The sequence below is a fragment of the Lynx canadensis genome, chromosome B2, assembly GCF_007474595.2.
Source record: "Lynx canadensis isolate LIC74 chromosome B2, mLynCan4.pri.v2, whole genome shotgun sequence".
NCBI classification, from domain to species: domain Eukaryota; kingdom Metazoa; phylum Chordata; class Mammalia; order Carnivora; family Felidae; genus Lynx; species Lynx canadensis.
This window is the reverse complement of record NC_044307.1, coordinates 95,434,044-95,506,132: the sequence shown is the minus strand read 5'-3', so window position 1 is coordinate 95,506,132 and position 72,089 is coordinate 95,434,044. Positions and strand designations below refer to the sequence as shown.

The following is a 72,089-nucleotide window of genomic DNA, read 5'->3' as shown; positions in this document are numbered from 1 at the left end:
GTACCCCAATGTTCATAGCAATACTATTTTTTTAAAAGGCCTGTTAATTTGACCCTTGTCTAGTGTCTGGGACATTCGATTTTAGAAGGGCTCCCACCATTAGCTGATAAGAGTGTCTCACTCTGTCTGAACTATTTGTATAAACAACATGGTTTATGGCAAACACGTATTTTCCTTCTGGGAGTCTGGATTTTGGCATCTGCCAAGCAGAGGGTGTTCCCAGTAAAAACCCTGGATGCTGGGTCTCTGATGAGACTCCCTGGTTTGCAGCATTCACATGTGTTGTCATAACTCATGGTTGGGAGAATTAAGCCATGCTATGCGGCTCCACTGGGAGAGGACACTGAGAATCTTGCACCTGGTCTCCTTGGATTTCCCCCCATGTACTTTTCCCCTTTGCTGATTGCGTTTGTTATCCTTTCACTGTAGTAAATCATAGTCATGAGTACAACTATGAATCCTGTGAGTCATGATAGCCATTCTTCCAGTTCAGATGCTGTAATTTGTCCTTACTTTTCTAATCAAAGCAATTCTGGCCCACATCCATCACTCACCAAGGCTGATATATACTGTCATCATTTTCAAGGTTCCTTGCTCTTCCTAGAATTATGGAAGAGCCCTGCAAGAAGCTCTCAGTATGTGGCTGCTATTTCACTATTGCTTCCTTTCCTGGGGCCCAGGCAGTCTTCGGTGGTGTCCCTTTCAGTGGTGCTTCCTGCTGCCCACAAGCTCAGGTATGGACATTCCACTCCACCCCCTCACATCCTGGGCATCACAGTTCAGACAACTCCAGGATAATATAGTTTCTAGATATTCCATCCCAGTCCCTTCCTTTCTCTGTTTTTCAGACAATTAGTTGAAATCCTTACTCCTCAGAGTTTGGGCCCCAGTTTCTAATAATTTAATTCTTCCCAGGGGCTATGGATCCCAGAGCACCAGGGCAAAGATCTAATATCTAATATATGGGGGTGAGGATGTGTGTGTGTGTGTGTGTGTGTGTGTGTTAAGAAAGCAGAGAGAGAATAAATGGGGATAAACGAAAAACCATTTCTCTATTCACGATACATTTGACACCAAATGTACGGGATGTTTACCCACACCAACCAATTTTTCAACTCTCTGGACCCTAATTGGGTGTCCTAAAATTTGATTTAATTCTGACACTGACTGCCAAAAGTTAGCATCAGACCCTATATATCAAGGGCTCAGTCCTGTAAGAGTACCACGATTTTAGATGCTACTCGCAAGTCCTGGGCCTCCAGGCTTCTGACTGACTTGGCTACAAATCAGAGGTTCATTCACACAATCTCCTCCTTAGATTAGATAATTTGCTATGTAATGCTTCACGGGAATTAGGGAAACATTTTACTTAGTATGACTGGTTTAGTATCAAGGATATATGGATAAACAACCAAATAAAGAGGTACCTAGAACAAGGTCCAGAAGAGTCCAGAGCACAGAAGCTTCTATCCCTGTGAAGTTGGGTGTGTCAGCCTCTCAACACATGATGTGTTTGTTCACTGACCTGGAAGGTCTCTGAACCCCATTACTTAAAGTCTTTTATTTTTTTTATTTATTTTTTGTTTTTGAGAGAGAGTGCAAATGGAGGATGTGCAGAGAGAGGGAGACTGAGGATCCCAAGCAGCCTCTGTTCGAGTCTGACCCGGGACCACAACCATGAGATCACTACCTGAGCAGACGTTTAACCGAATGAGTCACCCAGGCGCACACCCACTGCACCCTGCCCCCCTCACCCCCCGCCGCCATCACTTAAAGTTTTAATGAAGGCTTCATTACGTAAACACGATTGATGAAATCTTTGGCTATTGGTGATGAAGTTGCTCTCTGGCTCCTCTCCCGTCCTCAGGGGGTGCATCTGAAGGTTCTAACCCTCTAATGGTATGGCTGGCACCTCTGAGAACCAGCCCTCATCCTCAAGGGGTCAGCTCTTAGCATAAACAGGTATGGCTGAAAGGGGCTTATTATGAAAACAAAGATGCTCCTCTCATCCCTATCACTCAGGAAATTCTAAATATTTTAGGAGTTCTGTGCCAGGAACTGAGGACAAGGACCAAATACATATTTCTTATTATATCACAGTATCAGAGAAGAGTGAGTGGGAATTAGTCCTTTATTATTTGACTCTTCTACAACAGTATGAATAAAGCATAAAAATTATATATCAATAGGTTACCCTGCTACAAAAATAGTAAACTTGACTTTTTTTAAGGAACATTGTGACCAAAGTCATTTACTTATTAGTATCAGTCAGCAATTTTTCTTCAATATCATCTCTCTGCTACTAGCCAACAATTCACTATTTCTCAACCTTTCTCTAACATATAATCTCCACAGGATATCTCCAGTCTGTTTTTTGTTTATAACATCCACAGACAACTTCCAACAACAATTTATGTCTGAGAAAAGAGATTTCTAACTGAAACAACTATTGGGATAGTGGCATTAAGATTAATTCTGGAAGACTAACAATCACAGATAACAACCACAAAGGCATATTTGATTTAGATATATTTATCTTTGGCATCCTAATTCCTGTTGAGAGCCTGGGCAAAAAGGATTCGCATTTCTCCGCATCAATTCTAAGAGGCCAAGAAGAGGTGTCTCTGATACCTCACACACAATTCAAATCCTGTGGAACCATGCCCACTAGCCCCTTGGAGGGCCACTTGATAGTACTGTGTTTTAATTCCCAGTCTGGGTCCAAGGTGGATCCACTTTGTGCCAAGGTTTTCTCTGTAGAGAACACTGCTAAAGCATCTGGAGTACTATTATTTTTTTTTAATTTTTTAAAATGTTTTATTTATTTTTGAGAGAGAGAGAGAGAGAAAGAGGGAGCATGAGTGGGGGAGGGGAAGAGAGAGAAGGGGACACAGAATGCTAAGTAAGCTCCAGGTTCTGAGCTGTCAGCACAGATCCTGATGTGGGGCTCGAACTCGCCAGCTGTGAGATCATGACATGAGCCGAAGTCAGACACTTAACCGACTGAGACACCCAGGTGCCCCTAGAGTACTATTAAATATAAGACATGATTCTCCAATAAAAGCAACCAGGGTTTCTTAAAATAATAGCTGATTTTAGGCAATGAAAATTCAAGATCAATGGGAAGAATCTTTCAGTGCCAGAAAGGAAGAAAGTGCTCAAAAAAAAAAAAATACAAATTTAAAAGACAGGGCATGTTAAAGGGACTCAAGAATGAATCTGAAAGAGCTCCTAGTGGACAAAGCTGCAATAATTTCAGCAAAGAAATCAATAACATGACATTGGATTATAACCCAAAGTGTAACATAAATATCCATGGGTCCATACTGATAAAAATAAGTGATTGAGGAAATAAATGTAGGAGAACAGACAAATCTTCCTTAAAATGTTCCTTACAAAGGAAGATAATGTATACAGATACTCCAGCCTCAAGTAAATAAAGCTTAATCTTCTTTCCCCCACACCTCCAATTCCCATCTCTATGTGCTTCCAAAGGACAAGACCATGGCAAGGTGGGGGAAGTAACTTTACAGAGGAACAAACTAGCAAATATGACCCTGGCCAGGTGGTCAAGGTTAATATCACTCATGATAAGCCAAATTCATCATGTGTACTCTCTGATATGATGTGATGAGAATGACACTTTCCCTCTTAATATTTGTCCCCCAAACCCTTAACCCCACTCTAGTCATGAGGAAACATCAGACAAACCACAAACTGAGGTGCAATCTATAAAATGCCTGACCAGTACTCTTCAAAACTATCAAGGCCAAGATAAACAAAGAAAGACAGAAACTGTCCCAGACCAAAGGAGATCAGGGAGACATGACAACCAGATGCAACAGGACACCTTGGACGGGACCCTGGACCAGACAAGGGATAGTAGTGGGAAAGCTTGTTAAATCTGAATAAGGTCTGCAGTTTTGTTAAGAGTATTCCAATGTTAATTTCTTAGTTTGACAAATATATCATAGATTATGTAAGATGTTAACATCAGGGGAAGCAAATGAAGAGTATATAGGAACTCCCTGTTCTATATTTGCAATTTTCTATAAATCAAGAAATGCTCCAAAATAAAAATATATCTGATATGTTATAATATTTAATACACTTATTATATAAATAAAGTGTTGTTATATATAATATATTATAAAAAGCACCCTCTCCATCTTGGTGTTTCTACTTTATTCATTCTGAATTTGCTTTACCTGGAAGCTGAAACCTGATTCCTGAAAATCAACCGGAATGAGTGGATATAGAAAACAGCTCTTTCCTCATGAACTAAAGTGAGTATATGGAAACACTTTCAACCCCATGGGTAGATCCTATGATGCCCCAGGACAGCATCTGCCAAAGATGAGCAACCAAGAGTTATAGGTCTGTGTCGAGAAGACTTCATCTCCGCCTTTTGTAATTAACAGTTTGCTTCAGTGCCATAATTCAGCATAAGGGAAACCACAAAGGAACCAGCAGTCTTTGCCATTAAGAATTGTCAGTGAATGTGTTATTTTCATTTATTAACACTTTCCAATTTTGATCTTTGGTAATTACTTTTATACTCCAACATCATATTCAGTTTTCACTTCACTTCTTTCTAAAATGCTCATGTAACACATAGTGTATTTGATTAATTTTACCTGCAAAATCAAATTTTAAAAACTATAATTTAAAATATATTTGGGTGATTTCTTCAAATAATATCTATTTGAAAAAATAAAATTGCCTCTTTTACATGGAATTTAAAGATTTAAACATGTTACTAATTTCATGCTATATATTTGCGACACAAATATATACCTTTGTATACCTACAATCATCCTTATAATAACCCTTCCATGTAGACAGGACAAATACTGTTAGGGTGAAAAGCCAGGCAAGTTGGCTTATGCTACACTGGGCTCTCAGCAGCAGACAAGTGGGAGATAGGAAAAAGCTATAGTGGGAAGGACTGGAGTTAGGACAAGTAGCATTTAAAAAAACTTTTTAATGTTTATTTATTTTTGAGAGAGAGAGAGCACAAGTGAAGCAGGGGCAGAGAGAGGGAGACAGGATCCAAAGCAGACTCTGTGCTAACAGCAGTGAGCCCCATGTGGGGCTTAAACTCGAGAACTGCGAGATTATGGTCTGAGCCAAAGTCAGACGCTCAACCGACTGAGCCACCCAGGTGTCCCTGAACTGGCCATGTAACACGCAAACCCCCTCAAGTGAAAATCATGGCACACATTACAGAGAAGGGATATCCTGCATCTGGCCTGGGCCGGAAGACATCTCATCTGGAGATGGGGAATAGCAGGAAGAACATCCTAGAGCCTACAGAGAAGCCCAGTTGATGGATGACTAAGGTCCCCAGAGAGAGAAAGTATCATGGCCCTAGCTATGGCCAGCCTCTGACTCTGGGTAGAATGCAGAACACCTCACTGGGCACCTCTTACCCTGTCCTAAATTGTCTCAGAAACTCTACAGAATTCAGTCTTCTTCTGAAGACCTCAGGATGTCAGCTTAGAAGCCTGGAGAAAAGGCTTGTAACAGTCACTGCCATTTTTCAAACAGAGAAGTAGGTTAAGTGATAGAACCAAGGTAGACTCTGCAGCCAGACTACCTGAATTCAAATTCAGATTCCACCACTTCCTGCAGTGTTAGCTAGTGCTGGCTATCCCATGGTAACAGGTAGACCCCTGAAAGTATAACAGTTCAGACAAAGTATAGGTTTGTTTTTCATCTATGTTATTCTCCAAGGAGGCTGTTCCTGATTGATGGGAGTGATTCAGGAACTTAGACCCCTTCCACCCATGGCTCTGCTACCCCCCAGTGCCTCATCATCATCTTCATCTAGCCAGCGACAGGTGCATGGCGGGGGGCGGGGGGGGGCACACCAGCTTCTAAAAATGGCACACATCTCTCCTATTCCATCAGCTGGTACTTGGTCCAGGGGCCGCTCTTAGTGCCAAAGAGGCTGGGAAATGTCAGGTTGGCTTTGTGTCCAGGAGGAAGAAACAGGTTTTGGGTGAACATTGTCTGCTATACTAGCTATAGGACCTCGGGTGGTGGGGGGGGGGCGGTTAGTAGCATCTCTGCCTCATTTTTTCTCATCTGTAAAGTGGGGATTATAATATTACTTGCCTCAAAGAGCTTCTAGGACAATTCATGTGTCAACATGAAAGCTTTTGAACAGTGTGCCATGTCCTCAGTAAGGGCTCTACAGATGCCGGCTATTGTCGTTGTCATCAGCATCTTCTTTGTTGCTATTGTCATCATTATCATGATTACTTGAAAACAAAGTGGCTGGGATTTAAATCTGCATCCTTTGACTCATAATCTAGGGAGAATTCTTCTTCTAGACTGCTGCTGCGGTCCCAAACATCTACACAAAATGATTCAATTCTCAGTTTTCCTCCTGAAATATAAATATTGTTTCTCTAAAAAACGCAGATGAGACAATTTGGTCACAATAATTGGAAGCAACTGTTGGGGCTAATGCAAGCATGCAATAGCCTTATTTGATTTCAAAAGGAATATTTCAGGGTTTCTTCTTATTTTGAGATTTTTTTATTTCAGTGAAAGACAGCATAGAAATACCATGCCGGGGAGAAAATCCAACTAAAGGCTCATTGTTCCCTTGGTCTGTACTTTGAGGGGATAATATACATATTTAATTTTTTTTTCAGAGAGTCGCTTAGTATCTCTCCCTACACATTCATTTATTCGGGACATATTAGAGTAGCCATGGAGTGCTTACTCAATCATTCCTTGCCCTTCTAGCCTTTTGGCTAAAGCAGATTATATCATTCCATTTTTAGTTAATTCTATTTCATTTGCTTGAGTATTGAGAAGAGTATCAGGAAATGAAATTTTCCTTCAGTGAATAAGCTGGACACTTTTCAATCAGGTAAATAAAAATAGTAGGACAAATATCATCCCTCATAAACAATAAGTTTTTCATTCAATTTTCATTTTCATCCTTGAGCTATTTGACCATCTAATGCTGTTGTCTGTCTGCATATAAACTGGGGCTTTATTGTAAATGTACTGTGATTATGATTCATTCTCAGACTGCCTGTGCATCTTGCCAACGGCCTGGACTCGTTTATTATTTTATCTCACTCACTGGATGGGAAAACCTGCAGGCACAGTTGATCCAGCCCAGCAAGACTGTCTTTGCTGGGATGATGTGATACTGGGTTTGAAGCATCGATTTATTCTCACCAAAACAGGAAGCATTAAACACGTCGATCTTGAAGTATAATCTGGTCATTTTGTTCACTTTCCAAGTCATGAAAGTAGAAAGAAAGTCTGTTCATGCATTCTCTCCCAAAGAGACCACCTCTGTACTCAGGAAATTCCAGAGCATTCCAGAAGGTGCTGAAAGAAAGAATGCTGTGAAGTGCAGGTCTGGAAAGCGTCCTGGACACCTCTCTGGGTACGCCTCACCTTCCTTGGTCTCTGGGAGGTGCACAAGGGAACTTGAGATAGAGTAATATGACAGGGACTGGGAGCTGTCTGCCAACATCTGCTCCTTATTCTTCAAAAGTAATAGAATTGTAGCTGTGCACACGGCTGCCCAGCAAGATTACACTTCCCAGATGTTCTTGCAGTGAAGTGTGGCTATGTAACGGAGATTTCACCCAAGGAATGTGAGCAGATGTGATATGCTCCACCTCCAAGTCATCAAAGGGACCTCTGCCACCCTGTCTCTCCCTTTCCTGTGGGGCAGACCCTGGATGTGGCAGTGGCTCAGCTTTGACAATGTAGGCAATAATAACGCCCGAGGGTCTTGCTACCCCAAGGAGGTCAGGGAACAGTAGCACTGCATCATCAGGGAACTGTTAGAAATGCAGAATCTCAGGTCCCACGCCAGACCTTCTAAAATATAATCTGCATTTTAACAAAATCCTTGGGGACTTCCTATGCACACTGAAGCTGAAGGCATATCAGCCAGGAGATGGCAGAGCCATGACTTGGAACCAACCTGGGTCCTCAGATGAACAAAGCTAGCATACTGACCTGCCACACTCACTTTGAAATGACTAGATGAGAGAAAGAAACTTAAAAAAAAAAAACTAGTGGGGTGCCTGAGTGGCTCAGTCGGTTAAGTGTCCGACTTCGTCTCAGGTCATGATCTCACAGTTCGTGAGTTCGAGCTCCGCATTGGACTCTGTGCTGACAGCTCGGAAACTGGAACCTGCTTCGGATTCTGTGTCTCCCTCTCTCTCTCTGCCCCTCCCCACTTGCACTCTGTCTCTCTGTCTCTCTCTTACACACAAATAAACATTAAAAAACTATTATTATTATTATTGATATTGTTTCATTAAATTCATGCTATTTTGGAGTGTCTTTATTATGAGACTTAGATTATCCGAATACAAATAGTGTGACACTGTCCACAGAGCCTTATTTGTCAGACCTTAAACTCAGCTTTGCATGAAAGTTCCTATCCTCAAAGGGATCCATCTTAAAACCCTGCTATAGGTCTGTACTCTTATCAGCTCAAAGATCTACCAGGTGAGAGTTCAGGACCCAAAGACGGCTTGCACTAGTAACTAGTGATCCTTGTCCTAGAAGATTCGGCCACTCGAAAATCACCAGCAAAGTCAGGAACTGGAAAAGACAGTTCCTAATGAAAAGTCACTCAGGAGTCAAGACTGGAAGTCAAGAGAGGAGCTACAGTGGATGAGATGAGAGCTACAGTAAAGAAAGGTCTGGGACCCTAATGGCTGTCTGGAGCACATACCTCTCAACTGCATTCCCCACACCGCCAGCCCGAACCCCTGTCCTCGCAGTGTCCACTGGCTTGTTCAGAACGCGGTGGTCTTTGCCCTGTCCATCTAAGCTCCAAAGCTGTTTCAAGATCAACATCTTATCTACAAAGGAAATAATAGAATCACATTCGTAAATGATATTTTCCACGTGAACTCAATCTGATCTACTTCTCAAATGGCTCGGCACATATGACCCCAGTGTCAATCTGACTACTTAAGGCGTCTCCAGGCTGCCCACCCTTGCTCGCCTCCTCTTCACAGGCCTGCTTCACACACCCTGCACAAAATGTTTTGCCATTCCTTTGGGATATTCTCTTCCCCCTTTTCTTTGGCTTGACATGTGCTTTTTCCTACAGCTTGAGTGCTCTGTTTGCCAGAATAACAGCCTTTCTCTACCTGGGGAGTCACTCTTCAAGACCAAATTCAATGCTTCTTTCTCCCAGAAGCCTTACCCCAGGTCCATCTCGTCATAGGATGCAGTATTTTAATTATTTTCTTCTCTTACTTTCAAATTATCTAGAACTATGTAGAGGGATAAACCTTATATTTAAATTTACCTTTGAGAAACAAAACAAATGAGCAAAGGATAAAAAAGGAGGCAAACCAAGAAACAGACTCTTAGATAACAAAATAATGGTTACCAGAGGGGAGGTTGGCAAGGGGAGGGACAGGGGAAATAGGTGATGGGGATTAAGGAGGACACTTGTTATGATGAGCACTGGATGGTGCGTGGAATTTTTGAGTCACTAGATTGTACACCTGAAACTAATATAATACTGTATGTTAACTATACTGGAATTAAATTAAAATAAAATAAATACAAATAATAATAAAAATAAATAAATAGATAGATAAATTTACCTTTGAACTCTCCATGGCAGAGCCCAGCCACATGGAAGGTAAGTGGCTGTTTGCTAAATAAATCAATTTTCTCTTCCACCCCACTCTCCTCGGGCCCATTTATACTTACTATTATATTTAACTAAGCTTCCTTTGTAAAACATATGTATACCGATTCCTGGCTGTTTGCCAGCTTCCATCCTCAGGACCCGTGAACGCTTTTAAAGAACCTAGAAGCGCTCAAAGGGCCTAAATAATTTGCAAACAGAAGGTACCAAAATAATGTTGATTGATCATTTGAATGAAAGGTGTTCCTTAAGGAGTTTTTAAATAGGAGTCTGCCAATTCGCTCAAGGAAAAATTTGAATTTTCTGCTAGATTTAAAATATAGATCCATTTCCATTATATGCACTTGTCAAAATTTTACTTTTCCTGTTGAGAATTTATTTTTTCTATTCTTTGAAATGTTTAATAGAATCTTCCTAACACTCGGATTTACCTTCAGTATTCTCCTATTTTACCCTCAGTGCCCAGATCTGGGTTCTTAATACCATTCCCACCAAAATGAACCAGAGCAGAAATGGCTGATTTCCAGGTCTGAGACAGGAAGCATATAAGATATCCTGTCATACCAAAGAGCAAGAGAACTCTCAAAGACTTTTGGAGACAAGTCAATAAGAATCAGGAAGCAACTTGAAGTGGCTTTCACTAGCCAAAGAGGGACAATTTGGACACCTATAAAATACGCATTTATGAGAAATATAAATTTCAATGGTTTGAAATAAATCAATTAAGCAGTTTAAAAACCCACTGATTTGTAATGATATACCCACCCTTAAAAAAAAGAAAATAGAGATGCTTGGGTGGCTCAGTTGGTTAAGCATCTGACTCTTGGTTTCGGCTCAGGACATGATCTCAAGGTTAGTGAGTTCAAGCCCTACATGGGACTCCATGCTGAACAGTGCAGAGTCTGTTTGGGATTCTCTCTCTCTCTCTTTCTCAATCTCTCTCTCTCTCCCTCTCTCTCTGCCCCTCCCCTGCCCATGCTCTCCCTTTCTCAAAAATAAATAAATAAACTTAAAAATTTTTATTAAAAAAAAGAAAACAAAATTAAGAACCTCATTGATTACCTCATTAATCATAGGATCTATGGAACCAATTCACTATTCTAAAAGATGGTCTGAAAGGGAAAAAGCCAAGCATTTATCCTACTGGTTTTTGTATGAAGTATACTCCAGAGAATGTAAAGCTGGGCTTATGCACCTTCCCATATTTGCACAGCCTCACCTGTACCTCACCTTGCCCTTCTTCAGTGGACATCCCCACACTACCATTGTTGCCTGCTCTAACACAGCAACTGTCTCAGCCTCCCCTGAGGTAAGAGCTGGGCTCAGAGCATGTGGCTGCCATATCTTTTGCTGTGGGGCACCGAGTGTCCGGGTCAACCTGAGAGCATGAGCATAAAGATGCTGCCTCCTCCATCTGCTTCTGGGCCCAGATATAGAGTTAAACACTAAGGCATGGGACCTGGCTTCCCCAAACACTGCCCTGGGCAGTTTGATAACTCAACTTCCAAGGTTAGGGGCATTGACAGCTCTTGAAGTGAACTCTGAGTTTTGACCAATGAGAGACACGATATGGGAAATCATCAGCAAATAGATTTGCCTCCTCTCCTCCCTATGGACTGTTCCAAGAGGTAATGCTTCACACCTCTGGAAGATGTCCTGTGACCAGACAACCAGTTGTATATCCCTGTGAGGCTAGACTAGCTCAGTAACATGCCTCTTTGCATTTGCTTTTCCTCCTTCCTTGCCTCGCTTCCCTTTTTCTTTCACTCATGCTGTCCTTGAATTGCATCTGCCAATAAAACTTTAGCATGCAAACTTTGCCTCAAACTTTGGTTTCTAGGGAACTTAGTTAATTCATAGGGTGACCAAATGGATGAAGGAGAAAAAAATAAAATTGGCATTCTGTAAGTTAATACATGACAAAGACATGATAGAACTAGAATATCACCATTTTGCAATCTCTTATAAAATAATGAGATATTTTATACCTATCAGTGGCTGATGATACTATGTTTTTTAACAATCCACAGACTTACAATGATATCCTCGCTCTCTGAAAAAAAAATTAAAGGGGTGCCTGGGCGGCTCAGTCAGTTGGGCATCCAACTTCAGCTCAGGTCATGATCTCACGGTTTGTGAGCTCAAGTCTCACATCAGGCTCTGTGCTAATGGCTTGGAGCCTGGAGCGGGCTTCGGATTCTGTGTCTCCCTCTCTCTCTCTGCCTCTTTCCTGCTCACACTCTCTCTCTGTCTCAAAAATAAATAAACGTTAAAACGATTAAAAAATTAAAAACCCTAATGGAAGCAGGCAGAGAAGTCTGCAGTCTGCTTTTTGTGGTGGGAGAAAGGGTCTTTCTTCTCCCAAAGACTTGTACGATCTGAAAGGTCTTATCACCTGTGCTCTTCATACTTGAGTGTCACCCCTCCTTTAACCTGACACCATAAACCTGACATATTTCAGCTAAAACATCCTATCCTTTCTACAAATACAACCTAAACTTTTTTTTAACTTTATTAATTTTGAGGGAGAGAGAGAGAGAGAGCACAATCAAGGAGGGGCCAAGAAGGAAAGACAGAATCCCAAGCAGGCTCTGTGCCATCACCATCAGCACAGAGCCCTACATGGGGCTCAAACCCATGAGCTGTGAGATCATGACCTGAACCAAGATCACGAGTTGGATGCTTAACCAACTGAGCCAACCAGGCATCCCCAACCTGCACTTTTTCAACACCACACCTTTCATTATATCCATCCTTTGACCATTGTTGAAAATTCCACACAAACTGCCATCTTGAAATGGATACAGAAGGGCTGGGAAGGGAGAAGCATTGCACAGATCAAAGATATGTCCACAAGGTGATGGCAAAATTCAAAATAAACTTTCTTCCATCAAGTTTTCCTTGAATATTTTCCAAACAGAAGTTTTTATTCCTCCCATGAGTTTCTAAAGCACTTGTTTTGTAATTTTTGCAAGCCAATTAGCACTTCCATCCTTTTCAAACTTAAATACATTGACAATGGACTAGGATGTAGGCAAAACCATACGGTAAACATGAGACCTTTCCTCAGTTGTCAATTTTACTTAGGTATTTGAGAGATTAAACAAAAATTGAAAAAGTGTTTTGATGTTAAATGTGGCTATATATACATAAAAGTGATTACTTTGCATAATATTTTCAGATAAAATACTTAGCAGACAGCTTTAAATTTGATCCTAAGCTGCCCTAAGTTATACGTCTTGTATGAGGTGAAGAGGATGTAGATGGGCAGGTTTAACATGCCTCTGGTTTAGTAAGGTCTTGGTGAATCTGAAGGCATCACACACACCTCCACTGCTATTACTATGTAGAGCTTGAAGTTTTTTTTTAAATGGGTGGTTACTTTTATAAGGAGACAAGAAGCCTACTGGAAGGAAAAGATTTTTCAAGGTCTTATTTTTTTTCAAGGCTCCAGGTTTGTAAAAATGTACTGGTATCCTGGGATGTTCCTAAGAAAGTCTAGGTGGCAGGGGAGAGCTACAAGTATCCTGGTGGACAGCTCTATAAAACAAGAGTGGCTTCTGCACTAAGTGTCAGAGGTCCTCGTTGAGATATCAGCTTGGTCTTTAAGTCCCAACTAGTAAGACACCTTGGGAAAAAAATAGTGGGTACACTAAAAGACATCACAAATTCTTCTGCCAGTGTCAACTCCAGACTACAGTCCTTCGTAAAATAAAAAGGGGAACACTGAAGGTCTGAGTGGGTCCTTTGTTACTCTCCTGCTGCAAGTTCTTTCTCTACTCTTGCTGTAGGAGAGTCGCCTATGTCTATTTAAAGTCTGATACATGGTCAAACTAAGGCATTGCCTTGAAAAGGAAGAAGTAGAGGACTATGACAATAGTAGCAGAGACTTTTTTTTTTTTTTTTTTTTTTTATTTGTGGGACAGAGAGAGACAGAGCATGAACGGGGGAGGGGCAGAGAGAGAGGGAGACACAGAATCGGAAACAGGCTCCAGGCTCCGAGCCATTAGCCCAGAGCCTGATGCGGGGCTCGAACTCACGGACCGCGAGATCGTGACCTGGCTGAAGTCGGACGCTTAACCGACTGCACCACCCAGGCGCCCCAGTAGCAGAGACTTTTAAAAATTATGTTAACTGCACTTTCCAACCCAGTTCTTCCCCTTTGTCCTAAACACAACCAGCACCCCTGGTTATAATCTCTGTATTTAGCTGCAGAAGTTCAATAATGATGATGATGATGATGATGATGAAAATAGATAGCGTAGATATGTGTGTATGTACACACAAACATTGTGTTCTTATATGTTTCTCATTTAATATTAAGGAAAATTACAATCCTTGGGGGCAAAACACCTCCTCCAGTATTTTTCTCCTAATGCTCCAGAGCATGTAAAGTAGGCTTCTACACACTGTGGGTGGATACTCAGGGAAATTTATGAACTAATTTGATGAAGTTACTGCAGGGAATGTCATCATTTGCTTTCCTCTTCCAGGAAATAAGAACTTGATTTTTATGAATACCAATAAAAAGATGCTCCTCTGGGTTTCAAAACATTATTTTCTTCACTAACACATTCATATTCTCAAAACATAATTCTCTAAATTCAATGAGAAGTAACCAAAGGTAAAAGGTAAAAGGTTTATTGCATGAAACAATTTTTTTTATGCAGGAATTCAATTTTGCTGTAAAAGCTATAAAAGACCTCAATCTGTGTCAACACTGAGATGGATACAATTTAGCATTTTTTGTGTGTGTTGATGCAGTCATTATCAGAATTCAAGGCATGCTTTAATTTCCTTGGAGTACAGAGAATGCAGGAATAGGGAGCGAGATGTGCCCTGCTGGAGAAGAAACAAATACATATATGTGCACATTTTACGCTGGGTTTTCAAGGAAAATTGTTGGTTTAGGTAGCAATGGTCTCTCATTGCAGGGCAACTCTATTCAGGCCAGTGTTCACAGAATCACAAGCTTGTGCCAAAACATTTTGTTTCATGAAGCACTTTGGACTTTGGTCATAATGAGGATCTGTGAATCTGACAAGGTCAGTAAAGGTTATCAATAAAGACCCAGAGTCTACAAATCAATCCTAGCCAACTGAGTTACAGGACTGCTATAATAAGAGTACCAGCATCAGCAGAATTACAACCAACAAAGAAAAATAATGACTTTCTCAATCTGAGTTCAGAAAGTGCCAGCTTATTAACAGGCAGCAACAGAACCAGCCTGCATGGACTGTGATTTCTAAGACTTCTCAGAAATACCCAGTTTGTTTTATTCTTTATTTCTTACTATGAGATTCACAGTATAAATTAATCTCATTTGAGTTTTTTCCTATCAACTTTCCCCCTTATTATTCCTATTCTGTTCATGTAATTCCAATTCCTAGCTGTAATAAGAAAAATAACTTATGTCCAATAAGTTATTATTTGTAATGATAACCAACCAAAGAGATGAAATGGAAATCAGCACTCACCAATATGCCATGCTCCTTTAATGAACATTTAAATAGGGCGCCTGGGTGGCGCAGTCGGTTAAGCGTCCGACTTCAGCCAGGTCACGATCTCGCGGTCCGTGAGTTCGAGCCCCGCGTCGGGCTCTGGGCTGACGGCTCAGAGCCTGGAGCCTGTTTCTGATTCTGTGTCTCCCTCTCTCTCTGCCCCTCCCCCGTTCATGCTCTGTCTCTCTCTGTCCCAAAAAAATAAATAAACGTTGAAAAAAAAAATTAAAAAAAAAATGAACATTTAAATATACATTGTAGATTTCATACTACATTGAAATTATTAAACTTGTCACATCTCTCTATTATTTCTTAGCAGATAAGAATAAACCAATGAATATGAAAAATCCACAACTAACATCATCGTCAATGGGGAAAAACTGAGAGCCTTTCCCCTAAGGTCAGGAACAAGACAAGGGTGTCTACTCTCACCACTTCTTTTCAACATAGTATTAGAAGTCCTAGGCACAGCAAACAGACAACAAAAGGAAATAAAAGGTATCCAAATCAGTAAGGAAGAACTAAAACTTCCACTATTTGCAAATGACATGATACCATGTATAGAGAAAACCCAAAAGACTTCATCAAAAAATGGCTAGAACGGATAAATGAATTCAGTAAAGTATCAGGATACAAAATCAATGCACATAAATCTGTTGCATTTCTATATACCAATAATGAAACATCTGTATGAGAAATTAAGAAAAGAATCCCATTTACAGTTGTACCAAAAATAATAAGATACCTAGGAATAAACCTAACCAAAGAGATGAAAGACCCATACTCTGAAAACTCTAAAACACTGATGAAAGAAATTGAAGACAACCCAAAGAAATGGAAAGATACTCCATGCTCATGGATTGGAAGAACAAATTTTGTTTAAATGTCTATACCCCCCCAAGCAATCTACCCATGTAATGCAATCCCTATCAAAACAGCAACAGCATATTTCACAGAACTGGAAGAAACAATCCTAAAATTTGCATGGCGGTGCCTGTCTGGCTCAGTTGGGCCTTGATCTTAGGGTTGCGAGTCTGAGCCCCATGTTGGGTATAGAAATTACTTTAAAACAAAGTCTTTTTTAAAATGTTAAAATTTGTATGGAACTACAAAAGACCCTGAATAGCCAAAGCAATCTTGAAAAAGAAAAGCTAAGTTAAGGCATCACAATTCAAGTTATATTACAAAGTTGTAGCAATCAAAACAGTATGATACTAGCACAAAATTAGACACATAAATCAATGGAATAGAGTAGAGGACACAGAAATGGACCCTCAACTCTATGGTCACCTGATCTTCAATGAAGCAGGAAAGAGTATCCAATGGAAATTCCAAAAAGACATTCATTTCAACAAATGAAGTTGGGAAAACTTGAGAGCTACAAGCAAAAGAATGAAACTGGACCACTGTCTTATATCATACACAAAAATAAACTCAAAATGTATTAAAGACCTAAATGTGACATGTGAAACCATAAAAATCCTAGCAGAAAGCACAGACGGTAATTTTGCTGACATTGGCCATAGCAACTTTTTTCTAGGCTAGATCCCCTGAGGTAAGGGAAACAAAAGCAAAAATAAACTATTGGAACTACATCAGAATAAAAACCTTCTGCACAGCAAAGGAAACAATCAACAAAACTAAAAGGCAGCCTATGGAATGGGAGAAGATATTTGCAAATGACATATCCAATAAAGGGTTAGTATCCAAAATACCCAAAGTACTTATAAAACAACACCCAAAAAACCAAATAATCCAATTAAAAAATGAGCAGAAGACATGAACAGACATTTCTCCAAAAAAGACATACAGGTGGCCAACAGACACATGAAAAGATGCTCAACATCATTCATCGCCAGGGAAATGCAAATCAAAACACCATGAGATATCCCCTCACACCTCTCAGAATGCCTAAAATCAAACCCAGAAAGACAAGTGTTGGTGGAGATGTAGAGAAAAAGGAATCCTCTTACACTGTTGGTAGGAATGTAAACTGGTGCAGCCACTCTGGAAAATAGTACAGGGGTTCTTCAAAAAGTTAAAAATAGAACTACCCCAGGATCCAACGATCACACTACTGGGTATTTACCTAAGGAATATAGAAACAGTAATTAAAAGGGATACATGCACCCCTATATTTATATGCACCCCTATTATTTACAATAGCCAAGATATGGAAGTAGCCCAAGAGTCCACTGATTGATGAATGGATCAAGAAGATGTGATATATATGTATATAAAAGAATGAAATCTTGCCATTTGCAACAACATGGAGAGAGCTAGAGAATATTAATGCTAAGTGAAATAAGTCAATCAGACAAAGACAGATGCCATATGATTTCACACATATGTGGAATTTAAGAAATGAAACAAAGGAGCAAAGAGAAAAAAAAGAGGGAGATGAATCAAGAATTTAAGAAATGAAACAAAGGAGCAAAGAGAAAAAAAAGAGGGAGATGAATCAAGAAAGAGACTCAACTACAGAAAACAAATTGATGGTTACCAGAAGGAAGGTGAGTGGGTGATGGGTGAAATACGTGATGGGGATTAAGGAGCACACTTGTCATGATGAGTACTGGGTGATTAAAATAAAAACTTTTTAAAAAAGAATAAACCAGTTATTTTAAAAATGTTTAATGTTTGGGGCACCTGGGTGGCTCAGTCGTTAAATGTCTTACTTTGGCTCAGGTCATGATCTCACGATTCGTGAGTTCAAGCCGTGCATCGGGCTCTGTGCTGACAGCTCAGAGCCTGGAGCCTGCTTTGGATTCTGTGTTTCCCTCTCTCTCTGCCCCTCCGCCACTCATGTTCTGTCTCTCTCTCAAAAATAAATAAACATTTGAAAAAATTTTTTTTAATTTTAATGTTTATTTTTGAGAGAGAGAGAGGCAGAAAGAGCATGAGCAGTGGAGCGGCTTTATTTCTACTTTATTAACAGTTAGTTGCTGAATTTTGATTAGATGCATCCAAGTGTCATCACTATGAAAATGTCCAGATGGTGGACTGACCATGATTTTGGTTAAAGTAATACAAGAAAATGACATTTAAAAGCCTAAAGAATTTGGTAAAGAATGAACATGGTATGATTATCAGGGTCAGTATTACATCTCCACTATTACGGTAGACATGGTTTAAACATGTCTCCTTTTTAGAAAAGTCATTCTTTATTTTCCTCTCAGATAAGATTTCTTTTATATTTAAGCAATTTTCATTCCTTTTTGAATATGGTCAATAGGGCACCATCTTAATATCACCTTCTGGCTTTTTATTCCCTGCCCTTTGCAAGCTGGCTCCTTAGGAACAGTGGGTTTTTTATATAATTACTATAAAGTTAAAATTGAATATTTAATATTTAAAATATTAAAATCAAATATTTTAGATCATGTACAATGTTTGAAGGTCTAAATAAATATTTGAAACATAAAACAAAACAAGAAATAAAACAGGGGCACCTGGCTGGCTCAGTCAGTAGAGCATGTGACTCCTAATCTCAGCATTGTAAATTTGAGTCCCATGTTAGGGGTAGAGATTACTTAAAAATAAAAAATTCTTAAACAAAAAATAGAGAAAAAAACATGAGGAAGAAAACATTCCAAATCCCAATCTCTGAGAAACTCTGATATATGTCTTCTATATTTGTCAATTAGTACAATGTTTAAAATATAGTTAGATAACAGGTGCACCTGTATGTAACTATCTAAACCAAGAGTGGGTTAAGTGTCCAACTCTTGATTTCTGCTCAGGCCATGATCTCGAGGTTCATGGGATCAAGCCCCGTGTCTGGCTCTGGGCTGTCACCACAAAGCCTGCTCAGGATTCTCTCTCTCCCTCTCCCTCTGTCCCTTCCTCTCTCTCTCTCTCTCTCAATAAATAAACTTTAAAAAATCTTGAAAAGAAAATATACTTAGATACAAAAAGAACTCTCAAACAAAAAAATTAGTACAAAAACATGAGCTAGAATATAGCCTTCTTGAATTTCTTCTCATGAAAATAAAGTTGAAAAGTAGTTTGTGCTATCAAATCACTAGTGCTATATATTGCAAAAATGAAGCAAGGCATTTTAATTGAGTAAGCAGCGACTCAATGATAATGTGGTGAGCAAAGCAGATAGATTCCTGGCTCCCACTGGGCTCATATGTTGTAGCACAGAGGTCAGGGAGGCAGCAGCAGACAATTAAAATTTTAAAAAACACATATTTTTATAATGTGATAAATGAATAAATGTTTTGAAGAAACCTAAACCAGGGTCGGGTATAGAGGAAAGCAGGGGCCATTTCAGGTCTGGTGATCATGAGAGGGCTCTGTGAGGACAGACCTAAGAGTAAGGCAGGAGCTGTGCGAGGACATGGGAGAGAAAAGCGCAGATACAGGGAAAGGGAAGGGCAGAGGCCATTCATTTCTGCATGCAGCACACCTGATTCTTAGCAACTATGGTGCAATCGGATCTGCACTATGGATTCTCCAAATACAGCAAAACCTTGGTTTGCTAACATAATTCATTACAGAAACAAGCTTGTAATGCAAAGCACTTGTATATCAAAGCAAACTTCCCCATAAGAAATCATAGAAACTCGGATGATTCATTCCACAACTCAAAAATATTTATATAAAAATGATTAAAATACTGTAATATAACATAAAATAATAAAGAAAATACAAAATATAAAGAAAAATAAACCTGCACTTACCTTTGAAAACCCTTGTGGCTGGTGTGAGGGAGATGAGAGGAGGTTTATTGTGTAGGATGACTTTCGCTATCACTGGCACAATCACTGCTATCTATTGGCTCAACGGAACCTTTTTCTTTTTGTGCAACTTTAACAAGGAACCTATCCAATGACCTAGAATGAAATCATACACCATGATTAAGTGGGATTTATTCCAGTGATGTAAGGATGGTTCACCATTTGCAAATCAATCAACGTGCTACATCACATTAACAAAATGAAAGGTAAAAATCATAAATATAGAAAAAGAATTTCATAAAACTCAACATCCATTTGTGATAAAACCCTCAACAAAATGGGTATAGAGGAAACCTCAACAAAATAAAGTACCTCAACAAAATAAAGGCTATATGTGACAAGCCCATGCCTAACATTATACTCAACAATGAAAAGCTTTTAGCTTAGAAAAGGAACAAGACAAGAATGCCTACTGTTGCCACTTTTATTCAACATACTATTGGAAGCTTTACCAAGAGCAAGTAGGCAAGAGAAAGAAACAAAATTTACCCTAATCAGAAAGGAAGAAGTAAAACTGTCACTATTTGGGGCATCTGGGTGGCTCAGTCGGTTAAACACCTGACTTTGGCTCAGGTCATGATCTCATGGTTCGTGAGTTCAAGCCCTGCCTCTGGCTCTGTGCTGATGGCTCAGAACCTGGAGCCTGCTTCGGATTCTGTGTCTCCCTCGCTCTCTCTGCCCCTCCCCCTGCTTACACTCTGTCTCTCTCTCTCTCAAAAATAAATAAACATTAAAAAAAAAAAACTGTCGGGGCGCCTGGGTGACTCAGTCCGTTATGTGTCTGACTTCAGCTCAGGTCATGATCTCACAGTTCGTGAGTTCGAGGCCCGTGTCAGGCTCTGTGCTGACAGCTTGGAGCCTGGAGCCTGCTTCGGATTCTGTGTTTCCCTCTCTCTCGGCCCCTCCCCAACTCATGCTCACACTCTGTCTCTGTCAAAAATAAATAAACTTAAAAATAAGGTTTTTTTAAAATACCTGTCACTATTTGCAGGTCACAGGATATTATATATATATAAAAACTCTAAAGATTCCACCAAAAAACTATTAGAACTAATAAATGAATTCATTAAAGTTGCAGGATACAAAATCAATATATAAAACTCTGTTGTATTTATACATTAATAACAAAATATTAGAAAGAGAAATTAAGAAAACAATCCCACTTACAACTGAATCAAAATGAATAAAATAACTAGGTACATATTTAACCAAAGAGGTGAAAGACCTCTATACACTGAAAACTATAAGACTTTAATGAAAGAAACTGAAAAAGACACAAATAAATAGAAAGAAAATCTATGCTTATGAATTAGAAGAATGAATATGTTAAAATGTCCATACCACCCAAAGCAATGTACAAATATAGTGCAATTTCTATCAAAGTCCCAATGGCATTTTTCACAGAAATAGAATGTATAATCCTAAAATTTGTATGAAACTACAAAAGACCCTGAATATGATCTTGAAAAATCTTGGGGAAAAAAAAAAAAAAGAACAAAGCTAGAGGCATCATGATTTCAAACTATCTTACAAGGTTATAGTAATAAAAACAGTATGGTATTGGCCTAAAACCAGACAAGTGGATCAGTGAAACAAAATAGAGAGCCCAGAAATAAGCCCACATACCTATGGTCAATTAATTTATAACAAAGGAGCCAAGAATATACTACTGTATTGGGAAAACTGGACTGCCACATACAAAAGAATTAAACTAGACCACTTTTTTATACCATACACAAAAATTAAGACCTGAAACCATAAAACTCCTAGAAGAAAGCAGAGGCAGTAAGCTCCTTGACATTCTTGGCAGTGACTTTTTGGATTTGTAACCAAAAGCAAAGGCAACAAAAGCAAAAATAAAACAGTGGGACTAGATCAAACTAAAAAATCAATAACAGAACTACCATATGATCCAGAAATTTCACTTCTGAGTATTTGTCTGAAGGCAATGAAAACACCAAAATATCTATGTTCCCCCATGTTTACTGCAGAATTATTTACAATAGCCAAGACATAGAAGCTACCTAAGTATGGATGCATACAGAAAATGTGGTGTATGTATACACACACAGGATTGTTTTTCCGTTACTGCTCAAGGTATCTTTCCACACTGCCATACATCATCACTCCAGTTTTATGGATGGAAAAACTCGCTTGTAGGAAGAGTAGACAGACATGAAATGTACATGTATATATACATACATATATACATACATATGCACACCCATACACAATGGAATATCAGTCAGCCCTTAAGACAGAAGAAAATCCTGCCATTTGTGACCACAGAGATGGAGGGCATTACGCTAAGTGAAATAAATCAAAGAAAGGCAAATACCATCTGATCTCACCCATATGTAGAAACTAAAACAAAAACAAAAACAAAAATGCCAAATTTATAGATATAAGAAAACAGATTGATGGTCACCAGAGGCAGGGGTGGAAAGGGTGGGAGAAATGGGTGAAACTGGTCAAAATGTACATACAAACTTCTGCTTATAAAATAATTGTCATGGGCATGTCTTGTACAGCATAATGACCATGGTTAATGAGACTGTATTGTATATGTGAAAGTTGCTAAAAGAGTAGATCTTAAAAGTTCTCATCACAAGAAAAAAATCTGTATCTATGTGTGTTAATAATATTAACTAGACTTATTATGGCAATCATTTCACAATATATACAAATATCAAATCATTATGCTGTACACCTGAACTTAATATAATCTTATGTGTCAATTATATCTCAATTTTTAAAAAACTAAGGAAATTTGAATAAAATATATTGGTTTTCATTAATAATGGTATATCACATTGGCTCACTAATTCTGATAAATATACCATACTATCATAAGATGTTAACATTAAGGGAAACCAGGTGTGGGGTATATAGGAACTCTCTATATTATCTTTGCAACTTTTCTATAAACCTAAGTCTATTCTAAAATAAGTTTATTTAAAAAGAAGTTGAAGAAAGTTTGCTCTTCTGATGAGTTAAACTGGGGCTTGTGATCTCCAGCTTCTGACTGATAGGGATTCCCCTTCTTCCATCCCGCACTGGTCTTTATAAATGGAAAAGCACTGGGTTTTTTTATTTGATCACTGTTTTTTAACTTTCGACCTTTAATTCTGAGTCTGTGGTCTGCTTTTCCTACGAGTCAGTTTCTCCAACTATAAAACTGGACAGATGATAGACAGCAGTATGGTAAGACACCTTGAGCAATACCGAAAAAGCAATCCTGTGTTTGGGTATGTTAACCTATAAAAATGGGTTCTTACCAACACAGCCAAACATCTCTAACAGTGACAGGCAAATTGGCTGTCACTTATCTTCACGTGAAAGTCAACGTGGACCTGCTGGTGGATCGTTCCTTCAGAAGGCCTCATTAAACTCACCTTTAAAAAAAGGAACTACCATACTGGCAATTTCTGAGCCTTCTAGACAATGCTGGTACTTTATAAGACAGGCTAACAAGAAACTCTTGCAGAGCCCTGTCAGGGTATCACTGGCTCATCTCTGAAGCACAAAACATTTCATCTCAGATGTTGTCAGAAAAGGTGAGTGGAAATATTCATCAAGGGACAATGAGAAAAAAAATGTTACACTAAAACTAAGAACTTTTTAAAAGAGTCTCTTTGTTTTTCTGCCTTGATGTAGCTTTACATATGGATTTATCTTTCATAAAAGAGAAAAGCACACAATCAATGACAGAAATGAAAAGTCATGCCGTCTACTTTTATCTCATTAGGAAACTATTTTCAGTGTTGTTTGTTTTGGCACCGCTAACATATGTTGAAATGGATTTGAATAATAAAGGTAAGATCTTTAGGAGACATACCTATTTTTATACTGAGGAATTTGGCTATCACACCAAGGGGTGTGTGTGTGTGTGTGTGTGTGTGTGTGTGTAATGAAGAGCAGTTATGACAGGGTCAGAAACCCATAAATTAACCTGAGATGATACATTGGCAAAAATAGACCTATATACATGTAAGCTTTCACTATTGGAGATGTTCCCAACAAAATGGCCGGAAGTGTACACAAATGTCAGGAGGAATTAACACCATTTTCACCTGTAAGTTATCACTGTTTTGCTCTCTAGCGCCTAAACACTTTTCATGTCTGGGGAACTCCCCTCCTTACAAGTTCAGGTCACAGGTGAAGGCCACCTCCCAGCATCCCAGCTAAAACTGCCAGATCATCACTCTCACAGCGTCATTTGCAGACACCTGCCCCAGATTTTGACAGGGGACACAGAGAAGCAGGAACAGTAGGGTATTTTCTCCAGCATCAGCAAGAGGAGTATTAGGGGCACCCAGTGTGGAGGGGCTGAGGGGCTGCAGTGGCCTGACACCAGGGTCGCAGCGTTCTGTCCAATTCACACTCTGTGCAAGTCGATGTTCAGGGAGACAGTGGAAGTGTCCTCACTGGAACGACTTTGTAGTATAATTTTAGGTGGCTAGGATACAGATGAATTGGGCTACCTGATTTCAATGGGGATACCAGAATCCAGCCCCCTTGGTGCTTCTGTGAGTTACCCCATATTCTCCCAATAAATTTCTTTTCTATTTAAGTCAAGGTGAGTTGGTTTATGTTTCTTGCAACAGCATCCTAACCGACAAGGGAAGAGCTGCAGGCAATAGATTCCCAGAGAAATAGGGTTGAATCTGAGATTGATTACTTGGCCTGGTCAAGGTAAAAGGCAATAACAATTCAGCCATGATTGAAAGATTGGGGAGGGGGTGCTGGGCAACTGTGATGTCTCAGAAACTGCAGAGGTGAAACAATGCATTTCCCCAGTTCCCCCAGGGTCATGAGGGGGCACTCATGAAGTGCCCATTGAGTGGTATTGCCATAGATCAGTTTCTCAGCTTCAGCACTATTGACATTTGGGGCTGGATCATTCTTTGTTGTGAGGGCTGTCCTGTGTGTGCATTGTAGGGTGTTTGGGAGCATACTGACTCTCCCCACAAGATGCCAGTAGTACCCATTCCCACAGCTGTGACAAATAAAAATGTCTCCTGACATTGCCAAATGTCCCTTCAGGGGCAAAATCGTCCCCAGTTGAGAACCACCATCATAAAAGAGCATGAAAAAGTGGATGAATTAAGGGACGTTGGGGTGGACAGCTTGCTAAAGGAGAGTGACAATCCATAATTCTTAAATTCTTAGTTCAAGGGATGGAGAGAAGACCAGGGATGCCATCTGACTTTGTCAAAAACTCCTTTACCAGTTACAGCTGCCAGGCTATGAGAGCCCGAGGCCAATCTCACACTTGAGCCTTGCTCTGCCATGTGGCTTCCACCCCAGCAAAGCCAGTAGTGCCCAGAATGCTGCAAACAGGAAGCCATTTGGAACCCGATGCAAGCTTCTTTTGAAGGACTTGCCTTCCCCGTTTCTGGGGGTGGGGGGAGCCTGCAGACAGCCTTTAGCTGCCAGCCCTCTTTTGGAATTGCCTCAGCTGAAGAGGGTTTGCCTAAGGTCATGTCCCCTTCCAGGGGAAGTCCACATCCCATGACTGATGACACAGGGCTATAGATGTCCAGCTCCCTCACATCCCTCACATCAATCCACACTTTGTGGATTTAGCCAAGGAAGCCTTGACTGAGACTGCATTGCAGTCAGAGGTTAGCTGCTAAACTGGGCTCTCTGGAGAAGGGGGAAGCCCTGATTTATAACATTTGCCAATTTCCAAGCACACAAGTTCCAACATACCACTTGTCACAGCCCAACTTCTCTCTCAGCCCCTTTCTGCTTTCTTCCCTTCTCATCTAGAGGTGGTGATGCCAAGACCACGCCCTGTGTAAACTCTTGGACTCCAACCTCTGTCTCAGAGTCTGCTTCCAAGGAAATTCAACCTGGAACAAATGGCAACTCAGGAAAGTGGTGGACCCCCAGAAGGGAGAATAAGCTCCCATCAGAGAAAAGAGTTCACTGTTCAAACCATCAAGAGCCTTGTTCATCACACTAAGTTTTTTGGCACTTATTGCATAGGCAATGGGGAGATAGGGAAAGTTTTAACTAGGGCACTAACAAGATCTGATATATATTTGGGAAGGTTGTTCTGGAAGCAGAACACAGAATTAAGTGGAGTGGCAAAAGACTGTTACAATAATCCACTTGGGACAGTGACAATGGGGATGGAGAGGAAAGCCAACAATAAATTGGGATGATTTAATAACTAATTAGATGTGATGGTGGGAAAGGGAGAAAGGAGTCAGAGTAAGGTTACTACTAGTTTGGGAGACTAGTTGGACTAGATCATGGCAAGTAATTTTAGGAAAGGGATACATTTCCAGCATGTTGAAATAAAGGTATGCCCACATGGATCATCAGGATGGAGATATTCAGAAAGGGTATATATATATATATATATATGCGATATAAACATATGTGTTATCTACTATAACATATCATATTACTTAATATTCATACACTGACTATCCCGAAACAAAGCTATATAAATACATACATTATAGCAGGATAAAAATAAATAAATGGATGAAAAACTCAGGCGAAAAGAATTAAGAGAGAGGTGAGGTTAATACACAAAAGTCAACAGACAGACCCTAAACAACAACTATAGATAGGCCACCAACTCTGCCCTGAACCTCCCAGTTGCAAAGTAGAGGGAAGTACAATTAAGCATATATTTCATTGAGACCCTAGGTTAAAAGCAAGTAAGTGAGTCCAGAGAACCACCCATTCCCAGGTATTGAGATCCAATGGGAAGCATCTTCCAGGACTAACCATCAGTTGGAGGCTTATAAGTAGATATGGAGATGTGGGAGTCAGGGGGTGTGGGTGGTGGTGATAACTGTAGGCACAAGGAGAGTGTATAACAGAAGGAAAAGGTCCAAGGATGGATCCCTAGGAACACTGACATTTAAAAGAAAAGCTGGAGAACCAGGGAAATGGAAAGAACAGAAAATTAAGCTCCCCAAGAAATCCCAGATGTACAAATTGTAGATACAGAGTTTGAGAATACTCACAAGTGTGTCTTATAATGTTACTGTTTATTTCAATGACAATAGAAACCTTAGTCTTGAAACATACCAATAATAGCCTTCAAACGTTTGCCTGGGGTGGGGGTGGGAGAACACAACAATCTCTTATCTTTTAGAAAATACAAATAAAAGCCACTGTCAAAACATAACCCAAAATGCAAAGGAATATTAGATTATATCAATGAGGTCATGATTATTATGATATGACTAAAGTAATGTAACAGGCAGTAGCAGAATTTCTCTATGACTTTAATAATAGTTTCTAGCTTAATTCTAATTTTAAAGTAAAAATTATAGTTTATGTTCACTTCAGAAATAACTGAGTCTTCAGAAAAGATACACATTTTTGAACAAAAAGTTTCTCCTAATATACTGTTTTAAGACTATACAAGGGTTTTTTGTTTTGTTTGGTTTTTGGTTTTTGGTTGGTTTTTTGTTTTGGTTTGGGGGGTGGGGGGGTGGGTTGCCTTGCAAATCAATTTCTGTCTATATGCTACCATAACAAAAGAATCCCTAGATTTACCTGGGGATTAGCTGATAAATGAAATGAGGTAATCTCTGCCCTGAGGAAATTTGAGACCTGCCTGTTCTCAGAGAAGGAAAGTTCCAGAAAGTCAGATCAAGAGGTCACTGCGGGTGCTGCTTTCCTTGAGGGGTTTGGGAAGAGATGAAATACTACAACATGCAAAGAAATAATTAAATAGAAATTATGGAGTCCTTCTAATTAAAATAGTTTATGGTGTCTTCAATCAATGGAAATGTTGTGGAGAAAAATACACTATTTTATAACAGATTTTAAAGGGAAATAGAAAATAGGAGTAGTCTGTGCATCTTGTATGAGAAAAGAATGAACAGATGTAAAACAGGCAACCAGATGAAGAGCCCATTGAAGAGAACTGGATGATTAATACACTACAAACAGGCTGGGACAGCGTGATTTATCTCCATCTCAGAATGGAAGCCTACGATGCAGAAAATGAGGTTAAAATGAAAAATGTAGGAATCTTGACAAACAACAGGACAAGAGATAATCTATGTTTAAAAGAAGAGCATAAATTAAAATGAAGAACCAAAATTCTTGTAAGGAATCCAGGAATCTACTGACAAGTCTTGGCGAGTAAACGGAGTTGGAATTTTTCTTTAGAGAACTTGGGATTTTTCTCTAGCCTGAGACATACCATAGATCTAGGATGAAATGACCCACTGCCTTTCTTAATAAAATGATGACACTTTATTGGTGGCAAAGATTTTACAGAGAGGGCCAGGGCAGGGCAGGGAAGCCACTTAGATCTTTCTTTGTGCTTCATGCAGAGGAATAATTTAGGGTTCCCAGAGAGATCACTGCACTCAGGTGATGAGTCATTGCAGAAATCAAATAAAAACAACCTAGAACCAGGCTTGAGATTTGACGGTATTCTAATATTATTAATAACCAAAATAAAAGATCAGTTACCACAGCTCTGACCTCTGATGTCCAAATGAGAAGAGTGTTCCAGAATTCAACGGTGTAACTTACTTGGGGAAAGCAGTGTTTTTCTATGCTTAAAAGGAAAAGTATCTCCACTTATCCTATTCCCACTTTCCAAGATCAAGGCCCCACGCTTTCTGGAAGAAGTCATTAAATAACTAAAATTTCATTATGGTAACAGTTTGTTAGCACAGCCCTTTTTTCTTTTTAAACCAGAGCAGTATCAGGTACTGATTCATGGCTTTTTATGTTTCATTTTGGATTTTTTTTTTGCAACGTAAATTTTATTGAAGTGTATATATGGAATGTGCACACATAAAAAGTGGACAGTTCAATTAATTTTCACAAATTGAACACATCTACGTAACAAGCTTTCAGATAAAGAACTAGAACATGGTCAGAAGTGTATATATGGAATGTGCACACATAAAAAGTGGACAGTTCAATTAATTTTCACAAATTGAACACATCTACGTAACAAGCTTTCAGATAAAGAACTAGAACATGGTCAGACCCACAGAAGTCCCCTTGTGCCCATCCCGGTCACTCACCTTCTCTCAAGGGTCACAATCACTTTGAACTGTAACACAATAAACTTGTTTTGTCTGTTTTTGAACTTCATAGAAAGAGAACCACACAACTTTATATACTATTATGTTGAGTTTCTCTCATTCAACCTTGCTGGATTCATTTCTATAGTTGCCTGTGGTTCCAGTTTGTTCATTTTCATTACTGTGCACAATTTATATATCTATCCTACCACTGATTGATAGGTATTTGTTGGGTTTTTTTCTTCCATTTTTTTAAAATTTTATTTTTTATTTTTTAAAATTTACATCCAAATTAGTTAGCATATAGTGCAACAATGATTTCAGGAGTAGATTCCTTAGTTCCCCTTACCTTGTCTCACAGGATCCCCCTTAGGATCTCTTGTAGGGCTGGTTTAGTGGTGACAAATTCCTTCAGTTTTTGTTTGTTTGGGAAGACCTTTATCTCTCCTTCTATTCTAAATGACAGACTTGCTGGATAAAGGATTCTCGGCTGCATATTTTTGCTGTCTAGCACACTGAAAATCTCGTGCCAATCCTTTCTGGACTGCCAAGTTTCAAAAGAGAGATCAGTCACGAGTCTTATAGGTCTCCCTTTATATGTGAGGGCACGTTTACCCCTTGCTGCTTTCAGAATTTTCTCTTTATCCTTGTATTTTGCCAGTTTCACTATGATATGTCGTGCAGAAGATCGATTCAAGTTACGTCTGAAGGGAGTTCTCTGTGCCTCTTGGATTTCAATGCCTTTTTCCTTCCCCAGTTCAGGGAAGTTCTCAGCTATAATTTCTTCAAGTACCCCTTCAGCACCTTTCCCTCTCTCTTCCTCCTCTGGGATACCAATTATGCGTATATTATTTCTTTTTAATGTATCACTTAGTTCTCTAATTTTCCCCTCATACTCCCGGATTTTTTTATCTCTCTTTCTCTCAGCTTCCTCTTTTTCCATAACTTTATCTTCTAGTTCACCTATTCTCTCCTCTGCCTCTTCAATCCGAGCTGTCGTCATTTCCATTTTGTTTTGCATTTTGTTTAAAGCACTTTTCAGCTCCTCGTGACTGTTCCTTAGTCCCTTGATCTCTGTAGCAAGAGATTCTCTGCTGTCCTCTATACTGTTTTCAAGCCCAGCGATTAATTTTATGACTATTATTCTAAATTCACTTTCTGTTATATTATTTAAATCCTTTTTGATCAGTTCATTTGCTGTTGTTATTTCCTGGAGATTCTTCTGAGGGGAATTCTTCCGCTTGGTCATTTTGGATAGTCCCTGGAGTGGTGAGGACCTGCAGGGCACTTCCCCTGTGCTGTCTTGAATAACTTGCGTTGGTGGGCGGGGCCGCAGTCCGACCTGATGTCTGCCCCCAGCCCACCGCTGGGGCCACAGTCAGACTGGTGTGTACCTTCTCTTCCCCTCTTCTAGGGGCGGGATTCACTGTGGGGTGGCGTGGCCCGTCTGGGCTACTTGCACACTGCCAGGCTTGTGGTGCTGGGGATCTGGCGTATTAGCTGGGGTGGGTAGGCAAGGTGCATGGCGGCAGGGGGGCAGGCTTAGCTCGCTTCTCCTTAGGTGATCCACTTCAGGAGGGGCCCCTCTTCCGTGGGCCTCTCGTCTGCGCTTGGGTCTGGCGACTCCATTCTGCTAATCCTCTGGCTGTTTTCTGGGTTATTTAGGCAGGTGTAGGTGGAACCTAAGTGATCAGCAGGATGCGCGGTGAGCCCAGCGTCCTCCTACACCGCCATCTTCTTCAATCCTCCCTTAGTTCCCCTTACCCATTTAGCCCATCCCCCCTCCCACAGCCCCTCCAGTAACTCTCTGTTTGTTCTCCATATTTATGAGTCTCTTCTGTTTTGTCCCCCTCCCTGTTTTTATATTATTTTTGTTTCCCTTCCCTTATGTTCATCTGTTTTGTCTCTTAAAGTCCTCATATGAGTGAAGTCATAGGATTTTTGTCTTTCTCTGACTAATTGCACTTAGCATAATACCCTCCAGTTCCATCCATGTAGTTGCAAATGGCAAGATTTCATTCTTTTTGATTGCCGAGTAATACTCCATTGTGTGTGTGTGTGTGTGTGTGTGTGTGTGTGTGTGTATACCACATTTTCTTTATCCATTCATCCATCAATGGACATTTGGGCTCTTTCCATACTTTGGCTATTATTGATAGTGCTTCTATAAACATGGGGGTGCATGTGTCCCTTCAAAACAGCACACCTGTATCCCACTGATAAATGCCTAATAGTGCAATTGCTGGGTCATAGGGTAGTTCTATTTTTAGGTTTTTGAGGAACCTCCATTCTGTTTTCCAGAGTAGCTGCACCAGCTTGCATTCCCATTTTTCTTCCATTTTTGGTAGGAAAAACACTGCTATGAATTCTTCTATGTATCTTTTTGGGAAACATGAGGAGTCATTTTGGATTTATTGGCTATATTTTTTATGATTTTGAATGGAACTTAAAACTATATCCTTTCGGAACACTGGGTGGCTCAGTCAGTTAAGCATCCGACTTCGGCTCAGGTCATGATCTCACTGCTCGTGAATTCAAGCCCCAGATCGGGCTCTGTGCTGACAGCTCAGAGCCTGAAGCCTGCTTTGGATTCTGTGTCTCCTTCTGTCCCTGCCCCTCCCCGACTCATGCTCTGTCTTTCTCTGTCTCTCAAAAATAAACAAATGTTAAAAAAAATGTTTTTAAACTATATCTTTCCTCTCTTTTCAGTGTGTATTCCTTTATGAGATGGTGGTTAATACTTGAGAACATTTACTCTATGTATTTTATTTAAAATGTTTCCCTAACAGTGTTTCCAGGGATTGTCTTAGGACATGGCAAAGCCTTCAGCTCCTTGAACATGTTACTTAGTGCATGTTACAGGAATTTGACAGTGATCAAAGAAGATGCTAGTACAGACTTCTATTAATGGACGTATGGCAGATGAGGTTCACGACCAATAAAAAGTACTGAATGATACTGCATTGTAATGCATTGACAAACTGGCTAGAATAGACTGCAAGGAACACTCAGGTCAAAAAACGAGAGGGGAGCATGCAGACAGGAGGGAACACTGACGTGGCTTTCATCTTGCAGGTTTTTACTGAAGTGGGTGAACAGGAGCCTTGGTATGCACAGCCTTCTGGAGCTGGGGGGTGGGGACAGAGATAAAACCCAGGACCCAAACGGTATGCCCTCATTGGAAGGATAAACTAGAAATATCCCCTGCCTCCCAGGAAATTGCAAAGATAACTGGCAATGTGTGGAAGAAGATGAAAAAAAAATGTAATAAAAAATAACTCCATTTAGGGCACCTGGGTGGCTCAGTCGGTTGAGTATCTGACTTTAGCTCAGGTCATGATCTTGCGGCTCATGAGCTTGAGCCCCATATCAGGTTCATTGCTTTCAATGCAGAGCCCACTGCAGATCCTCTGTCCCCCTCTCTCCACCTCTCCCCTGCTTGCACTCTCTCCAAAAGTAAATAAATACTAAAAAAAAAATAACTCCATATAGACCATAAAATAAGTCTCAACAAGTTTCAAAGGAATGGTACCAGACAAACTCATAGCTTAGAAACCAGCAACAAAATAATAACCAGGAATATCCTATATTTGAAAATAAAGAAATACACTTCTAAATAATTGCTCAAGGAAGAAATTATAACAAATTAGGCACCATTTAAAACTAAATAATAATGAAAATTCTATATATCAAAAATTTTGGCATGCAGCTAAAACAATGGAGAGATATATAACCTTTGTTGAATCTATTAGGAATGAAAAAAAGGCCACATATTAGTGAATGAAGAATTCAACTTAAAAATTTAGTGAATGTAGGGTGCCTGGGTGCCTCAGTCAGTTAAGCATCCAACTTCGGCTCAGGTCATGATCTCACGGCTTGTGGGTTTGAGCCCCACGTCAAGCTCTGTGCTGACAGCTCAGAGCCTGGAGCCTGCTTTGGATTCTCTCTCTCTCTCTCTCTCTCTCTCTCTCTCTGCTCCTCCCCCTCCTCATGCTCTGTCTCTCTCAAAAGTAAATAAAACATTTTTAAAAATTTTAAGAAATTAGTGAAAGAATAGCAAGATAAATCCAGAAAAAAAATATGGAGGTAAGAAATAATAGTGATAAGAGCAGAAATTAAAAATCAGAAAACAAATTAACAATAGTGAAAATTAACAAATACAGAAGTCGGTTCTTTAGTATGATTAATAAAATTGACAAACTTCTGCTAAGACTGATAAAGAAAAAAAGAGGCACAAATAAACAATAATAGGAATGAAAAAGGAGACATAACTATAGGTACTATAGACATAACAAAAGAGTATCATGAGTGACTGTACACTAACAAATTTTAAAACTTAGGTAAAATAGACAGATTCCTAGAAAATGAAAACTTACCAAGACTGACTCAAAATAAATGAAATATCTGAATCCTCCTAAGGAAATTGACTTGATGGTCAAAACCTTCCTATATGAGAGATAACAACAGGTTCTTTTTCAAAGCCTCCATATTTTGGAGCAGTTTGTCGAGCAGCATTAGGACACCACAACAATATCCATCTCTGTGATAAAGGTCTCTAGGTAAATTGGAACACAAACTAGACACTGATATTAAGGAATTATGATTAATTTTATTTAAAAAAATTTTTTTTAATGTGTATTTATTTTCGAGACAAAGAGAGACAGAGCATGAGCAGGGGAGGGGCAGAGAGAGAGGGAGACACAGAATCCGAACCTGGCTCCAGGCTCCGAGCCATCAGCACAAAGCCCAACATGGGGCTCGAACTCGTCAACCACGAGATCATGACCTGAGTTGAAGTCGGATGCTCAACCGACTAAGCCACCCAGGCCTCCCCTGGAATTATGACTAATTTTAGATCTGATTCTGGTATTATGTTTAAAGACAAGTCTTTATCTTTTAGAGGTACATTTTAAATTATTTATGGAGGAAATGATATGAAGGAATTTCCTTTAAAGTAATGAAATTGGTGGGGGTCATAAGACTGGCCGTATACTGATAGCTGATGAAGGTAGATGGAGGTACAGGGGTTCATGATATCCTTCTCTTCATTTTTGTATACACTTGACATTTTTCATAGCAGAATTTTTTAAGTTCCCAGGGATGAAACCATAGCTTACATATATTTTTGTAAATATTATTTTGATCCATTTATTAGTTAATTAAAAGCATTTAAAAGTGAACTCAGCATTGCCAACATAAATTTGATACAACTTCTTAGATAACTTGGATCCCTCTTATGTATATGTTTTAGGGAAAATACATGGTAGTTTATCTTTGTACACACTTCAAATACTTTTTAGACTAAAACATCTATAACTCATCATTTTCCTTGTGTGAAAAACACCAAACCCCCCTATCTTCTTGCTCAGTCTGAATCCTTATGTCCAAACTCAGCCTCTTTCTAGGATACCAATACTAACAGCAATTTCTGGTCTCAATTTCCCCACTATATACCCCCTAGAATGCATGCCACTCCCTTCAGAACAGGGACCTCTTTATAGCTACTTTGTATGCATGGTCCTAGCAGAGTACCCAGCTCATGGTTCATAGTCAATAAATAGCAGGGTTCTGTACTCCATTTGGCCAGCTCCCACATCCCTCACTGGATTATGGTAAGGCTGAAAACAGATGAAAATCAAAGCCTTGGGAACTGAATGTCTAATTGGTCTAGATCCTCTGCTCCAGGTAGAAAGCAGACAGTTCTCACATTTTAAGAGAGGCTCCTTTGAATGGAGGGGGCAGCTCCTTCCCTCACTCACTCCACTACCACAAGCAAATGGAGTGTTTCCTTGTTCCCTCACTCACTGGCTGCCTTTCCCAGCATGGGGTGGAGAGGCTAGAGCCAAAGGAGGGCAAAGCACACCCAGAAACATGGCTGTTTCTGTAGGGACACATACATTACTCGGAGCACATTTTGACATAAACTCTGTCACTTCAGTGAATTCAGATGGGGCATGGTGATCTCCTATGAGGGAGCCCCATCGTGTCTAAAGGGCACAAAATAATGGGGGGTTTCCTGTGTGGCCTCACCCAACTTAAGGTATCTCTGTTTGTTTTGTTGAGAGAGAGAGAGAGAGAGAGAGAGAGAGAGAGAGAGAGAGAGAGAATATGAGTGGGGATGAAGGGCAGAGGGAGAAAGAGAGAATCTACAGTCAGTGTGGAGCCCAATGCGGGGCTTGATCCCATGACCCTGAGATCATGGGATCATGGCCTGAGCCAAAATCAAGAGTCAGATGCTCAACCTACTGAGCCACCCAGGTGCTCCTAAGGTATCTTCTTAAGTAGCTCAAGTACTAACCAGAAATCCTACAAATCTCAATTTCCCTCATTCCTTTGTTCTTGATATGGTAAAAAAATTTGAGAAAAGCTTTTATTTATTTTTTTAAATTTCTGCCTCTTTTGCTCTTCCATGTTTAAGACAAAACAACATAATGGATTATTATGCTTCAGGAAGGCACGAAATAGTTTCAGTTAAATTCGAGATTGGTACTTAACATGTCAATTCAACATTTTAAATTGATTTCTGTGCAGATCAAGAAAGAAAAAAAGAGTTTTAGGGATGAATCCCAAAGGAGCTGAATAACCAGCCATTCTGTGTGGATTTTTTTTTTTAAGCCACAATTGAGAGGTAGTCTACATAATCCTGTTTTTTAGCCGTTGAGATGAATTCTCCTGACTTTTCCTTTGTCTGATCCAAACTTGTTTTTCTATATGGTATAAGCAGAGTTAACTCAAGAGTTTCATACCCAGGACCATCTGAAGGATAACTTTACATTTGAGTATCTTCTTGAGCCCCTACTTCACTTGTTTCCTTCCTGCAGCTGTCACAAACCCTACCTGTCATACCCTCCTGTTGTGACTCTGGCCCAGTTCTCTTGTCCCTCCTAGAACATAACTGTACCTTTTAGTCAACCTTATTCCACAGGAACAAATAATGCACCCTTGTACCTAAGAATTAATACAGCTTCCCGAAAGCAGCTGTCCACTCTAGTCCCAAAGATCAACTGACTATTTACTTATTTGTTTATTTATTTATTTTTAAGTTTATTTATTTATTGTGTGTGTGTGTGTGTGTGTGAGAGCGAGCGAGAGAGAGAGATAGAGAGAGAGCTTATGAGAGGGGCAGGGGCAAAGAGAGAGAGAGAGAGAGAGAGAGAGAGAGAGAGAGAGAGAGAGAAACTCAAGCAGGCTCTGCACTGCCAGCACAGAGCTGGATGCGGGGCTCAAACCCATGAACTGTGAGATCATGACCTGAGCAGAATAAGCCATCCAGGTACCTCTATTTTTTGTTTTGTTTTGTTTTGAGAGAGAGAGAGAGAGAGAGAGAGAGAGAGAGAGAGCAGGGCAGGGGCAGAGGGAAAGAGAAGGAATCTCAAGCAAACTCCATGCCCAGCACAGAGCCTGATGCGGGGCTCGATCCCACAACCATGAGATCATGACCTGAGGCGAAATCAAGAGTCGAACGGTCAACCGACTGAGCCACCAGGCACCCTGCAATTTACTCTTTAAGCCAATAATCCTAATTCATCAGGAGAATCATGCACCATATATACTTGATAAAATTTACCTTGCTGGAAGACTTATCTTCTAGGAATGTGTCATAGGGCCACATGCATGTTGACAAGTTCCGTTTTCTTTTGCTCCATAAGAAACTGGGGTTTCCTGAAAGACTGCAAGGAGGAACAACCTTCCTCACCACCCCTCACCACCCATCTTTGCTCTCTAAGTCTCCTGTGTCAGCTCAGTGCTAGCAGAGAAGTGCCACTGCCCGTCTGCACACCTGAAAACCAGATGTGACTCGTGTCTGCGTGCCTCCAAGATGGAGGGGAAATGGGAACAACGTTGAACTGTGGATCGGTTCACTTGTGCTTCCTTCTCTCAAACATCCATTTTGGTTACTGAACATAATGAAGAAATTCATATGGCCTGAAATGGTGTGTGAATGTGCATATGTCTCTGGGTGTGTTATTTTGGTAATTTAGAAAAAAAAATGTATGTGAAAGATGAACCAGGAAGAGCCTGGAACTGCTGTCCTCTAACTAGTTTCCCTGTTGCATTAAACATCTATTACCATCATGTACTTGTTGTGGGCCACGGGATTCAAAAGCAAAACATGCATAACACAGACCAGTACAGCCCTTCCCCGGATTCCAGAGAACAGCTTGTGGCGATGCTCTGTTTCATCAAAGGAAGCCCTGCTTTGCTGCAAGAATGGCTTTTGCTCATTCTTCTAATGAATTAGTTGTATTAATATGCCAGAAAGAGAACAACAATCTGGGGACGATTTCTATAAAGCTCGATGTTTCATCCAAATGTGATTAACCTCGAGCCAAAAATTTTTGCCCCTGCAACTGTGAAATAACTCAGAGCCAGAGGCTGAGTTGATCAGAGCTAATCTTTTGTCCACATTTGAAGAAAGGTGTCACCTGATTTTTCTTTCTGCATAATAGTGTTGGAGAGAACCATAAATAAACCTCTTGGTCTCTTGTTTTGTTTTTATTTTTTCAGTTTGAAGGTATTTTTTAGTGAGAATCACACAATGGAATCTGCCAGATTAGAGATTAATTTGGAGATGCAGGATACTTAGAAGGGGGCATCAACAATTATGCAAATTTTGTAACAAAAGAGGTATTAGATACATATTAGACACCGACCTTTAAAGTCACAGTGTAGCAAGCCAGAAGCTATAAACATAGCCTGGCTTTTATCTATTCTTTGGGAAGCAGCAGAGGATTGCAGTAAAATATACACACATGGGCATCAGAATGATTCAAGGTTTTTACAATGCCATTGGGAACTGAAGCAATCTGCTAGAGACTCTCTATGCCCCAATTTCCCATCAACAAAGAAGGATCAAGATACCTACCAACCTCATTGAGAACCTGAATGAGATAGTTTAAGTAAAGCTCCTAGCACAAAGTTGAGTACCCACCAAGTGGTCGCTATTCCTACTGGCTGCTTAACTAATTCCATGCACATTGTAACTATGCTGGAAGTGATAATGAAGATTATGCAGCAAATTGGAGGAAACAATAAGAGTTTATCTCATTTGAATTAGCCGTAACTCAACGTGTTAATACATGAATCTTCTCCATAATTCACACTGCCTTATCCATGTATGCTTAGTAGATGATTAAAAAAAAAAAAAAAAAAAAAACATTTAGTGCATCTGAGACAGCTGATGTCCAGGAAGCTTTCTGAACGCATGATGATTTGACTATAGCAAGCTGACTCGGAAAGTGGCAAAACAACTCAGTGTTTGGGTATGGAAGATAGTTTCTATTCTAAATATCTTAATCCTTTAAACCTCAGTTTCTTCACCAGCCACAGTTTCAGATGCAGGGAGCCAGGAAGGCAATTGCTTGCCGCTTCCTGCTTCTCCACTAAGTGGTGGAGCTGGGATTAAAAGATGAATCTTTTTGACACCCAAGTATGTGCATTTAACTACTGTACTATGCTGCTTCCCCAGGTTAGGGATAAAGTCAGGGCTGTGCCAGAAGTTCCCAGCCAGCAACACTAGAGAGAAGCAATGTGGTACAGGGGCGAAAGGTGTGGCCTGCTAGAACCCACTGCCCAAGAGGGTTTGAATCCAGCCCTGCCACATGTGCTATAAAACCTTTGGAAAACTACTTAATCTCTGTGCCTGAGCTTCCTTCTCTGGAAAGTGAGGATGGAAACAATACTTGCTCATAAATTCATAGGAGGATTAAATACCTCAATATATGCAATCTGCTTAGAGTAGCACCTGTCCTATAATAGCAGTTGCTACTTGTTATTTATCTTGATGGACATATGGGAAAGATCCTAACTTTTGTTTCCTTCTTCATTTGTTTGTTATTAGATCTCAGGGACATTGACTCATTTGCAACAAACTTTTTACTTTGTCCTAAAAATCTGGGGATATGCCTTTTATCTCTTATGCATTCACTACTTCAAACACGGCTCATATTTATTTTTTTTTCTTCCTATTTCACAGGGATTTCTGGGGATTAAAGGAGATATTTCTAAATCAAGTTATCCCTCCTTGAAGACTGTAAGTGTTATCTTTGGGGCAATGGTTTCAAAAATCACTAAGGCTTAAAAAAATGGGTCATCGCAACTTTTTGTAAACTGCTGAGAACTGTGCAATTGTAAAGTAAGCTCTTTTCTTTAATGTTTGTTTGTTTGTTTATTTATTTATTTAGACAGCATAGGCGGGGGGGGGGGGGGGAGAGAGAGAGAGGGAGAGAAAGAATCCCAAGAAGGCTCTGTGCTGTCAGCACAGAGCGATGTGGGCCTCAAACTCACAAACTGTGAGATCATGACCTGAGCCGAAATCAAGAGTCAGATGCTTAATTGAATGAGCCCCCCCAGACACCCCTGTAAGGTAAGCTCTTAGCTGGGGAAGTTGGATCTTAGCATGGAGCTTGACTTTAAAGTCAGCATTTAAGGTGAAAAGATAAAGATAGTTAAAATTATTCTTGAACATATCTCAATATACAGGACAGTTCTGTTTTTGTTTTTGTTTTTCAGTAATTCCACTATAGTTTTTTTTCCCAGGCTCTAGAACAGATCACATTTCTTCGGTTGAAAACCAGATAAAATAACTGGTTTGTATTTAAGTCAGTTTTGTATAAAAAACATGTACAACATAAACCAAGCACTTTACATATACTGTCTCATTTACTCCTCACAGTTAACCTTAGGAAGTATTAGTAATTCCTTTTTGCCTGTGAAAAACCGAGGCAAAGCAAAGTAAATGACTCGCCAATGGACACCAGCAGGTAAGACTGTGAAACAGAATTTTACTCTCAGTTCCCATGGATCCAGAAGCCCCTATTTTCCCTCTACATGTTCTCTCTGCCTAGAATCACTCTTGCATGGCAGTGAAGGAGACAAATTGTCCTTTACTCTGCTCAAGACTACTTAGCATCTCTTAGAGGAAACACTGCATTTGGATCTCCTCAACTTGAACTGAATACAAAGAAGCTGGAGGACATCCAAAGACTAAGGAACTGGTTTGAAAAAAGTCCCAGGAGGGCTTCGGTTTAAGAGTGGAAAGATTTAGGAAGGGATAGAAAGGACATTACTGACTCCACTGGGTTTTAGAGACAAATAACTCATGCAGGGAAGCCGAGGAGGAATCAGCCGGGACATCTATGTAGCTTGGTGGCAGCCCTCCTTGAAGACAGGGCTGCATGGGGGCCTCCTGAGCTCTGTTCCATCTCATGGTTCTAGGAATCCACTGGGAGCATGACTAAGAGCTGTAGGAGAGTCTGAGAGGTTTTTGGCAGAGGCTAGCTACAGATATCACTCAGCCGATTCCTGGAATGCTGTTCTGAAGGGGAACCAGACATTACTGTCATCCTCTCATTTAATGATGGAGAAATGAGACTCAGACACTCATTTCAAGGGAAAGTGACTATTCTACAGGCATCCCCACGGATACCAGCCTAATGTATTGGTTTCCTGTGCAGGGCTTCAAGAACATCAGTGAGAGTACCCACACCTACCCTCCAGTCCTGGACGAAGTATATGAGGCACACCTCATAAGCCCCTACCTGTCTGAGGGAGGTCAGCAGGGCACAATCAGAGGAATGTTCCCCAGGGCTGGTCCCATCTACCTGAGGCTATCAGAGAAGCCCCTCACCTTTGTATAAATGGGCCTATAAAAGAGACCATTTACTCAAATTGCTGGACCACAATAAAGGCAGGATCCTTTCTTTTTTTTTTTTTTTTTTAAATGTTTATTTATTTTTGAAAGAGAGAGAGAGAAAGAACATGAGCAGGGGAGGGGCATAGAGAGAGGGAGACACAGAATCCAAAGCAGGCTCCAGGCTCTGCACCATCAGCACAGAGCCCGACGCGGGGCTTAAACCCACAAACCACGAGATGATGACCTGAGCTGAAGTCAGATGCTTAACCGACTGAGCCACCCAGGTGCCCCAGGATCCTTTCTTGTGATCTTGTTCTTTCTAAAGGGTTCTTTTCCTTTTCATTGCTTTTTTTTTTCATATTATACATACAATATACTTAATACAAAAAAGAAAAAAAGCAGAAAAGTGTACAAAATAAGATAAACACTATAAAGAAGACCATATATTTACTACATATATCTTTCTTTACAAAACTTAGATATATAACAGTTTGTGACATGGATAAGAGTGGGAGTGGTAATGATGAACTAGCTGGCGTGCCAGATGCTGTGCTATGGGCTTGAGTTGCATCATCTCACTTAATGAAAGCAATCCTGGACAGGAAATCCTTGACACTTTCTCCAGGTCCAATCCAGTATGGCACTTTAAAGGAGTCAGATTTTTTTCCCCCTTTCTTTAGCAAAACAAAAGAAAAAGAAAAAAGAAAGAAAGGAAAAAAAGCCAAAAAAAAAAAAATCTAATGATACACTACATCGAAATGAGCTAGATCAGTTTATCATCTTAATGACAGCCTCGGAGGTATGGTTAATATTAAAATCTAAGAACAGGGCGCCTGGGTGGCTCAGTTGGTTAAGCATCTGACTTTGGCTCAGGTCATGATCTCATGGTTCATGAGCTTGAGCCCTGCATCGGGTGAGCCCGTGCCCCACTTTGGGCGAGCACTGCTTCTCTCTCTCTCTCTCCCTCTCTCTCGTTCTGTCTCTCTCTCTCTCTCTCTCTCTGTGCCCCTTGCTCACTTGCACCCCCCCAAAAAACAAACAAAACATAACACAACAAAACAAAACCTAAGAAGAAAAAAACAAAAATTAACATGAATGATAAGCCCTGGATCTGTAAGGTCCCTCTAGCCTCTGCTAATCTGAAAATTCAACAATGGCCCACCACACCTAATCACCAGGCCAATGGAGAATTTATCAGTCTAATTTCAGAACTGTTTATAGAGTTTGTGCTTCAGTCCCACTTAATTTTGATGACCTTCTGTGAAGGTCTACTGTGCTTTATCATTCTGCAATTGTTAGTCATGTAATTGTGTCTTTTTTTTAAGGTTTATTTATTTATTTTGAGAGAGAAAGTGCACACTGGGGAGGGAGTGGGAGAATCCTAAGCAGGCTCTGTGTGTTCCAAGGGGGCTCAATCTCATGAACCGTGAGATTGTGACCTGAGCTGAAATCAAGAGTGGGATGCCCTCGGACGGCCCACCCACGCGCCCCATGGTTGTGTCATGATTAAACATGCCAATATAAACATTTTACTAAACTTTATGAAAGTATAATAAGAAAGACCCACACATCTAAACAATAAAGTTTTCATCTATAATTTCTAAACAGAATTGTATATGGAATGTAGAAAAATACTGAAAAAGAATCCCCTCAAAATCTAAAGTCATTATAGAGGAATCCACATTTCCATCATCTTGTTTTCTCTTCACTCTAGTTGGTGGTGTTTTAATTCGTATTTATATTTTTCAGTGTTTTTCCATTTCTCTACTAACTCTTAACATTAATTCTCTCCTCTGGAACTCAGAGATAATTTGTAATTTAAAAATCCTTTAAGGCTACTGAATTTTAAAATGTGCTTTCTTAATTAAAACCATAGCAAAAAACAAGGCCTACCAGAGGGCTTACTGTGGTGAGACACTTACACATAATAATTTTTTCTCTTTGCGTTGTGCCTCCATTCCCACTATCACCTATAAGGCAGAATTAGACAGGCCCCACTCACTATTCCCATACTTTAAAGCAACTATATCAAGTGATTCAAGTCAGGTTTAAAAATATGGGGGGCGCCTGGGTGGCTCGGTTGGGTGTCCAGCTTTGGCGCAGGTCATGACCTTGTGGTTTGTGGGTTCAAGCCCCGCATCGGGCTTGCTGCTGTCAGCCTGTCAATGTGGAGCCCACTTCCGATCCTCTGTCCTCCTCTGTCTCTGCCTCTCCCCTGCACTCTCTCTCTCTCTCTCTCAAAAAATAAAGAACATTAAAAAAAAAAAAAACTTTAATTAAAAAAAAAAAAAGATGAGATGTAAGCAGAATATGTTTAAAGGCTAATTTACTTGCTTTCCTGAGTATATTTTCCTTGGAATTTGGATTTTGGAATGAGCTGCCAACCTCAAACTGTGGCCGTGCCATGACAGTGGACCAGAGAGCCATAGTGCGGGATTTGGGAGACAGCACATTTGTGTCCAGAGCAGTGCCACAGGGTGGTACTTTATAAATATTTGTTGAATGAATGAATTTGCAACGGATATAGTGATTTGAGGAGCACAGACAGACGTGGACAACTCTGGTCTCTACCCCCTACCATGAACCAAGCCAAGAAAAACTCAGTTCTTCCCAGGTCCCATAAATGGCAGTGCCACCCCAGTCATTTGCTCTCGGCCACAAAGACTGGCTGAGTGTGGGGATTTTGCCACGGAGCAGAATGAGACCTCTTCGCAAATGCTGACCTGGACCTCAACTGCTGACTTCATATTTTTTCTAAGAACCTCTCTGACACAAGAAAAAGAAATAGAGGTTGGACAGCAGTTAGCTATCCAATTTTCTGGGAAAGAACAATTGCTTATATGACCTAGACATTAAGATTTGTGTTCTAACTATAGCTATTTATTGTCTTTACAGGATGCACAGAAGAACTTCCTTTTAGAATGGTTATGATACTTTAAAAAGTATTTAGTTGGTGGGGCACCTGGGTGGCTCAGTCAGTTAAGCGTCCGGCTTAGCTCAGGTCATGATCTCACAGTTTGTGAGTTCGAGCCCCACATCAGGCTCTGTGCTGACAGCTCAGAGCCTGGAGCCTGCTTCCAATTCTGTGTCTCCCTCTCTCTGCCCCTACCCCACTCACACTCTGTCTTTCTCGCTCTCAAAAATAAATAAACATTAGAAAAAGTGTCTAGTTGGCAAATGAATATATCTGAACCAATTCAATTGATAAGGGAACATTTAAATACATTTCTTTATTATTATTTATTCTTCATGTATTGACTATTGTCATTTTCTCCCTTCTTTTCTTTACAATTGTTTTTAAATTTTTTGTTGAGATATAATTGAATACAATTAATTTTTTATTTGGTCAGTTGGAACAGGAATATCTTACAGTTGGTTCTCACCTATGCGTTCACAGATCAGTGTTTACGTTTCTTTAATCAGCTGCATAATGACAGTCTAGATCAAACTGTAACCTTTACAGCAATAAGTGTCACTTACCGTTTAAAAAGTAACTATTGTTCATTTATATCCTTAATTTCTTGATTTTAGGTCTTCTTCAGGAAAAAACTTACATAATGATAATGATGGCATATTCTTAATGAGACATAAGGATATATCCTGAAATGAGGAGTAAAACTTTGAAAATTGCCTGGGCCTCACTGGGACATGCAGAAGTTCACTGTTCATGTCTCAGGAAATATCTCAAGGTGGAAATTCTAAACTAACCAGAGCCTCTCCAGGTATCAGTGTTCAGTAAACTTGTAAGAATCTTGAATGCCTCAGAGATCCCCAGTCTCCTCCAAGCAGGTATTCCCACTATGAAACACAGAGCCTAAGGGCTTCTGGGTGGAAAAATGTTCAGACTTCTTTGACAAGATGTGACCTTCGCCTAAAAGCTGGAGTGTTCAAATCTCTCAAGGAACTGACTCCAGCAGCATGTTCAAACAGAGATGACTCACAAAGCTTTGGAAAAACAAAGGGGGAAAAAAAGCCAAAAACAAACTAAAGAACAGGCTATGCACACCACACAGCACTTGTTTCAGACAGAAACAGAAAGGATTGAGGTTTCTTATGGGTGCTGAGGGGTCATCTAGCTACTCAGGATGGCTCACTCTGCAGGACTGCACCTCAAAATGTTTCCTATTCTCCTGACCAAATCCCCAGCCCAGCTGTTGCTGCCCTAGGGCCTCGTGGGCTCCTACCCACTTAAAAACATTGCTACTTTCAGCTCTGGAAGCAGCTCTGACAGCCTTGACTCAGACATGTGCACACAGAAGAGAAGCCTCAAGGACTTTCTATAAGAAGAGCACTGGAAGAGTAAGAAGGTGAAGTGTAGACATCTTTAAGAAGTGCTTTGAGCTAGGGGGCGCCTGGGTGGCTCAGTCAGTTACACGTCCCACTTGGGCTCAGGTCACGATCTCATGGTTCTGCACTGACAGCATGGAGCCTGCTTGGAATTCTCTCTGTCGCTCCCCTGCTCATGCCCTCTCTCTCTCAAAACAAATAAAGAAACTTTTAAAAAATGAAACTGGACCCCTGCCTCACAATAGACACAAACACTTAGACAGTGGAAAGATTCCACGAAATGGGAAAAATTATTTGAAAATTATATATCTGATAGGGGTCATCCATTATCTGCAATATAGAAACAACTCTTACAACCCAACAACAAAAAGACAAACAACCCATTTAAAAATAAACAAAGGACTTCAATAGACATTTCTCCAAAGAAGGTGTGCAAGTGGCCAAAAACACATGAGAAGATGTTCAAAATCATTAGTCATTGGGGAATACATTCCAAAACAAGACACTACTTCCTACCTGCTAGGATAATTAAAAACAAAAACAAAAACAAAAAACAGGAAATAACCAGTGTTGTCAAGGATGTGGAGATATAAGAATGTTCAGACTTTGCTGGTGGAAATGTAAAATTGTTCAAGTGCTCTAGAAAACAGTTTGGCAATTCCTCAAAAAGTTAGACAAAAAAATTGCCATATGACCTAGCAATTCCTACCCTAGGTATAAATCCAAAAGGATTACAAACAGATATTCACAAACAAAATCTTATACACAAATGTTCATAGGAACACTATTCTCCAGGGTCGAAAGGTGAAAATAACCTAAAATATTCATCAGCTGGTAAGTGGATAAACAAATGGGGGCATATCTGCTCAGTGGAACATTATTCAGCCATAAAGAGGATGGAGTACTGATACACTCTACAGCAGGGATGCACCCCAAAAGCATTATGCAAAGTGAAAGAAGCACACATACGATGTCACATATTGTGGACTCCATTTGTAGGAACTATCAAGAATAGGTAAATCCCTGGAGGCAGAAAGCAGATTAGTAGTTGCCAGGCGCTGGGAGAAGGGAGAAATGGGGAGAAGGGAGAAATGGGTCCCCATACCCACTTCTTTGGGGATGATGAAGATATTTAGGAATGTGATAGAGGTGGTGGTTGTATACCATTGTAAGGGTGCTAAGTGCCACTGAATTGTACACTTTAAAATGGTTAATTTTATGTAATGGGTACTTTACCCCAACTAAAACAGAGTATGGTGGCACAGTGAAACAGAATATGCTGCAGCCTTTGACAATGACTTTGTAAATGAACATTTGCGGACACATCTTTTCATGATCTTCATTAAGTAATAAATGAGTTTACAAATTAAATTTATAAAACTTTTAAAAAGAGAGAGGAAACAAAAGAGCAAAAGAGAGAGAGAGAGAACAAGAGCCGGGGAAAATGAGAGAGGGAAAGAAAGAAAGAAAAGAAGGAGGAGGAAGAAAAGGATGAGAAAATAGAGAGGAGAAAAGAAATAGGAGAGCCAGAGCAAAAATCTTTAAGTCGGGTAATATCAAGTGTCAGCGGGGCTGTGCAGAAAAGAAAATGGACAAAGGAGCTCTCTCCGACATAGTTGGTAGGAGTATAAGCTGCCGGGGCCACACTGGAGGATAATTTGTCAGTAGTTAATAAAATTAGAATGGACATAGTAATTTATAGCATGGTGACTGCAGTTAATAACACTTTATTGCATATTTGAAAGTTAAGACCGTAAAGCTTAAAAGTTCTCATCCTAAGAAAAAATTCTGTAACTGTGTATGGTGATGATGTTAACTATAGTTATTGTGATGATCATTTCACAAAATAAACAAATATCAAATCGTTGTGCTGTACATCTGAAAGTAGCATCATGTTATATGCCAATTATACCTCAATACAAGAAATTAAAACATAAAATGATCGTACTCAGAATTCCACTTCTGGTATCTACCTTGGGCAGATCATCACTCATGTGACCAAGGAATCATGCACACATTATTTGCTTATAATAGCAACAAGGTAAACATTGTTAAGGGGATAGATACATTGTGATGTACTAATAATATGATAAAATCATGCAGTAGTTTTAAAGAATGATTATGTAGGAAAGGAAAAACAAGCTCCGATTACTTTGTCTGAGAAAGAGAGCTGACAAACGTAGTTTGATGCCACACAATATACATTAGTATATGATGTTCTATTAATGTATTACTTGTATAATGAAAGATTCATAAAATAAAAAGCAAATAAGGAATATAGAGGATATAGAGAAAGAGAACTATGCACAATTATACGGGGATTAAAAAATGAAAGAATCATGGAAGAAAGAAGGCAGGAAAGATGAAAGGAATGAAGGAAGGAGGGAGGGAAGGAGGAAGGAAGAAGCAGGGCTGGTGAACAAGCCAGGCTGGATTCACATCTGGACGCAGGGGCAATTCACAAGCAAATGCACAAATTTCAGGGACTGAGGTTTAGAAGAGGAACAATTTGAGGTCAAGGAGGAGGAAAGAGGAAGACTCTGGAAGCTTCATATTAAAGCTTTCCCAGAGTAAGTGGATTAAATGAATCCTGGTTCAGTACTTAATCTGCTCCTAATTTCTTTATCACAGTATTCCTCACACTGCTGTTGCAACTCTGAGTTGCATGAGCTCAGTTGACTGTGGTTCTGTCCAGCCTCAGAGGCTTAGCCAAGAGAATATCCCAAAGGACCTGAAGGGATGAAACCTATAGATTGTGGACACATAATTTCTGAAGTAGGAATGCAGCTGGAAAGGGGCACCTGGGTGGCTCAGTCAGGTAAGCAACCTACTTCAGCTCAGGTCATGATCTCATGGTTTGTGGGTTCAAGCCCTGCATCGGGCTCTGTGCTGACAGCTCAGGGCCTGGAGCCTGCTTTGGATTCTGTGTCTCCCTGTCCCTCTGTTCCTCCACTGCTCGTTCTCTGTCTCTCTCTTTCTCAAAAATAAATAAACGCTAAATTAAAATTTTTAAAATAAAAAAAAATGCAGCTGGAAATCCTAGGGAGCCCTAGACCTGTGCTTGATCTATAGGATATCATTTCATTGGAGTTTTTGTTTCAGAGAGACTCTGCAATGAAGATCCAGGCAGGGATATGTATGTGAAGGAATAATAAACAGAAAAATCAGGATGCAAAAGAGCAGCAATATTTAACACAAAATTTTCCAAGGAAGGCACAATACCATGTGTACTAACATGCTGAATATCTAAACAACACATATAAGCTGTACTAGTTACCACAAACTGAATGGCTTAAAATAGCACACATTTATTAACTCACAATTTTGGTGGGTCAGGAGTCCAGGCACGACTTAACTGGATCCTCTGCTTAGGGTTTCACAAAGCCACAGTTAAGGTGTCCTCTGGTCTGCGCTCACATCTGGAGGCTTGACTGGGGAAGATTCTATTTACAAGGTTACTTAGATGGTTGACAGAATTCATTTCTTAGTGTTTGTAGAACTGAAGGCCCTGACTTCTTGCTGGCTATTGGCTGGAGGCTGCTTTTAGCTCCTAAAGGCCACTTACAGTTCCTGCTACATGGACTTCCCCAACAAGGCCACTTATTTCATCAAGCCAGAGATGGCAGTCTCTACTGAGAGTCTTTTGTAACGTAAATGAGTCACAGGAGTGACATCCATCACCTGTGCTATAGTTATTGTTTACAAGTGAGTCACAGGTCCCAACTGCACTCAAAAGGAGGGGATCCCACAAAGGTGTGAAACCATTAGGTGCGGGAATCATGGGGCCACCGTAGCATCTGTCATACAAGCACATCCTTGCTGCTTCTGAGTTTTTAAATCGAACATAATCCTTAAAAAATGTGATGTGCAACACTAAATAAGAAGTGAAGTCTAAGCCCAGAGTACATCTGGTATCAAAACGTGTGACCTTCTCACTTCCCTGGCCATATTTCAAATATATAAACATATTTGAGGGGCGCCTGGGTGGCGCAGTCGGTTAAGCGTCCGACTTCAGCCAGGTCACGATCTCGCGGTCCGTGAGTTCGCGCCCCGCGTCAGGCTCTGGGCTGATGGCTCGGAGCCTGGAGCCTGTTTCCGATTCTGTGTCTCCCTCTCTCTCTGCCCCTCCCCCGTTCATGCTCTGTCTCTCTCTGTCCCAAAAATAAATAAAAAACGTTGAAAAAAAATTAAAAAAAAAACATATTTGAAATCTTGGACTAGATTCAGTTCCAACTATTATTTCAACATTTCTGAGTAAATCTCTAGAATGAAGGTAAGAGCAAAGACATAGCAGTGGACTGCTTTCTAACTATGTATAGTGTGTAGGAATATGGCTTTTTTTTTTACCCTCAGTTTCAGCACAAAGGAGGTTAATTTTACAGTTTATATTAACTACTTTTGCAGTTATTCTGGGGACAGAAAGAGACATTGATTATTCAGCAAATGTTTGTTTCTGGAATGACTGTCCCCATTGTGGTTATACGAAGGGCAAGTGAGGGTGCCGAGAGAAGGGACCAGAAATCCCTATGCAAGTTATGTGTTTGGCTGGCCCCTCACGGACCACCCTATCGTTTGATCACCGACACAAAACAAAACTTCACTAATTTCATAGGAGGAAAAATAACATTTGAGCTTTGCCTTAAATTGCATGCATTTGGTTTAATACTAATTTGAACTTTTTTAAAAAATCATTTGTATTTTTAAATTGTTCCTTCTATGGTTGTCTATGCTTTTCACCCATTTGCTTTTTTTGAGAAGCCCACTGATTTGAATCAAGAAGCTAACCTTCCCTAGCTCCTGGGTGGCTCAGTCAGATGAGGGTTGGGCTCTGCCCTGACATGTGATAGCATAGAGCCTGCTCAGGATTGTGGCTTGCCCTCTCTCTCTGGCCCTCTTCAACTTACAATCTCTCTCTCAAAATAAACTTAATTTTATTTTTTATTTAAAAAATTTTTTTTGATGTTATTTACTTTTGAGAGAGACAGAGAGAGAGAGAGCTCACAGCAGGGAGGGCGCAGAGAGAGAGAGGGAGACACAGAATCTGAAGCAGGCTCCAGGCTCTGAGCTGTCAGTACACAGCCTGATGCAGGGCACGAACCCACAAACCCGTGAGATCATCACCTGAGTGCGTGAGATCATGACCTGAGCCCAAGTGCGAAGCTTAACCCAGGCGCCCCAAAATAAACTTAACTCTAAAAAAAGAAATTAACCTTTCTTTGTCCTATACACCCCAAATTTCCATCTCCACTGTGGTCATTTATCTCATCTTGTTTGTGGTGTGGGGGGTGAGGCGTGCGGAAAGGAGAGGGCACACAAAGAGTTGCTTTTCATCCCAGTCATCAATTCCAACGCTCTCTGCCTAGTAGAACAGCGAATGCTAGGCTTATTTTCTAACCGTGATCAGTGTCCACTTGGGGAAACCCGTCTTTGCAAACTTTGGTCCGCAGCGGCCGCCCGGTTTATCGGCAGTCCTACAAGCTGGTGGCCGCGCCGTCTGCTCCCGGGAAGCTCGGGCGCCCCGGCCCCAGCGCGCCGGCCGCGGCCGCCCCCGCCCTCCCCATGCGCCCCGGGGCGCGCGCCCGTGCCCGGCCCCCGCCCGCGCCGCCGCGCCGCACCGGAATGGGCTGCGGTCACTGTGCGTCCCGGCGCGGAGCGGGCGGCGGCGGCGGCCGGGTGGGCGGCGAGGAGCGCGGCGGCCGGGTGGGCGGCGAGGAGCGCGCCAGCCGGGCGCTCGGGGCTTCGGCGCCGGCCAGCCGGGCCCAGCGTGCTCGGCTGGGAAACTTCTGAGGGCGCAAGGCCGGAGCTCGGCGCAGGGCCGGGGAAGGAAAGGTAAGGAGGGGAGCCACGGGCGCGTCGGCTGCCGCCTCCCGGGAGCTGTCCGCACCATCGCACCTTTCGCGCTTCGCTGCAACTTTGCTGGCGCGGCTTCCACCCCGGCCCCGCCCCGGGGTGTGGGCTGTGTGGCCGCCGACCCCCGGGAGCGCTTTTGCTTCGCCGTGCTGTGTTCCGCGCCGCCCCTCCGCTCCCGGCCCCGCTCAAGCCAATTCGAGCCCGGGAGTTCGGGCGGCGCCGCTCGCAGCTCCGCCGGCTGAGGGTCCGCTGCTGTGGGCTCCGCGCGCGCCGGCCGCTGGGAACTCCTGTCGTCTGCCCTGGGGGCGAGTCTCTCCCCCGGATCTTCTGTTGGTCCCACTCTTGCCCCAGGCACCTTGGAGCCCAAGGAAAGAGACCGCATTTCCGAGGGAGAAAAGCTGGTCCAAGGGGATCCGAGGCTTCACCTTGGGGAAGTCGTGCAGCGGTAGGGAGTTCCTGTCCCTCGTCTGCAAAGGGCCCGACTAGGGTCAGTGTTTTCACACTGAATTGGGAACACTGGAAAGCTGCCTCATCAAAGGTCACGCTGACCTGTTTTCTCTATTTGGGGATTCTCCTTGCAAAAAAAAAAAAAAAAAAAAAAAAAAAAGGAGGGGGTAACAAAACCACTAAATTACCCCACCACCAAGGTCGTTTACAGAGGTATAATACATTTTGAGGGTCTGTATTTTAGAAAAAGATTAAAGGCACAGTAATGGGACTATGGCCAAAAAAAAAAAAAAAAATTTTTTTTTTTTTTTGTTTTAGCCAGAAGACATTTGCAAAAAGTGAAAAAGTTCTACATGTGAATAATAAATGGAAAAGTAGAATTAGAAGCCCACTTTTGAACATAATTTGATTTTATTTAGTCAGCGGCAAGAATGGGAAGTCTCCCGTCCGGACTTTTTATTCTAACTCTTGTAGTTAGGTATTTTGAATTTGTAAGCTTGGACAGAGAAATTGCATCTTATGGCAGCCTTGAAAAATTCTTGGTCTCTGCTTATATTAAGGTTTGGTGGTGGCTGTTTTCTTTTCTGTTACCAGGGACTGGTGCATGCTCATGTCCCTTGTGTGACAGTACACTACAGTAACTTGGCATTGTTCTTTGTGGCAAAAGAAAACCAAACAAGGACTACGTGAAAGAAGACATAAATAAAACAGAAATTGGCTCTCTTTCCACATGTGCGAAATGAAGAGGTCTGGCTGATCCCAGATGATCTTTAAGGCTTCCTTCCCTCAAAACTGGAGAGTTTAGGATACAAATACAAGTCGCAATCTAGAGTAAGACAGTTTTCTGTCCTAAAATTTTATACACATAAACTGGGAGGCACTGGATACTTGAGTTTCTGCAGTCTCCACAGTGTCTCAAAATAGCTGAATCATTGTGCATCCTGTGCTTCTAAATGGTGACATTCTATGCCATTAAATAAAAATGTGTCATGGAAAACCAAACTCTTATGCTTCTTATGGCAAGACTGACTAATAGCATTGACCCACTGGAGCATTCACATCTGCTTATCTTAAAATAGTCAAGCTCAAGAATGGTTGAGATGGTTATGAAGTGTTTGCTGTAATGTATGAGCGTAACAACACGTAAGCAACATGGCAGGCAAGAAGTTTCAAAACTGCTTTGGAAATCTCCATGATAGATCTGCAAGCCTGCAAATTGCAGTTGAAATCGTTTTTCCCAATTGTGGTTGTTGGTCAACAGTGATTATGAGCTATAGAGAGTAAGAGTTTACAAGAGTATATTGAATCACTAATTTGACTTTTTAAAGGAAAAGGGGAAATGTTTCTTTTATCTAAGTAGCTATAGGAAAATGTCTTAAAGTAAGTTTTAACAGGTATTTTTAAAAATTAAATAAAAAACCAAAAGTTGCTGACTTAAAGCCCCTGCATCAATGCTGGATCCTCCTCCAACCCAAAGAATACAGGGATTGATTCACACAGACCCAAAGTGAGATATTCTCATTTTGTGTTCTTCAACAGAATCATAATCTCTGGTGACTCTTTTTTTTTTTTTTTAATTTTTTTTTTCAACGTTTACTTATTTTTGGGACAGAGAGAGACAGAACATGAATGGGGGAGGGGCAGAGAGAGAGGGAGACACAGAATCGGAAACAGGCTCCAGGCTCCAAGCCATCAGCCCAGAGCCTGACGCGGGGCGCGAACTCACGGACCGCGAGATCGTGACCTGGCTGAAGTCGGACGCTTAACCGACTGCGCCACCCAGGCGCCCCATAATCTCTGGTGACTCTTACACACACTATGAAATGGGTTCTAGAAAGACAATCAACTGGTTGAGCCTATGCAAAAATCTTCATTGCTCTGAGCCTCATTTTTCACTCCCAGCAATGCTGATAAAACTACTAAAGTTGCACAGTTTTTGTGACTCCTTAAAGGGTCAGTAAATGGAAGACCTAGTGCCTGGCACATAGTATGAGCACAATTAATCGTCATTTTCCCTGTCTCCCTTAGTAGGTGTTGTGTTTATGGACTGAGCAAACTATAGTATGAAACAGTAGTTACAATTTTTGCTTTTAATTTCAAAAACTCTGTAGCAAAATCTTGATAATTGTTGAATCTGAGTAATGGGTGTATTGAGATTTATTATATAGTATTTTCTCTGTTTTTATATATGTTTAAAATTATTCATCAGAAAAAAAATTTAAGTATGGATCTGGGAAAAAACACATAAAATACATTTCTAATCTTGCATTTCATTTTAAATTGCAATTTTAAAATTATTTTGCATGGACTGGAAGGGTAAACACAATTATATATAAGGAGTGAGTGGATGGAGAATGGTACCTGAGAATAGTCATGGTGATCTTCAGTTTTTTGTGAAATTTTTTTTATTATAAAAAAGATTTGTTAAAAGACAGTGATGTTTTTTACTTCTGGTTGTTGGGTTCCTGGGTTTTAATTATTCAGGATTTTTGCATTTAAAAATTTTCAAATTAATACAAAATCACCTTATTGTTTTATGAAATTATTATAAAGAATGAAGACAATCCAGATATATACAAAGACAAAAGTAAAGTAGTATCCCACCATCCAGAAATCATCATCTTTGACATTAAGATGGTTCTATGTCTTTATTTTCATTTATACAAATACAAGGATATCGATCATGTATTAATTAATACATATGTATTAATGTGTTACATGCTACTCCAGGGACACATAACAGTGTTCTAGGGTTTGTTTGCCTGTTTGTTTGTTTTCAATCTTTGGTGGATATTCTAAAAAACAAGCTTGTTTGCATTTGATTTTTAAGACTTAGACGATCTCCTAAAATGTAGTACAGTATTTATTTAAAAATTTAGTATGCAACAACTGACTTTAAATGAGTTTTAAGTAGCCTAAGTTTATTTGCATATCAGAGATATTTTTAGCTATTTAAGATAGATCTCATAATTTAGGCTTAAATTGTAGCAATATTTGAATTTCACTAAAATGCAAGCTCCGGGAGGGCAGGGATTTATTGAATTATTGCATATTCCTAATATTTTCCTGGCCATTTGAAAGTTGATAACACAATTATGTTTGTTTTGAAAATAAGCATCAATGCCAATGCAATTGAAATCACAGGGAACAATGTGAGTATAGCACACATTTTGTGCTTGCTCATGCATCATTTACTCAGCCAGAATACCAGGTGGACGCATTAAGCTATAGCCAGTTGACCTAAGCTAGGTAGGAGTACACAAAACACAAATACACATATACCTGAAACATCTACCAGCTACCTTGGTTCACCACACATTATCCTGTGTTTTGCTATTCCTTTGCACCTGTGAACTTTTCTGTATAAAAACACATTCCTTGGGGCGCCTGGGTGGCTCAGTTGGTTAAGCATCTGACTTCGGCTCAGGTCATGATCTCACAGTTTGTGGGTTTGAGCCCCGCGTCGGGCCCGGTGCTGACCGTTCAGAGCCTGGAGCCTGCTTCGGATTCTGTGTCTCCCTCTCTCTCTGCCCCTCCCGCACTCGCACTCTGTCTCTATCTCTCAAAAATGAATAAACGTTAAAAAAAATTAAAACAAAAAAACAAAAAAAAAAACCACTCCTTTAGCATACCAAGAATGTCTAAGCCTCTTGATTCATAATGTCAAATAGTGCATGCAAAAGGAAAGTTTCAATATTGAAGAGAAACTTGAAATAATCAAACATTCTGAAAGAATCAAGAGAATTTGTGTATTTCCTGAGCAGCAGAAATAAGGGAATAATCCACATTGCTTATCCACAGGCAGTGCTGCAAAAAGAGAAACCTCTATGGTTGGAATAACTTCAAGTATTACAAAGCCAATAACAAGGCTGAAAGAAAGAGAAGAAATGGAAAGATTGAGGAGCATGTGGATTCAGGACCAAACAGGGAACAGTCTCCCACAGTCAAAGAGAAAGCTCCTGTCTCCATGTAAACACCTTGAAAGGAAATCACCATACCCTGCACACGTGCTCCTTTTCGCACTAGTACTGGGTGGTTTGGTTTCAAACATCACTGACCCTGGTGTGTGGTCCACCTGCTTATTTAGCCAGAAAAAAATGACCATAGCCATTTAGCTGGGTCACATGAACTTGATAGGCATGTTTGCCAGGAAGAAACATGAGGACCTGAGCTAAATAAACATAAGAAAAGTGAGTTCATTTGTTGCATATAAGTCACTTGGAAGAAAGGGAAGGGGAAGTGTCTACCTTTGATTCATATCAAGGGGAGACTGTTTCATGGATCGATGGGTCCGGCTTGTCTTGTGTTTTCATCAGGAATCTCCGGTGAACTTCTGCCTGACTTGGTAGCAGCTGCTCAGAAAGGGATGGCCTGCTCGTGCCATTTCTAGCCTGTGGAGAAGTCAGAAGAGCTTGAAGCAGAGCATGGAGATTGTTGTTGTTGTTGTTGTTGTTGTTCTAATGTTTATTCTGAGAAACAGAGCGTGTGTGTGAGAGTGGGGGGAGGGGCAGAGAGAGAGGGGAGAGAGAATCCCAAGCAGGCTGTGTCCTGTCAGCACAGATCTCGGTGCAGGGCTTGATCTCACAAACCAAGAAATCATGACCTGAGCTGATATCAAGAGTCGGATGCTTAACTGACGGAGCCACCCAGGCGCCTCGGGGATTGTTTATTACAAGGGACCAAATGACATACGTGAGAAGAATCGGTTTACTGTTGTTTCTTCAAATCAACAGTTATAGGACACAGTGATTCAACATAGGACCCACCTTCCCATCCATCTGTGTTGCTCAAAAATTGTAATTTCTTAAGAAGATATGTAAGTTCATTGAATCTAGAACAGAAGGGAGAAACCAAGAATGTTTGATTTGTTCCAGTAAGTCCAGATACTTAGACTCCAAACTGTACATGAAGCAGTGTGTCACAGTGGCTAAAAGGGCAAATGGTTGCGTTATTTGCATCTGTCTGCCTGGGAGTGAATCTGAGCTGCATCACTTGTGTATCCTTAGGCAACTTACTTCACTTCCCTGTACCTCAGTTTTCTCATCAGTAAAATGGGAATAATAAAGCTGTACACTTCAAAAAGTCGTGGGAATTCATAATATTCATAATATTTTAATATTTTAAATATTTTAATATTTTAAATTATAATATTCATAATATTTTAAAATTCTTAGAAATGTGTCTGGCACATAGTAAGTGTTCGGTTAACTGTTAGATGCTGGTGATAGTAGTAGTAATAGCAGTAAATGAGGTTAAAGAAGATGGCAACTAGATACTGCATTAATTTCCCATTGCTCAACTCCTCTGAACTTGGCGGAGTCACACAATTAGAAGAATTACAGAGCTGTCTGAGTGTAGTCTGTCTTTTGAGTGTGACTCTCCAGATGTGTCTGAGACCTCAAGTATTTGCCCTGTCTGTAGACATCAAGTCCATATGTATGGCTCAAGTTGACCAAGAACTGGCGAAGCTGGAAGTCACCCAAGGAAACGTGGTATTCCAGGAATTCTAGAGGTTGTGAACGAATGACATAATGATTCTGGAAATTGCCCATGTGACCAGAGGCTTTATAGTGTTGGGGCTATCTGATTCCATGAAGGGAGAACCTATAATATAGTCCTGGGAACCACAGTGAATAAATGTAATTCCCAGGGCATCTCTCAGTGTCTTGTTTTCCACACCCTATTCTTTAAAAGTATTACTGTTCTTCTCTGATTGTCCAGACTTAAATCTAGCCAGGATTGAGTGTCTTCTGCTCCGTTGATCTGTATTCCAACTCCATCTAAAATGTAGATTATTAGATTAATGAAAAGCCTTGTGCATAGTGAGTACTCATAATTGTGTGTGTGTGTGTGTGTGTGTGTGTGTGTTTTGTTTTGTTTTGTTTTCTACTGTTTTGTAACAAAGTACCACAAACTAGCGGCTGAAAACACCACAAATCCATTATCACACAGTTTGGGTTGGATTTTTTTTTAGATTTTATTTTATTGTTTTTTAATTTTTTTAATGTTATTTTTGAGACAGAGAGAGAGACAGTGCGAGTGGGAGAGGGGCAGAGAGAGGGAGACAGAATCCAAAGTAGGCTCCAGGCTCTGAGCTGTCAGCACAGAGCCTGATGCAGGGCTCGAACCCACAAACTTCAAGATCATGACCTGAGCCAAAGTCGGATGCTTAACCAGCTGAGCTACCCTGGGCGCTCAATATCACACAGGTTTTGTGGATCAGGAGTCCAGGCATGGCTGAACTGGATCCTCTGCTCAGGGCATTGAAAGCCTACAACCCGGGTTTCAGGCACACTGCACTTCCCTTTAGAGTCTGGGGTCCTCTTCCAAGCTTTTCAGATGGTTGGCAGAATTAAGCCCCTTGCAGTTGTAAGACTGACATACCCATTTTCTTGGTAACTGTTAGTTGGGGACTTCTTTCAGCTTACAGAGCCTGCCAACCATCCCTTGTCTTGTTGCTCCCATAAGCAGTTCACAACATGGTGTTTGCTTTCTTCCAGGCCAGTAGGAACATGTATCTCTAATTTTCAGTCCCTCTCCAGTTCTACAGTCTTATGTAACTTAATATAATCACAGGTGACTATTCCAGCATCATTTACTGTATCATGTTATCTAATCAAGAAAGCATCTGTCCCATCTCATTCATAGGTTCTGCCACACTCAAGGATAAAGGATTATAGCATGTGTGCACCAATGAGATAGGAATCTTGAGCGCCATCTTACAATTCTGCCTATGTGATAAAGTGAGAAATCAGACGCAGATGGAGTTAATCAGTGGACTTTAGATAAGACGTGAGAAACAGAGAAGTCCAGCATAGACTGTAGGCATGTTTTCTAATTTTCTCAAGTCTCAAGAAAAGCCAACCTCTCATTGGTATGGAAGGTCAAAGGCATACTCTAGCCTAAGGAGCCTAATGGTGCATGAAGAAACTCATATGTTATATGAAAGCAAAGGCTGGTATGGACCCTATGAAATCCAGAAGGCCACAATTCAGTCTCCACTATGAAATTTAGGAGATTATCTGTCTGAGATTTCCAGTGAAAAATAAAACTGTGATATAATTGCTTGGCAAGAGGGAAAAGTAGCGACTTCCTTGGTAGGATAAAGAGGCCAAGAGCTATAGTGGGGTTGGCCACCTATGTAGGCAGAAACCAGATGGTGATATCTATGCCATGGATAACATCTGATGACTGTAGCATATGAATATTGTAGCCAATATCATTTACATTTATATCAATTCTGTTCTTAATCTTAGATAATTCTTCCATATTTATGCACTTATATTATACATTATACATATGCACTGTTTGCACAGTGTCATGCCAAATCTTTTTCATTTCCTTTCTCTGTTACGTGAGAGGCTCTAGACCAGCACTGTCCAAGAGAAATATAATGCGAACCACATATGTAATTTAAAATTTTCTTTTTTAAAAAATTTTATTTATTTATTTGTTTGTGTGTTTACTTATTTTGAGAGATGGGGATAGAGAATGCATGCACACAAGCAGGAAAGGGGCAGAGAGAGAGGGAGAGAGAATCCCAAGCAGGCTCCACGCTGTCAGCACAGAGTCCAGTGCGGGTCTCATACCCACAAACCATGAAATCGTGAAATGAGCCAAAATCAATAGTGGGATGCTTAACCAACTGAGCCACACAGGCATCCCACAATATTAAATTTTCTAGTAGCAACATTGAAAAATAAGACAAGGGCGAAATTAACTTTGATGTTTTATTTAACCGACCATTTCTAAAACATTATCATTTCAGCATATAATCAAGATCAAAGTTATTAATGACATATTCTTTATCTTTGCTCTAAGGCTTTGAAATCCATGTGTATGACACATTTCAATTCAGACCAGCCACGTGTGGCTAACAGCTACCATATTGGACAGCACACCTCTAGAGTTCTAAACCCTCTGATCATGGGCATTTAATTTCAACTCTCAATTCTCTCTGCACTCACTTTCTAGATAATCTTGCCAACCCCAGTATTTCTTAAGTATTGTTCTGCATAATAGTAACTGCTAAAGATCCTTCCATCTTCCCCGTTATCTTCTGCTGTGAACTATGTTGCTAGACCAAGAGTATTAGGTTACTTGAAGATAAAACTGTGTTCCCCTTTCCTCTAATTTCTTTCTGAACTTTGGGATCTCTTACAATTCCAAAGGGTCTTCAACCCTTCTTTGTTCCTCTATCTCAATAGAAACACTTCTTCCTGTCACTTCTTCCTCATAGTATAATATATGCTTTCCTTTCTAGTCTAACAAATAAATCATTGATTCAGGTATTGGTTAGATCTCACCTGGGCTTCCTGTTTGTTCCAAAACTGTATTTCGAACACGGCTTTTATACCCAAGCATTTTTTGTCCTTATCAGTCCATGAACATTTATTGAGGACTCGCTGTGTTCTAGACAGAGGGAAATTCCATATATATTTCTATATATATGTATATACACATACATACACACACACACACACACACACACACATAAAATAACCAAACATTAAAGCTGATATTTTAAAACGTTTGGGGTGTCTGGGTAGCCAGTTAAGTGTCCGTCCAACTCTTGATTTCAGCTTAGGTCACGTTGTCTCAGTTTGTGAGTTCGAGCTGTGCCTTGTCAGCGCACAGCCTGCTTAGGATTCTCTCTCCCTCTTCCTCTGCCCCTCTCCTGCCCGTGCTAGCGTGCACACACTCTCCCTCAAAATACATAATACATAAATACATACATAAATAAATACATAATAAATAAATAAATAAATAAATAAATAAATAAATAAATAAATAAATAAATAAAATAAAATACTATGTTCACTTCTTTTAGAAAATTACTTGAATATGTACCCCGACTAAAAGAATAAACAAATTATGATGCTTTAAAAAGGAAATACATATCATGGTCAATATAACATGTGATGGAAACCATGCTGACAGGTAATAAAGGCCATAAACATTCAGAGCTAGAAGGTGCACTTCAGGCCACCCTGTTAAGGAAAGGCTACTGCAGAATATCCACCAGCCTGGAGCCCTCTTGGAATGATGAGTGCTGAGGAAGGAAAATGCCTCCTCACCTGAGCAAAGCATGCAAATGAGAACACAGAAGGAGAAAATGTGCCTTTACAGCAAATTAAAATTAGATCCTTTGCTCCACAGAATGTTCTGGTGTCTCTCACTCAACCCCCTTGATAGTTCTTCACCCTGGTTGTACATCAGAAAATGCCAGTGCCTGGGCCCCAGCACAGGCTGTAAGTAATTAAGTAAGCAATTTGAGAGTGGGGCCCCTCTCACAACCCTGGTGTTAAGATCTACAGTCTTAATTCAGTTCTACCACTCAGCTCTGTATTTTAACTCATGCTAGAAAAAGTCTCCCATTCCTTATCATCTAGAGTCATGTTGTTTTAGAGCTAAAAGGGACCTCACATTATTTTGTCCAACTCTTTCATTTTACCAATGAGGAAACAGGTCTAGAAAGATTACAGTCACACAGCTATTTAGGGGCACAGCTAAGACTAGAACCTTTCTTTTAAGTAATAATGCTAACTGAACACACTAGACACAGAATGGTGCCCTAACACCAGGACTACCACCCTGCGCAGACAGTGAGGGATCAAAAACACACAGAGTAATCAGCATAGAAGCACAGCCAGGAATGAACAAAGCTGAGGTCCTGCAAACAAGCAAGAATAATTCAGAAATCATTCAGGAACAATGTAGAATAAAGGTAGAATGTAGAATAAACTTTAGTGTGCATAATAATCAACTGGGAGCTTATTAGAAAGGTGTATTTCCGGATCCTTCCCAGCTCAGTGATTCTGGCATGGGGCCAGGGAAGGGATAGTCTACCAGGCCACCCAGGTGATTCTGATGTAAGTGGTTTAAGGATACCTGCTGGGAAGCCCGGAACACTAATCATAGGTAGAAGATTATTGTTGGCTTCCAGAGACTGGCTTCTTGGCCATGGGAGAGTAAAGACTCAAGGGTGGGCTGGTTATGGGACTACATCTACCAGCAGTAGGAGGTCAGGACACAGATAGAGAAGAATAAGAGATCGCCCCTGCAGGAATGAGTAAATTTAGAATTTAAAATGTAAAGTTGGGTAGCAGCCAAAAGTAACATTTGTATGTCTGTCTTCAATTGTAATCCTCTGGGTGAAAGAAAGTTTTTAAAAACTATATTCTGCGAATGGCTCAGCTCTGTAAAATATAAGCAACAAGTACAGTGATTCCATGTCTATATTATTTTAAAATTTGCCACAAAGTTTTAATATAGATTTTCTCATTTGAATCTTCTAGCACCCGGCAGAGTAGACAGAATAGGTGATATTACCTCTGTTTTACTAATGAATAAACATGCCTGGGTTCACCTAGGTGGCAAGGAGGAAACTAATGCCTGTGTTTTCTAAATCCTGGTGCTGTGGAAGCAGAATAATAAATGTGGTTTAGACTGTGAGCTTCAGAATCAGGCAGAACTGGGTGGAATTTTAGTACCAATATTAGCAGTGTGACCTTGAACAATTTGCTTACCTTCTCTAAGTCTTAATTTCCTCATCTGTAAGATTGAGATATAATACCTTTCTTATGGGCTTGTTGTGAAGATTAAATGAGATAGTTTTTAAGTATGTCTGGCACATAAGTCCTGAGTAAATGTACCTCCTTGAGGAGAAGTAGAGAAAACCAGCTTTAAGTAAATTATGATTTTGCATATGAAACACATGCCAAAGTTAGGACCTCTTCCAATTAATTGGTAGAATATTGATGGAATTTTTATCTTCTGAGTTGCCTAGCAACCAACACTAACTCAATACCACTAGCTATGAGAGTTGTTGTTTTTAATCAGATTAAGTATTCAGCTGCTCTAAAGGAACTCAATTTGTAGGAAGACGAAAGGATTCCCCTATGAATCTGGAGCTGTGCCAGACATTTAAATAAGTAGTGTCCCAATTCCTTAGTGATTCTGTACTGAACTGTCTTGGATGTTGAAATATTCCCTGCTTCTTTTCCCCTGGGTGGCAGAAGATGTTACAACATTCATTAAATTGGATAGAGAGTAGGAACGGAGAAGGCAGAGTCCTTGCACCTTGAAACCAGCATATTCAATCAACATTCATTGCATGCCAGGAATCAGAAATACAAAACCATTTGTCTTTGCCCCTTAAGAATTTCAGAGTCTAGGAGAGGCGGTCAGTCAATGTTGAATAATAGAGCAAATTATTTCATGTGCGGCTTTCCATGTCTATTTCCCTGGCTCTACCCTAAACATTATGGATTGAGCAGTGCGAGTGGATATGGAAGATCTTAAATATTCACTGTTAGAATTATTATTTTCCTGGCAAACCCGTCCTGACGGAATATCCCACTGTCTCCCAACACATTCATGTCAGGTTCACAGCCTTTAAAGGCTGCACTTCCTGGTGGAGAGCACAGGGAGCTGAGTGGAGAGGGTCTTCTCCCTTGCTGCTGTGACTTACTGCCTCTTTTGCCTGAAGCCAGTTACTCAGACAATCCTGTGGCCTGCTTTTTCCATTTGTAAGCAGGGCATGATGATTTAGATTCTGCTTCTCTCATGGCAACAAGTGTGATGCAATGAGATAATAAATGTACGAGTTCTGAACAGATACGTGCAATTTCTGAGCTAGTCTTAATCATTTGGCACCAAGCTTATGTCACATTTCAGGTAGCACCCTTGTACCTTCCTTTAAATTTCCTTATTCCTTTATAACTCAGGGCCATACGATTTAAAGAGTAGAAAAGTGGCAGGTTGGAATTGCTGTGTTTATTTGCACTTAATGTTGCCTCCATCATTTTGTATGTCCGTACGCTAGCTTCTTTTGCAGGGAAGATGGGCTTTTTTTGCCTGAGAAATCCATCTTGCCCCTCTGGCATTTCGGCGTTTATTTACCCAAAAACATGACTTAAGGCCTCCAGGCCTTTCAAGCAGGCAGCTGGTTGATGAATCATGTTCGGCGTTCCTATAGTACTGCTGGCACATGTCAGAGGAACACTCATGCCCGTCACCTGCCCCTGTCAGTTCTTTCTCTTCTAATAAAATACATCTGTGTTGGTGACTGAATAAAAACACCATGTGGAGAAAGGCTGGGTGTGGAGTAATTTAATCAGGGCAAGTCAGCACTCTGAGTTGAGCGATACAGTGTCAAGGATAGGAGGATGGTTTGGTAGCAGCTTTCGGAAACAGGAGCCACTGGAAAGGGCCGGAAGCGCGGTGCTTGTGATCATAATGGGTCACGGTCCTGGAATGCAGGTGGCCCAATCTATCCCCCCAAGTCAGGGTCTTCAGGGCACAAGATTCCCATAAGCTCCTTTCGGAATTGCCACAAGGGTTTTGCATGGCCTTTTTCTATTAGCATCATTTTAACATTTTTGTTGAGGATTATAAATTTTTAAGGAAGTTCAAACCGAAGTTCAGAGCCCTGCCAGCAGTGCTTTTTAACATTGGCTTTAGTGGCTACGTTTGGTATCCTGAGGAACTGATTAATTTAAAACACCCTCATTTTAAAAGTAAAACAGCAGGGAGACTGACATTTGCAGTCTGGTATTTTGCCGTTCTCACTGCTCGTTGTGTTTAAAAATTTGTTTTCTTTGTTGTGAATATCCAGTAGTATATATAATTTTGTGTTGTGTTTAAAGAGGAGAAATTAAACATGTTCAGGGTGCTGGTCTGCCCCGAACCTCATCATCTCACAGAGTGACAGGGGGAGGCAGTAATTAGGGGCCACAGGATGTTTAAAGTGCCTTGGAAAGTAGCTTAAGTAAAAATAACAGTGTAAGTTATAGGTTTGTTGTTTTGTTGGTTTTTCTTTTTGTAATGATTCACCTGGCACTGTTCTTAAAGTCGTTATTTGCTGAGAAAAGAATCACTGTCCAAGATGAAAAACCAACAACAGTGGCTCCTTTATTTCTATCTCCAGTCCTGTTGGTGATCATACTTACGTTTCTCTTTTTTACTTCAGCTAAGTCATTTTCACGTCTATGTGTTTTGTTTTGTTTTTTCCTACGAGACAAGATCTGTGCTATCTGATACTTCATTAACAGGTGTTCTGGAGATAATCTAGCCCCAAAATAAAAACACTAAATATAGCACTCAAGTTCAAGGCTTCTGAATGTTATTATGACTTAAAAATTCAATCTAATGGATGCTTCACACCGAAACTATTTATTGTTAAGAAACCTGGTGGTAAATGATGCACATCCTACAGCTCCATCATCCTGGTTAAATCCCTCCTGACTCAGATCACACATTAGCATTCTTACCATATGGCTCAAAGGGTAGAGAATATATGCGCAGAGGAACAAGTCGGTAACATTTTTTGACCATCTGGTAAATAAATGTGTAAGTAGCAGGAATTTTAATATTTATTTAGTTACATGGACACAACCTTTGACCTGAGACAGGCTCTAACACAGTAAAGTAGAACTGAATTTACATTTCTCAAATATTTTTTATCTAACTCATTAAACATATTCATAGTCTACTATTATGCTCTTAAAATCCAACACCTAATCATGTGTTTCTTATGTTTATTGTTTTATCAGGGCTCCTTACAGTGCGCAACTTAAATATCTTTCATGAGAGGCCATATGTTTGGATCCAGCATACAGGCTTATGTGCTGAAGTTCTGCTCTACCCCAACCACTGTGTGACCTGGATAAATTACTTGACCTCTCTGAGCCTTGAATTCTTCATTTGTAAAGAGAAAATAACATTGTCAAACAGTTATCCCTCAAAGGGTGGGCCATGAAATGCCATGGGTTGATACATCAAAATCATGTGGGGGACATTGTCAAAATACCAACACATAGGCCTCACCCTCAGAGATTCTGACTCAATATGCCTGGAAACAGCCTAGAATCTGTATTTTTAGTCACTGTCATAAGTGATTCTGAGGTACACCGAGCTATTATTATGAAGACTAGTTGATTATAGCACCTAGTTTCCTAGGAAGATATGTGGGTAGCTAATTCTAACAAATACTAAAATTCTGTAAATAATTTGTTATTATTATTATTATTAAGCATAACCCTAAATATATAAATTTTATATCCTAGAAACTTAACATTTGACAGCATTCATGCTTAAAATATTCCAACTTCACAGAAAATAGGATGTCAGTTTGAATGCTGGTGATTCATTAAATATACCTCTCGATTTTTGTGTAATTAGATCCTTCCTTTTTTCTTGTCCAGGAAACCACAAAACATTTTTGGACTAGATCTAAATCAGGAGCCCAAATGAACTTAAAGAAGCTAGCATGGGATTTTTAGTTTCTCAAGATCCATACACACAAAACCCTTAATCACTACAACTCCATTGCCCAGGCTTTCGTGGGTTTTCTAAAGACTTTGCGAAATTCTGATGATGGAAGAGTGAGGGACTTAATTACTTGCTTCGATATCATTCAACGTCAACGGCAAAGTGAACCAGACAGTAGTACCGCCATGGAAAGAAATTCAAGCTTATGGAAGAACCTAATAGATGAGCACCCAGTCTGCAGCACCTGGAAGGAAGAGGCCGAAGGAGCCATTTATCATCTCGCCAGTATTTTATTTGTAGTAGGTTTCATGGGTGGCAGTGGATTCTTTGGGCTCCTTTACGTCTTCAGTTTGCTGGGTTTGGGTTTTCTCTGCTCTGCCGTCTGGGCTTGGGTCGACGTCTGTGCAGCCGACATATTTTCCTGGAATTTTGTACTGTTCGTCATCTGCTTCATGCAGTTTGTCCACATTGCCTATCAAGTTCGCAGCATAACTTTTTCTCGCGAATTCCAGCTATTGTACAGCTCCCTTTTCCAGCCTCTGGGGACCTCTTTGCCTGTCTTCAGAACAATTGCTCTGAGCTCTGAAGTGGTTACTTTGGAAAAGGAACACTGTTACGCCATGCAGGGGAAAACCTCCATTGATAAGCTCTCCCTTCTTGTTTCGGGAAGGTTTGTACTCTTGCTGCTTGCTCTATCTCAGTTATTTCCTCTGTTAGTTACTAGCTGGTGTTTCTTTCTGCTGCACTTTTCCATCTCAACAGAGGATAATATGTGGCACTGGGAGGTACGAGAAACCCCATGACACATACGTAGGCATTTAGAGTGCATGCTGTTATTTACTTGAAGCAGGATATAATCTAGAGCCTTAATATTTCTTCTTAGAAATAAGATGAACAAATGGGTTTGTCTGTATGTGCTGTTTGTTTCCAAGGTAATCACAGAGGGTCAGGAAGAGGATGATGCCAGCTTGAATGAACAGAATACTTATGTTGGCATGCAAAGTACTTTAAATAGTCTCTGATAGGGTGCTCTTTTAGGTAATACAGAACATTTAAGGTTTATAATGATCGATGTTTTTCGGAGAATTCTAGAATTGTCCACTTTTTACAAGCAGGGGGTGCACCATATATATGTATGTATATATATACATATATATATACATACATATATATGTGTATATATATGTGTATATATATATATGTATGTATATATACGTATATATATACATACATATATATATACACATATATATTATATTTATATTTGTATGTAAATTTTGAAAACAAAGTTTGGGGGAGGAAACAATAATGTGATGATTCATGTCTTTAAGAAGTGTAAACATTTAGTTTACAGAGGCATTTACAGTAGTACTCCTTTATGTTCTTCAGTGTTCTACTAAATTTAAAATCTGACTGAGCGCATTGAAACTTTTTCTGGAAGTATAACGTATGCACACAGATGGGCCCATGTCATCAAGGTACACCGTGATATAGTTTCTGATGAATTTCACCAATATTCCAGAATCCTAACTGTGTGAGGAATATCAGTCCATGAATCTTACAGATTTTGTCACTTACTAGCATGCATGAGTTTAAGATTCATCCTACGAAATTTTAAAAGCCAAAAAGGTTATGAGAGATTTGAAATACTGCACTCTGCACTTACCCCCAATCATGTGCTTGCTTTCTCCTTCTCTCATAAGTGATGTTCTTTGTGTTTGGGTAGGATCCGAGTGACCGTTGACGGCGAATTTCTGCATTACATTTTCCCCTTCCAGTTCCTGGATTCTCCCGAGTGGGACTCCCTGAGACCCACAGAGGAAGGCATTTTTCAGGTAAGGGATAACTGGGCCCCACAGTGAACACTGCCTCTCCCAAACAACGTTTGTTTAAAAACAGGCAAACAAACAAAACAGCAGGTGACAGAGCAATAATTTATACCCAACTCTGGAATGTACTTTGCAGGGTACACGACTTCCCGGTTCTGTTTGACCCTTGCTGATGACCGTCCCTGTACAGGTCCAGTGACATGAAGAAGAATGGGCATTGTGTATGACAGAAAGGAGTCTATGATAGATATTCTTAAATTTTCTTCTGCTTAACTGCATATATGGGGATTAAAATATGATTAATTGAGATTTGACTGTAAACACTGCCATTTTGACGGTTTAGAAAAACACCAAGAATTTAGAAGTCTGCCCTTATTACAGAGTAAGTGATGCTTAAAATTTTAAATGCTAATAGATTTCAGTTATTCTCCAGCAAAAAAGAAAAGAGAAAAAAAGTGGCAACCTTACTGTCACTACTCTGCTACTGTGTCTGGTACTTTTGAAAGGTAATCATTTCAATGGATTCTACCTATTATGGTGTATTGATTAATACATGCAACATACATGTGTGTATACAAATATAAAATCATATACATATGGAGAATAGGTAAACACATTGTGCTTTGTACTGCAGAAACAATTAGAGTTAAATGTCTGCAGTTTGGGGGGCTGACTTGGAAATACTTCTCTAACCATTAGCCAACTTTATTAGTTTTTCACATCAGGTAGCTCTCACTTTAGTAAAAGGCAGGTTTTAAAATAGTTAAATTGGAAACGGGCACAACATTGTGATTGTTTGCATTATAAATTATATGTGCATATATACATGTACATATATATGTAGTATAAATATATATAGTAGTTTTTCTCTGTTTTTACCATATATTGTGGGTCAGTGAACTTTTTTAACCTAAAAAATCAGCCAGTGAAATTTATTTAAAACTGGGGCAAAAAAGAAGTGGCAGAACTTGTCTTGCTTCCTAATCTTCATCTTCTCTGTGGCCTTACATTTTCGTAGGTGACCCTCACAGCAGAGACTGATTGTCGATATGTGTCTTGGAGGAGAAAGAAATTATATTTGCTCTTCGCTCAGCATCGTTACATCTCCCGCCTGTTTTCAGTTTTAATTGGAAGTGACATTGCAGATAAACTCTATGCCTTGAATGACAGAGTATATACAGGGAAAACATACCACTACGATATTCGGTTACCCAACTTCTATCAAATGTCAAGTCCAAAACTACCCAAATCACCCCTGACAGAACATTTCCGGAACTCCAGACCGTATTGTGATAAATGACTTTGAAGTGTGTAGTTTTTTAATTATAAAAAGACTCTCTTCATCATTCCCCAGATGAAATACAGTGAATTGTGCTCACCAGTATTTTTATAACTCAGACTCTGAGGCAAGGTGCCGCTGCCAGCTGCTTTATTCATCTCAACTTTTGCGTTGCGAATAAAGTTTACAAATTTCTCTGTATTTCTTATTGGAATAAATGGGGGGGGGATGAATAACTACGGGAAGTTTGTCCTTTTCTGTGTCAGAACTGGGAAATGAAATTTTGCGTTCTCGAATATTTCCTCAGATTTATTCAAATCTTATGTCTTGCCCTATTGAGTTAGGCACTGCTTCTCAAGAAGCAGCCAGAAAGTGCTCTCAGCATGAGAGCAGGTTGCCACCGTCCACATCAGTGTTTCCAGAATTCACTTTTTGCTACAGCCTCTGAGGAAAGCAAGATGTAGTCTTGTGGTGGGCAGCAATTATTTATTTTAAATGTAAAGGTATTTAATATGAGTGGAAAGTAGAATAAATGCAAGAGATGATAACATGTCAATCTTGAAGTCTACTTTATTGCTGCAGTAATCTATCAGCTTCGTCTTTACAATAACATATTTTTCAAAAGGCATTTCATGAAAAACAAAGCTGCATGATAATTACCGACTAAAAAGAATACCCATGAACAAATAGTAAAAGCGTTCTGTGGTATTTCAATTTCACATGCTTAGCCGAACGAGCAGGAGTAAGTGGTTTGGCTGGATAGTGAGGGACTCACAGTGAATGCTCTGTTCACCACACAAACATGGGAGTCTGCCAGGGCACATGAGAGGCTCAGTCGGTTGACCGGCTCTTGATTTTGGCTCAGGTTGTGACAATTCAGGTCATGATTCCAGGATCTTGGGATCAAGCCCTACCTCAAGCTGAGCATGTAGCCTGCTTAAGGTTCTCTCCTCTCTTTGCCTCTGCCCCTCTCCCCTGCTCTCTCTCCCTCTCTCTCTCAAAGTAAAAACAACAACAACAACGAAAACTATACGGGAGTCTGCCTTACAGCAGTCCCTTCAGCATTGTAAAGAGAGCTAACAGATCCTCAGTCACAAATCTGATCCCTATCTTTGGAAAACTCGTTTTCTGGACATCATGTGCAGGCCATGTTGTTAGGTAGAAAGATAAATCATCATGCATTTAACAAATATGTATTGAGCACCTACAATGGCTCTAGGTGCTGACCTTGGCACTAGGGATGTATCAAGTAACAGAGATTCCATCCCTCATAGAACTTGCATTCTTGGGGTGAGAGAACCAGATAGTAAAATAAAACAGAAAAGGCTGGAGTCAGAGTGTCCTAAAGATAAATTAGGGAAGGTGGGTGGGAAGGAGCACTGTAATTTTAATAGGATGGTCAAAGAAGGCCTGAATGAGAAGGTAACGTTTGAACAAAGACCTGAAAAAAAGCAGAGGAACAATCCATGCAGACATCTGGGGAATGAGCAATCGGCGGGAAACAGAGAGAAGAGCAAATGAGGAGACCCTTAAACATGAGCAGGAGCAGCTAGATGGCCAGGATGGCTACAGCGGAATGAGCACTAGGGAGAGAAGGCAAAGAGGTAATTGGGCAAGTCACAGTAAGGACTTTGACTTTTATTCTGAAAGTGACCAGAAGTCACTGGGGAATTTTAACTAGAAGCATGGTGTGATCTGCCCTATTCAATAGAATTACATTGGCTAGCCTAGTGAGACTAGCCTGCGGGAAAGGGGGACAAGAGTGGACTTGAAAGGGGAGATCAAAGTTAAGCGCAGATGCCTACTATGAGACACTGATGTAGAATAAATAGTTGGATGAGTCTAGAGTTCTAGAGAAAGGTCTGGGCTAGAGATAAAGATTTGGGAGTATGTCACCTACAGATGACATTTAAAGCCATGAAAGTAGATGAGATGGCCAAGGGACTAAGTGTAGATTCAGAAGAAAAAATGTTGGAGGACCTTTCCTTGGAGTGCTCCATTGTTCAGAGGACAGGGATATGGGGAAGAAGCAGCAAAAGACACGAGAAGGAGCAGCTACTGAGGTAGGAAGAAAATCAGGAGCGTTGGGGGCCTGGAAGCCAAGTGAAGAAAGTGTTCAAGGAGAAGGGAGCAGTGAACTGTCTCAAATGTGGCTGACAGGTCAGGTGATATGAAGGCTGAGAATAAACCCCGGGGTTGAGCAGCATGGAGGTCACTGGTGAACATGACAGGAACAATTTTAGTGGAGTGATTGGGAACAAACACTCGACTAAGGTAGGTTGAGGGGAAATGAGAGACAAGAAGTGGGAAGAGCAAGTATAAGTAAGCTTTTCAAGCTGTTTTGATGTGACAGAAAGTAGAAACTTCCTGAGCAGGAAGTGGGGTCAAGAAAGAGGACGTTTTGTTGTTGTTGTTTTGAACATAAGAGAAATAATAGTATATTTGTAAGCTGATGGGCCTGGTCCAGAAAAGAGGGGTAAATTGCTGGAGGGATGACCTTGAACAGGTGAGTGATAATAGGATCCAGTGACCTTAAATAGGAACATGGACAATCAACCATTAGGAAGGAGAGCAGGCAGAAAATAAGTGGGAGCACAGTTGCTGGCAAGTGAGAGATGTACTGGGAGCTTGTGAAAGTTCTCTCATAATTACTTCTACGTTCTCAGTGACCTAGGAAGCAAAGTCAGCAAGGAGGGTGAGGGAAGAAGTATTTGGGGTTATGTAAAGTACATTACTTTTCTGTACATTAGCATCTGCCTTAAGTGTGATGATGTGACAAGGTCTGAATCATTAGTCTGGATGAGCTACTGAGCTCATTAAGTTCAGCATGAGCTGAAAGAATAGTCAGAGGGGTTCTGCCTCCCAGACATGCACAGCCATCATGGGCAGCCATCACACAAGCAAACACAATAGCCACCCTCTGCTAGGTACAACTGAAGGCTCTCAGATATTAAAGTCCAGAGCTCCCCAAGGAGAATCCACACCTTAAGTTAGTACCAGCTAGATAATTTAGCAGGGGTTGATTATCAGAATGCTATCTAACCATGAAAGTCCACTGGGAACAAAGCCACACAGAAATGGGATGTAAATTTTTGGCTCAAATCGTGTTGGTGAAGGGAGAAGAAGAATTTACAAATGAGTTATCCAGAAATCTAACCATGTTTAGGATGAGGAGAAAGGAATACAAACAGAACAGGATAAAGGGATGTTGAAAGAGGAGGTACAGAGATGAACCTCACCATCTTCACACTTGTGTGTCACGCTGGAACCAGCCCTCCTTGGTAGGAACAGATAACCTATAATCCAATATCTTGGTTTACACTCTGTTGTTCTCACGTCAGCAACAACAAAATACCAAAAACTCTAGAGTAACCTCTATATAGATACTCCACATGTTTGGTTTGGAAAGTCTAGCAAGCACATTTTACTCTCTCAAAATCCTCTGATCAGCAAAGATGGAAAGAAGAAGCCAGAGATATAAAAAAAAAAAAAAAAAAGTACCCCTGAAGTGCAATATCACAGTGCATTTAAATTTTAATTTCTATTAAAAAT

At 40.3% G+C, this 72,089-nt stretch overlaps 1 protein-coding gene across 2 annotated transcripts; it reads left to right on the top strand.

Moving 5' to 3' along the window:
* Positions 1-50,610: 50,610 nt before the first annotated feature.
* POPDC3 (popeye domain containing 3) lies at positions 50,611-69,087 on the top strand. 2 transcript variants are annotated; one of them, XM_030316039.1, is made up of 4 exons: positions 50,611-50,687; positions 65,363-66,099; positions 67,156-67,264; positions 68,277-69,087. In XM_030316039.1, the coding sequence occupies exons 2-4, from the start codon at positions 65,615-65,617 to the stop codon at positions 68,556-68,558; spliced, it is 876 nt and encodes a 291-aa protein (XP_030171899.1). In that variant the 5' UTR covers positions 50,611-50,687; positions 65,363-65,614; the 3' UTR covers positions 68,559-69,087. The 2 variants fall into 2 exon arrangements, with proteins under 2 accessions (XP_030171899.1, XP_030171898.1); XM_030316038.1 differs by lacking the exon at positions 50,611-50,687 and having other exon boundaries at positions 63,799-66,099.
* Positions 69,088-72,089: the final 3,002 nt, after the last annotated feature.

Bases quoted from the DNA above. Each gene is read 5' to 3' on its own strand.
- POPDC3 (XM_030316039.1), top strand. From the start codon at position 65,615: ATGGAAAGAAATTCAAGCTTATGGAAGAACCTAATAGATGAGCACCCA. The intron at 66,100-67,155 runs GTTTGTACTCTT...GTGTTTGGGTAG, and splicing joins TCCCTTCTTGTTTCGGGAAG to GATCCGAGTGACCGTTGACG. The intron at 67,265-68,276 runs GTAAGGGATAAC...ACATTTTCGTAG, and splicing joins CAGAGGAAGGCATTTTTCAG to GTGACCCTCACAGCAGAGAC.